Raw genomic sequence first — 72089 nt, forward strand, 5'->3', positions numbered from 1 at the left:
GCAATGTCCGAACTACGCCCAGCCCGGACTAGGGCTGAGAGCGGGGAATTTTACATCCCACCCACCACCCACTTCAACGCCACAGTAGAGGACTTAACTGACATGCTCGATTACGGCTCCGAAGACATCGACGGTATGGACGGCGATGTCGGAGAGGAGCAAGACGAAACCCCACCGTTTACTAGATGCTGGACGGCCACCTCTTCATATGACGTGTACATGGTGGATGCACCCAAGGAGGGTGACAACGATAAAGAGAAAAATCTAGTAGAGGATAAACCTCCCGAGATACAACAAAAGCGCTGACGACACCGCTCTAAATCACGCCGCAGCAAAGACAGCAATACCGGCACGAGGAACAACAACACCCTGGATGATGCCAAAGACCAAGAAAACCCCCTCAAGCGAAACACTGAACAAGACAACCAGGAGGATGGGCGAGTTAGCCTTGATGAACAAGCTGCGAACGAAGACTCAGAGGACAGTAATTATCTTCAAACTCCGAGGATGAGGTGAGCCTCGGCGACGAATACTTTATCGTGCCTGAGGAACCTCTCAAGCAGGAGCGCTTTCAGAAACGCCTAATAGCCACTGCAAGGAGCCTGAAAAGAAGCAGCAGCAGCTTCAAGCTGATCAAGATCTGCACAAAGATAGATGGACTGATGTCCTGGCAGTAGAAGAATACGGCCTCGAGCGCCCAACCAAAAGTTACCCGAAGCGTAAACTTCTACCTCAATTTGATGAAGAGGCACTTGAGCCCGTACCATGAGCGCATAATGTGGCTGATCGACCACCACGTGGCCGGGACAAAACAGCAACTCAAGATGAACACCGGCCCGTCCTACCTCGCCATAAAGGCAGAGACAAAACTGCTCAGATATACATGTATGACCTGTGGTAGGACCTGAAGAATAAAGCAGGTCCAGCTAGATCGAACTATGGATCGCGGGGGCGTGCCCCGACGCGCGACGACGGCTATCAAGCCGAACATGGCAAGCACAATCACGTCCGAGCCGAAAGCCGCAGACGGACTCCATCGGAACTACGTCACGATCTGGCCCGATATAGAGGCGCCACACACCCCCTCTGCTTCACTGATGAAGTAATGGAACATGAATTCCTAGAAGGGTTCAAACCCGTGAATATCGAATCATATGATGGAACCACAGATCCTGCGGTACATATTGAAGACTTTATTCTCCATATTCATATGGCCAGCAGCGATGATCTTCATGCCATCAAATACCTCCCCCTAAAACTCAAGGGGCCAGCCCGGCGCTGGCTGAATAGCCTGCCTAAAAACTCCATTGGCAACTGGGAGGACATGGAAGAAGCCTTCCTTGACAACTTCCAAGGTACATATGTTCGACCTCCGAATGCCGATGAGTTAAGTCACATAATTCAACAGCCCAGAGAGTCAGCCAGGAAATTCTGGACTAGGTTCTCAACCAAAAAGAACCAGATCATCGACTGTCCGGATGCCGAAGCCCTAGCGGCCTTTAAACATAGCATCCGGGACGAATGGCTCACCTGACACCTCGGCCAAGAAAAGCCAAAGTCCACAGCAGCCCTCACATCACTTATGACCCGCTTTTGCGTGGGTGAAGATAGCTGGCTAGCCTATAGCAATAACAATTCAGGTGAACCTGGCACTTCGGAAGCCAGAAATAGCAACGGCAAGCCCCGATGCAACATGCACAAGCGTCGAAACAATGGTGACAATACCGATGATACAACGGTCAACGCCGGATTCAGTGGCTCCATGTCTGGTCAGCAGAAGAAGCCATATAAAAGTAATAATCAGGGCCCTTCCAGCCTGGACCGCATACTCGATCGTCCATCCATGGCACCCCCGACAAACCATCCGATCATACTCACCGGAGTTGTTGGGTCTTCAAACAGGCCGGCAAGTTAAATGCTGAAGACAAGGAGAAGGGGTCGCAAAGCGAGAATGATGATGAGGAGTCCCGTCCACCGAACACAGGGGGACAGAAGAAGTTTCCCCCTCAAATTAAAACAGTGAACATGATATACACTACCCATATCCCCAAGAGGGAGCGCAAGCGCGCGCTCAGGGACGTCTATGTGATAGAGCCAGTCGCCCCAAAATTCAACCCATGGTCATCATGCCCGATCACCTTTGACCGCAGGGACCACGCGATCAGTATCTGTCATGGCGGTTCAGCCGCACTGTTCCTCGACCCAATAATTGATGGATTCCACCTCACACGAGTCCTCATGGACGGTGGCAGCAGCCTCAACCTGCTCTATCAGGATACAGTGCGCAAAATGGGCATCGATCCATCAAGGATCAAGCCCACCAAAACTACCTTTAAAGGAGTTATACCAGGTGTGGAGGCCTGCTGCTCGGGCTCAATCACATTGGAGGTCGTCTTGGATCTCCGGACAACTTCTAAAGCGAAGAGTTAATGTTCGATATCGTCCCCTTCCGCAGCGGCTATCAGGCACTGCTCGGACGAACCGCGCTTGCCCGATTCAAATGTGGTGCCGCACTATGCTTATCTCAAGCTCAAGATGCCCGGACCACGCGGTGTCATAATAGTCAATGGAAACATGGAGCGCTCCCTCCGTACCGAGGAGCACACCGCTGCCCTGGCAGCAGAGGTACAAAGCGGCCTTCACAAGCAGAAACTTAATTCAGCGACCGTGCTCCCGAACACTGTCAAACGAGTCTGTACTACTCTGTGGCAGGACAGTCCAGCTCGTCAGGAGCTCAATTAGCAATTCGACCTCCGTCTCAGTCCCGACCAAATGGCGGCATACGTACCACGCGTACATAACTACGCACTAACAATAACATGGGCAGAGACATAGGCATAACCAGACTGTGGTCCACAATATGGCTCGACCTTTCTTGGACGCACATACTTTTACCTTTCTTTTTATCCTTTTCAGGTTTCGTTTCCGCAGGCCCCTCTCGACAGCCTGATAAATCGGTCCTTTCAAAGGACGGATACACCAAGGTGACAAGTAGCACAAAAGTGTGGGGGAATCTCTAGATGTCCTTCTTAGCGATCATTCTACCTGTTTTCAGGACCCGTACGCAGCTCCCCCTTGGTCTTGGCATGTTAAATAGCCATTGTTGCTTATCGCACTATTTGTACAAATACACTTTGACGTATTAATCAAAATCATAATGGAAACAGTTTGTGGCCCAATTTATGTGGCATTAGCTTACTACTTCATCTTTATTTCGTTATTCTTATTTGCACCCGTACACTTTGGTATGCCGTATTTCCCCAGGGGCTTTATTGCGCGCCATACTATGGAAACAAGTCCGAACACTTTTACAGTATAGTTCGGCCCCTGAATTTAGCATTATATGCATTGGCTCCGAATCATGTCTTTGGTCAATAGTTGGGTTGCCCGGCTCCTGTGCTTACTACCTTACATTCCGCTCTATCGGCTAGGGTAGTAAAGGGAGAACTACTGCGATTGTGTCCTGGTTTATCCGGATGAGCACCTCAGTAGAGAAAGCCGAAAACTAACTGTCATGATACGGCGTGAGCCGGTCAGCTGTTCGAAGGTTAGAAATCTTTTGCAATTTTTTCCGCATTATGCGACGAATCGGTCTTTAGCCGATCAGGTGTTTACAACACCCTAGTTCGGACTCACGAATACTAGGGGCTACGCCTAAAATTCTATTGTCAAACTCCTATGGCTAAGTGAGGGTGACAAATCCACATAGTCTGATTGCCTGGCTCATTGCGCTAAACACCTCCTTCAAGGACCAAACTTTTGGATAAAGAGTGTTTTAGATTCATCCCAAACACCCCCGTACTGCCTGCGTGGGGGCTGAAGCCGACGACCGGCCAACTCTCAGACTTAATAAAACAGCCGCACATGAGGTAAATTTTAAATAATAAACAATAAAGCATTATAATTACATATCAGCCTTGTTTTCATCATACAGGAAGGGACAATATGAATGATTTCATTCAAAGATAATGTCTTTTGAACACTACCCTTCTACAATACGGGATCCCTTCAGGTCATCTTCAAAATCCCGCTTGGGCGTGCGGTGCTCCTTTCCCGCGAGCGGTCCTTCGGTCGCGAGCTTGACTGTCGGCGTTCTGGGAACGGGGGTCCCCAGACTTGCCTGCCTACGGCCCATGGCGTGGCTTTGCTAGCAGGCCTGTACGACCCATCTTCATCAACAAGGCATTCAAGACCTTCGCGAGGGGCCAAGCCTCGCGAGGCGGACGACGCAAGACCTCCTCAAGAGCGGCTTCGCTAGGCTGGCTCGCGAGGGGTGGAGAGTTCAAGGCCAGGCAAACCTCGCGAGGTTCTAGTGATGTGAGCCATGACGACCAAGGCTAGGCGGGCGCCAGCGGGCGCAGCATCCTTGTTTCCTGTTTGGTGCTAAGGGGGCAAGCACAGGCGCGGAGTATCGAGGCATCAAGCAAAGGTTTCCATATCGGTGCAACGAGACCAAGACCAGCAGGACGGCAAGACAGAGGTCACCATGGAGCCCAAGGTGGCGTCACCACCAGAGCCTTTTGCAGGCGAAGACCACTTTTGTCAGGATAAGCTGTACTAGCTGTCCCCTTTCAAATTGACTGTTGTTGGCTCCCTTCCTGCTCGATATTTGGGGAGAGGACCAGGGCCTCTATAAATAGGACTAGCCACCACCATAGCTAAAGAGGTCAGATCGACAGAGACTAGAACTACCACAAGTTCACCGAGCACAAGAACACCTCTCCTCAGGAGGCTGTTCTTCCCCTTGTACTATACATCCTCAGCCCGAGAGGCAATCACCACCACCACACTGGAGTAGGGTATTACACCACAACGGTGGCCCGGACCAGTATAAATTTTGTGTCCTTTGTGTTGCGAGTTCATCGAGTTAGTTCGTAAGATCTTAGCTGAGTTAGGACGTGGATCGGTAGGGGGAAATCTTCGTGCGCATCCTAGTGTTCGAACCTTAAGGGTTTTGCCGGAACCCGTGATCCAACATTTGGCGTGCCTGGTAGGGGTGCGCCGGAGTCTTTCTTCTGTCGATTCACGCTCCACCATATCCACGCCCGCTCCCCCATGGTGGGCGCCCCTCCAGCTGGATCTACAAGTGCCCATGGCGGCGCTCGGGGGCTCCGAGCCCTTGCCCCCGCCTTGCGGCAGGTGCAGTGGCCACCCAAGTTCAAGTCGGAGATGCCGCCGTGCTACGATGGCGCGGCGGACCCATCGGCTTTCCTGCTGGCATACAAGGAGGCCGTTCTGGAAGCCGGGGGTGACGATAAGATCATGGGCAACTGCTTCCCAATGGCCCTTGTAGGCGTGCCGTGCGCCTGGCTCCTCCATTTGCCGGAGTCTTCTATCGCCACCTGGGAGGAGCTGCGCAACCTCTTCATCACTCGCTTCGGGGAACCGACGGCCCCCATCGTCGTAGCTCTTCTCAGCAGTTCGCATGCACCACCATCAGATCGGCATGTCAAGCCGTACTTTCGCTAGATCGACAGCACTCCCAGGTGCCCGGGGGCTCCGCCGGGCTGGTCCGTGCCTGAGTCTGACCTCACCTTCGACTCAGAGGATCATCCCGCCTCCACCGTCGGCTCGGGTGCGCTCCCAATGTTGTGCGCGCCCACCATCTGCCACATATCCATCACCAAGACACTCGTCGACGGCGGCGCCGGCCTCAATGTGCTCTCCGTCGAGGCCTTCAGCCTCCTTCACGTACTGTTCGAGCGGATCCGCCCCAGCAAGCCCTTCCCGGGGGTTGGTGGAGGCCCCGCCCGCTCCCTCGGGCAGATCCGCCTTCCTGTGGCCTTCGGCACGCGCGACAACTACCGCACCGAGCTCATCGACTTCCACATCACCCGCATTAGCCTCCCGTACAACGCCATCCTTGGGTACCCAGCTCAGGCCCATTTCATGGCAGCAACCCATCCTGCTTGCAACCTCATGAAGATGCCGGGGAGCAAAGGTGTCCTCACCATCAAGGGGGGCGCAAAGGAGGCCCTGGCGGCGCTCAAGCTTTCCCTCAGGACCGCCGCGACAACACGACCCACCGACGCGGACACCTCCAAGGCCAAGGGAGCCGCACCAACCAAGAAGAAGCACTTTTTCACTCAGGACAAGGCAGAAACCAAGCAAGTGTTGGTCGAGGAGGACGGGTTCTCAGGGGAAACTTTTACCATAGGCGCCAACCTTGAGCCTGGTCAGGAGGAGGCGCTAGTGAAGTTTTTGCATGCAAACAAGGGAGTGTTCACCTGGGAGCCCGATTAGCTGGTAGGGGTCCCAAGAGAGGTAATAGAGCACCACCTGAAGGTGTGCCCCAACGTACGCCCCGTGAAGCAGAAGGCGAGGCGGAAGTCCACGGAGAAGCAAGCTTTCGTCGTCCAAGAAACCCGCAAGTTGGAGGCTGCGGGTGTCATTCGCGAGGTTCGGTACCCCGAGTGACTGGCAAACCCCGTCGTCGTCCCCAAGAAAGGCGGGAAGGAGCGGATATGCGTCGACTTCACCAACCTCAACAAGGCCTTCCCCCAAGATCCGTTCCCGCTTCCACGCATCGACCAGATCGTCGACTCCACCGCCGAGTGCGACTTGCTATGCTTCCTGGATGCGTTCTCAGGATATCACCAGATCAAGATGGCGGTAGAAGATGTGGAGAAGACGGCCTTGCTGACCCCATGTGGGGTGTACTGCTACACTTGCATGCCGTTCGAGCGGCGCAATGCGGGCGCAACCTTCCAACGGCTCATGCACATCGCCTTAGGGCGGCAGCTCAGGAGAAACGCTGAATCCTACGTCAACGACATTGTGGTGAAGTCTCGGGAGGAGGGGACCTTGATCCAACACCTGGAGCAGACCTTTGAAAGCCTTCGCCAGGTGGACTTGCGGCTCAACCCGGAAAAATTCATGTTTGGCGTCCCTTCCGACAAGCTGCTGGGTTTCCTGGTGTCCCACAGGGGGATCGAGGCCAACCCAGAGAAGGTAAAGGCCATTGAACACATGAGTCCACCACAGACCCTCAAGGAAATGCAGAAGTTGGCTGGTCGGGTGACTGCATTGGGGCTCTTCATCTCCAAGCTAGGAGAGCGCACCCTACCCTTCTTCAAGCTGATGAAAAAGAAGGGCCCGTTCGAGTGGACCCCAGAGGCCAACCAAGATTTTCAAGACCTCAAGAGATACCTGACCATCCCTCTAGTGATGGTGGTGCCGTGACCTCGCGAGCCCCTAGTTCTCTATCTTGCCGCCACCCCTTACTCAGCCAGCGCGGCTCTGGTGGCGGTTCGGGAAGAACACCAAGCCAAGGGTGCACCACGCCATGCCATGCCTCTAGTAGAGACGACGCAAGACTAGAAGGGCGCCACAAGGGCCGCAACAGCAGCGACTAAGGATCAGGCTTAGCAGGACGGCGCGCCCAAACCAGCGAAGGCCCCGAGTAGCGATCAAGCGTTAGGGGTCCCCTCTCCTCGGGAGGCACCCCAACTCCAGGAGGGCGCAAGCCTCATCAGTGCACCTACCCTTGTCGAGCACCCAGTATACTTCGTCAGCACGGTGTTGCGGGATGCAAGAGCACGGTACCCCATGCCTCAGAAGCTCCTACTCGCGCTCCTGGTGGCCTCGCGAAAGTTGTGGCACTACTTCCAGGGCCACCCCATCAAGGTCGTCTCAGCTTACCCATTGGAGAGAGTGCTCAGGAGCCCCAACTCTGCTGGAAGAGTCGCTGAATGGAACATCGAGTTGCAAGCATTCCAGTTGGAGTTCAGTACTACCAGGGTCATCAAGGGAGCCGCGCTCGCTGATTTCATGGCAGAATGGAAAGACGCCCCGGTGCTTGAACAAGGCGAAGACTGGTCCCTCTCGTCGGGAAGCGAGGTGCCTGGCAGCTGGGTCATGTATTTCGATGGTGCCTTCGTGCGCCAGGACGCGCGGGCTGGAGCAGTGCTCATCTCTCCCACTCAGGACAAGCTCTACTACGCTGTGTAGCTCTGCTTCCAGCAGGGCGAGAAGGTCTCCAACAACATTGCAGAATACGAAGGCCTCATAGACGGCCTGAGGGCTGCGGCCACGCTGGGGGTGAAGCGTATCACTATCAGGGGCGACTCACGGCTCCTCGTCAACTTCTCCAACAAGGTATACGAGCCAAAGGACAAGCAAATGGAAGCATACCTCGCGGAGGTGCGCAAGATGGAGAAGCAATTTTTGGGCCTGGAGTTGCAACACGTGCCCCGTGGCACCAACAAGGAAGCTGGCGACATCACCAGAAGGGCATCCAAGCGACAGCCCCATGATCCTGGCATCTTCGAGGAGTGGCTCTTCAAGCCATCAGCAACGCCACCGCTTTCAAGAACAGCTCAGCCTCGGGAGGAACTCCCGCAGCCACCTGCCACAGGAGCCCCGGCCTGTGGCCCGACCTCGGGAGCGCGCCTACTCCTGGCGCTCAAGCCCAGGAGGGATGCTGGATCAAGGAATTCAAGGAATACCTGATGCAAGGGGCGTTGCTAGAGAAAGAGGAGGACGTGGAGCGCGTGGCCCGTTAGAGCATACTACATCTGGGATGGTGAGTTATACAGAAAGCGACCAAATGACATTTCACTGTGTTGTATCTCCAGGGAACAGGGGAAAGAGCTGATAGCTTTCATACACGGCGGGGACTACGGGCACCACTCGTCGTCGTGAACCCTCATCGGCAAGGCATTCCGAAGTGGATTCTACTGGCCTACGACGCTCAATGACGCGGCTGAGCTGGAGAAGTCCTGCAAGGCCTGCCAATTCCATGCCAAGCAGATCCATCAGCCAGCTCAGGGCCTCCATGAAGGAAATATGCCCTAGAGGCAATAATAAAGTTATTATTTATTTCCTTATTTGATGATAAATGTTTATTATTCATGCTAGAATTGTATTAACCGGAAACATAATACATGTGTGAATACATAGACAAACAGAGTGTCACTAGTATGCCTCTACTTGACTAGCTCGTTGATCGAAGATGGTTATGTTTCCTAGCCATACACATGAGTTGTCATTTGATTAACGGGATCACATCATTAGGAGAATGATGTGATTGACTTGACCCATTCCATTAGCTTAGCACCCGATCATTTAGTATGTTGGTATTGCTTTCTTCATGACTTATACATGTTCCTATGACTATGAGATTATGCAGCTCCCGTTTACCGGAGGAACACTTTGTGTGCTACCAAACGTCACAACGTAACTGGGTGATTATAAAGGTGCTCTACAGGTGTCTCCAAAGGTACATGTTGGGTTGGCGTATTTCGAGATTAGGATTTGTCGCTCCGATCGTCGGAGAGGTATCTCTGGGCCCTCTCGGTAATACACATCACTTAAGCCTTGCAAGCAATGCAACTAATAAGTTAGTTGCAAGATGATGTATTACGGAACGAGTAAAGAGACTTGCCGGTAACGAGATTGAACTAGGTATTGAGATACCAACGATCAAATCTCGGGCAAGTAACATACCGATGACAAAGGGAACAACGTATGTTGTTATGCGGTCTGACCGATAAAGATCTTCGTAGAATATGTAGGAGCCAATGTGAGCATCCAGATTCCGCTATTGGTTATTGACCGGAGACATGTCTCGGTCATGTCTACATTGTTCTCGAACCCGTAGGGTCTGCAAGCTTAACGTTACGATGACAATTTCATTATGAGTTTATATATTTTGATGTACCGAAGGTTGTTCGGAGTCCCGGATGTGATCACGGACTTGAAGAGGAGTCTCGAAATGGTCGAGACATAAAGATCGATATATTGGACGACTATATTTGGACACCGGAAAGGTTCCGGGTAAGATTGGGACAATACCGGATCACCGGGAGGTTATCGGAACTCCCCGGGAGGTATATGGGCCTTATTGGGCCTTAGTGGAAAGGAGGGGAAAGGAGCAAGGGAGGGGGCGCCCCCCAAGCCCAATCCGAATTGGGAAGGGGCCGGCCCCCCCCTTTCCTTCCTCCCTCCTTCCTCTTCCTTCCCTCTCCTACTCCTAATAGAAAAAAGGGGAGTCCTACTCCCGGTGGGAGTTGGACTCCCCCCCTTGGGCGCGCCACCCTCCTTGGCTGGCCCCCTCCTCCACTCCTTTATATACGGGGGCAGGGGGGCACCCCAGAGACACAACAATTGATCATTGATCTCTTAGCCGTGTGCGGTGCCCCCCTCCACCATAATCCTTGGTAATATTGTAGCGGTGCTTAGGCGAAGCCCTGCAACGATAGAACATCAAGATCGTCACCACGCCGTCGTGCTGATGGAACTCATCCCCGACACTTTGCTGGATCGGAGTCCGGGGATCGTCTTCGAGCTGAACGTGTGCAAAAACTTGGAGGTGCCGTAGTTTCGGTGCTTGATCGGTCGGGCCGTGAAGACGTACGACTACATCAACTGCTTTGTTATAACGCTTCCGCTTCCGGTCTACGAGGGTACGTAGACAACACTCTCCCCTCTCATTGCTATGCATCACCATGATCTTGCGTGTGCGTAGGAAATTTTTGAAATTACTACGTTCCCCAACAGTGGTATCAGAGCCTAGGTTTTATGTGTTGATGTTATATGCACGAGTAGAAAACAAGTGAGTTGTGGGCGATATAAGTCATACTGCTTACCAGCATGTCATACTTTGGTTCGATGGTATTGTTGGATGAAGCGGCCCGAACCGACATTACGCGTACGCTTACGCGAGACTGGTTCTACCGACGTGCTTTGCACACAGGTGGCTTGCGGGTGTCAGTTTCTCCAACTTTAGTTGAACCGAGTGTGGCTACGCCCGGTCCTTGCGAAGGTTAAAACAGCACCAACTTGACAAACTATCGTTGTGGTTTTGATGCGTAGGTAAGATTGGTTCTTGCTTAAGCCCGTAGCAGCCACGTAAAACTTGCAACAACAAAGTAGAGGACGTCTAACTTGTTTTTGCAGGGCATGTTGTGATGTGATATGGTCAAGGCGTGATGAGATATAAGTTGTTGTATAAGATGATCATGATTTGTTGAAGTTATCGACAACTGGCAGAAGCTTTATGGTTGCCTCTTTATTGCATAAGATGCAAGCGCCAAATAATTGCTTTACTTTATTGCTATGCAATAGCAATAGTTGCAAGAGCAATAGTTGGCGAGACGACCATGTGACGACACATTGATATAGATCAAGATGATGGAGATCATGGTGTCATGCCGATGACGATGGAGATCATGACAGTACTTTGGAGATGGAGATCAAAGGCGCAAGATGATCATGGCCATATCATGTCACATATTATGATTGCATACGATGTTTATCTTTTATGCATCTTAATTTGCTTAGTTCGACGGTAGCTTTATAAGATGATCCCTTACTAAAATTTCAAGGTATAAGTGTTCTCCCTGAGTATGCACCGTTGCCAAAGTTCGTCGTGCCCAGACACCACGTGATGATCGGGTGTGATAAGCTCTACGTCCATCTACAATGGGTGCAAGCCAGTTTTGCACACGCAGAATACTCAGGTTAAACTTGATGAGCCTAGCATATGTAGATATGGCCTCGGAACACTGAGACCGAAAGGTCAAGCGTGAATCATATAGTAGATATGATCAACATAATGATGTTCACCATTGAAAGCTACTCCATTTCACGTGATGATCGGTTATGGTTTAGTTGATTTGGATCACGTGATCACTTAGAGGATTAGAGGGATGTCTATCTAAGTGGGAGTTCTTAAGTAATATGATTAATTGAACTTAAATTTATCATGAACTTAGTCCTGGTAGTATTAGCATATCTATGTTGTGGATCAATAGCTCGCGTTTAGCTCCCCTGTTTTATTTTTGATATGTTCCTAGAGAAAACTAAGTTGAAAGATGTTAGTAGCAATGATGCGGATTGGATCCGTGATCTGAGGTTTATCCTCATTGTTGCACAGAAGAATTATGTCCTTAATGCACCGCTAGGTGACAGACCTATTGCAGGAGCAGATGCAGACGTCATGAATGTTTGGCTAGCTCAATATGATGACTACTTGATAGTTTAGTGCACCATGCTTAACAGCTTAGAATCGGGACTTCAAAGATGTTTTGAACGTCATGGATCATATGGATGTTCCAGGAGTTGAAGTTAATATTTCAAGCAAATACCCGAGTTGAGAGATATGAAGTCTCCAACAAGTTCTATAGCTAAAAGATGGAGGAGAATAGCTCAAGCAGTGATCATGTGGTCAGATTTTCTGGGTACTACAATCGCTTGAATCAAGTGGGAGTTAATCTTCCAGATAAATAGTGATTGACAGAATTCTCTAGTCACCATCACCAAGTTAGTAGAACTTCGTGATGAACTATGATATGCAAGGGATAACGGAAACGATTCCCAAGCTCTTTGTAATGCTGAAATCGATGAAGGTAAAAATCAATAAAGAGCATCAAGTGTTGATGATTAACAAGACCACTAGTGTCGGTGTCAAAATTGGCGGATCTCGGGTAGTGGGTCCCGAACTGTGCATCTAGGCCGGATGGTAACAGGAGGCAGGGAACACGATGTTTTACCCAGGTTCGGGCCCTCTTGATGGATGTAAAACCCTACGTCCTACTTGATTAATATTGATGATATGGGTAGTACAAGAGTAGATCTACCACGAGATCAAGGAGGCTAAACCCTAGAAGCTAGCCTATGATATGATTGTTGTATATGGAGTTGATTGCCTACGGACTACAACCCTCTGGTTTATATAGACACCGGATAGGGTTAGGGTTACATAGAGTCGGTTACAATGGTAGGAGATCTTGAATATCCGCATCGCCAAGCTTGCCTTCCACGCCAAGGAAAGTCCCATCCGGACACGGGGCGAAGTCTTCAATCTTGTATCTTCATAGTCGAGGAGTCTGGCTGAAGGTATAGTCCGGCTACCCGAACACCCCCTAATCCAGGACTCCCTCAGTAGCCCCTGAACCAGGCTTCAATGACGATGAGTCCGGCGCGCAAATTGTCTTCGGCATTGCAAGGCGGGTTCCTCCTCCAAGTCCTTCATAGAAGATTGTAAACACCAAGAGTAGTGTCCGGCTCTCAGCCAAGTCCTTTACTTGAATCGATTTCACTTTTCCACCTCAGCATGTTTTGCGAGGCAGTTTCCTTGGCACGTCTTGTCAAAGTAGAGATCGTGTGCCCCCTTTCACGGGATTCTCATAAATACGGACGTGGGTAACCCAATCGTGCCCGTTAGCATGTTTTCTTGATTAAAGGCGAGTCCCAAACGGTTACGGGGAGGGCTCCTGGTATTCAACCTCTTATAAAGAGACCAGGGCCTTACTCCTTTTCTCCAATCCCAAAACGAGTTCGCCCGTCGCCTCGAGTTCCAACACCCTAGGCTCCAGATTCCGGGTGCCTCAGACCTTCGACAATGTCCGGTTCCGACCTTCAAGGCTGATGGATGCCCTCCTCCGTCACGGAGGAGGACGTGCTAAAGTTGAGAGAGGCTAAGTTTTTGACTGCCGAAATTTCGCACAGGTTGCCTGCTCAAAGGCAGGCTATCCCCAGTCCCCAGCCCGGTGAGAGCGTAGTGTTCATGTCTCACTTCCTTCGGGGGTTAGGCTTCCCGATGGAACCCTTTGTGAGGGGACTGCTGTTTTATTACGGGCTGGAATTTCACGACTTAGCTCTGAAGTCTATCCTCCATATCTCCTCGTTTATCGTTGTATGCGAAGCGTTCCTCCGTGTTACCCCTCACTTCGGATTATGGCTCAAGACTTTCAAAGTGGAGCTGAAGATGATCAAGGGACGACACGCAGAGTGCGGAGGCGCTGTTATAAGCAAAATGCTGATGCTCCATGGCCCGAGGGCTCTTTTCAAGAGGAGCTAGGCTTGTGGCAATGAGAGTGGTTTTATATCACCACTCCCCGGAGCACCAAGTGGGTGGCGCTTCCTGCCTTTCGCTCGGGTCCCCCACCACGGCTAGCTCATGGGTTAACAGAGGGTTAGATTGGGGTTTGCCCAAAGACGTGCCCTTGTTACAGGGCCGCATTAAGGATCTCTTGGAAGGAGACCTCAGCCTGGTCAAGGTGACGCAGGTCATGCTGATTCGCCGAATATTGCCCGGCAAACATCGCTCCCTTCGCCTGTGGGAGTTTAATCCAGAGGGACCGCGAGCTCTCCAGAATTTCATGGGCGCAACGCCCGTGGAGACGTATAAACTGTTCTTCGGATCACGAGAGATGTGTCCGGATTTAACCGAGGACGCAGGCCTAAGCTGTAATCGCCCGGATACTCAAGTAAGCAACCTTGTGACCGGACCTTCTATCCGTATAATTGTCATAAACTTGCCCCTAAAAGAGCTGTCCTTTTAAACAGGAGTGGATAGCGAAGGCAAAGCTGATCAGGTGTCCGGCTCCCCTTCCCGAAACCAGGCCAGATCCCGTGCTGGTCAGGATGTTGGAGATAATGCCTTTGGAGGGAAGCAAGGGGGAGGGCAAGGAAACTATGGCCTCCTCGAAGGAGGCTGCTCCGAAGGGAGGAACCGACAATTCCTCTCCTAAGGGGAAGAAGAGAGCCGCCTCTGATGACCCGGAAACCATGGCCTCAAAGCGGGGGAAAAAATCCTCGTCAGAGGGTCTGACGCCGGGGAGTTCCTCGGCCGGACTACGCGCTCAAGGGGATCAGCCCTCCAGCGAGCCGTAAGAAGAGAAAGATTTTCCTTTTGAGGGACGAGGGAAATCCTTGATTTAGATCTGAGAAGATTAACCGAATTTTTACCTTGTAGCTCGGACCTCAGCCCTTCTCAGCAGAGCTCGTCTTCGGGGGATCTCCTTCCGGAGATGACGGAGAGCGGGATGCCTCCCCCTGCCGTGCCGGCTAGCAAGGCGGGCGACCCTGAGGTGTCGTCGCGGAGGGTTTCTCCGAATCCGGCAGGGGCGGAAGATAGCTATGTGGCCCCCCGAGGTTCTCCGCGTCTGGCCTTCGAAAGAGGTCGTTGGACAAGTCCGGCACCATCTGGTGCTTGGTCGGAGGAGCTAAAGATTCTGCTGGGGCGAGCTTCTATCTCGGAGGAGCACCATGCATTAATGGGCACGGTGATTGAAAGGATCTCATTCGCAGAGAGCGGATTGCATGAGGCCGTCAAAAGTTTACTGACGGGTTTTGAGGTACATTAGATAATGTACACTTTTGTCAGTTGCGCATGAATAAGATGCACCCTGTGTAGATAGTAGCCCCTAAGACTCTGCGCGTCGTCAAGAAATGACGGCACGCGGAGGATCATAATCCCATGTCTAAGATGTCGCCTTTGAATGTAGGCGGCGGGGTGTCCAGAATCGAGCCGAACTGATGATTTTGCCGAACTAAAGCGGCAACTGGACGTGGCAAATGCCGACATCGCACTTGTCAACAAGCGGCTTGATGAGGCTCAAGGTATGTAATTCCTTGGGCGGCATCAGGTAAGAAGAGTTTTATGCCAGTGTCTTACGATGTGTGTGCTTGACGCTGATGGTGCGGCCGCCGTGGAGAGTCTTAGGGAAGAACTTGCCCGAGCTAAAGAACAAGCCAGAAAAAATGATGCGGCTGCCAAGAAAGCCCTTGAAGAGCTAAGAGCCGAACAGGCTGCTCATTGCCGAAGCAAGGAAGAGATGGCCGAGATGGCCGAAAAGTTAAAGAGTGTTGCAGGTCGTTGCAGACTTCTTGAGAAAGAAGACCAGGCGAAACAGACGGACTTAGAGAAGGCCGTTGCCAATGCCAAGGACGCGCGCTCTGCGGTGAGAGCTGCGAAGGATGAGCTGCGTCAGGCCAAACGGATTGCGGCTGGAAAGCCCTCTATGCTGCGAAGGAAATTTTTCGATCCAAAGTTTGCTCCGTTGGACCGGATGTGGAGCGTGGAGGATACCTATCTGGATTTGGCAGCGAGTGCTGCTGATGCGACCGAACACTTTCGAGATCTGAAAGATCGCGAAGTGGAAAAGATTTTCTGGTCACAGTTTCACAATCCAGAGCGTCCGCTGGCAGTGGACGATTGTTTGGCTCAATGGGCCAAACTGAATAGGTTGTCCGGACTCGCCATGAAGTACGTCATGGGTCATCTGTGGCCGGGGAGATCGGAGCCAAAGAGTTATTTCAGCTTGGTGCAGCAATTCCATGACGCGGTGCCGCGTATTAATGCAATGAAGAGGTCAGCATGCATAGAGGGCGCAAGGATGGCTCTTTCCCGTGTCAAGACATACTGGGTAGAGATGGAGACCACCATTGTTGCGTCCCGAGATTTGGACAAAAGCCGAGTACCCTCCAAGCACTATTTTCAGGAAGTCCTTGAAGGCGCTCGTGTAATAGAGATGCAGTGCTCGAAATATGCTATCTTATGATAGCATATGTAATTATAAAGTAATATTTTGATAAACTGTAGTGGCCTTTTTATACTTGTGCCTTCAAGTATTGGGAACACCTCCTGTGCGACCGTTTTAAGATATATATATACAAAATCTGAAAGATGGCAGTCATTAGCTTCAGCACCCACGCACATAGTGCAGGGGTGCTCGCAGAAGACGCATTTTCACACTTAACCCAACGTCTTGGTCCTACAAAGGAGGTGATAGCGCAGCGGGCCAGGCAACCGGACTAAAATGCTTTAACACTTTCACTTAGCCATAGGAGCTTGGCAGTGAGACTATTTAGGTAGCCCCTTGGTGGCGACTGTGCTCGCCCGAGTTCGGGGCGCGTATGTGCCTGACCGAGAAGCGGCCCTTCGTTAAAGCGGAGGAATCCGATAGATTCCGATAGGTCATCGAGTGGCTGACCAGTCTCACGCTACATCATGACAGTCAGTTTTCGGCTTTCTCTACTGAGGTGCTCGCCCGGCCGAACCGGGGCACAATCGCAGTAGTTCTCCTGGTGCTACCTTAGCCGATAGAGCGGAACGTAAGGTAGCCGAACTCAGGAGCCGGGCAACCCAACATTTGACCAAAGACATGATTCGGAGCCGATGCATATAATGCCAAAACTCGCGACGCTGAACACTCCCTAAGGTGTTCGGTCTTTATGAGTGCGGGCGAAACAACACTCTTTATTAAAAAAGCCCCTGGTGTCTAGGTACGTGCAAAAATTATGACGTGGCCACATGCCAAGACACCAGCCTCCTCCTTGGTTATATCAGAAAAAACCAGGGGATGTGTAGCAACAAGAGATAGTAAAAAAGGTTTATGCAGGGTCTTAATCTAAAAAGAATCCTTTAGGACGGGTCCCTACTGCACGTCTGTGCCTGTGTCTCCGTTGTGCCGTATCCTGGACGGGCGCCGCACGATGTTCATCTGTAAAAGAGAGAAACTGAGTTGAAAAACGGGTCATGCCGAACAAAAGTTTAAAATAAACAAAGTATAAAGTAAAATATATAAAATTGAGCTTTATTGTCTCTTATTGTATATGCATGGAGCCCCTAGTGGGGGTATATGGCCACTAAGCCTGCATCAATGATGATTTTGTCCCGAACTCGTCTATCCGCGTTCGTGGTCTTCAATGACCTATTTCAAAGTTTTTTGGCCAGTGAGGCCATTTTATTGTGGGGCTGTCAAAGCGGCCGCACAGTCCTCCGCTTGGGGAGGTGCACTTTAGTGCTTCCCATTCAAAGAGATGATGCCTCGTGGACCGGGCATCTTAAGCGTGAGAGATGCATAATGCGGTATTGCGTTAAAGCGGGCGAAAGCTTCGCGTCCCAGTAGTGCTTGATAGCGACTTGAGAACGGGACGATATGGAAGGTCAGCTTTTCGCGGCAGAAGTTATCGGCAGAGCCGAATATAACTTCGAGCGGGAGAAAACCCATACAATGGGTGTCCGGACCAGGTGTTACTCCTTGAAAGGAGGTTTTGCTGCGGCGGATTCTTGCTGGGTTTATCCCCATGTGATGGATTGTATCCTGATATATCAGGTTTAGTCCACTGCCGCCGTCCATAAGGACATTTGAAAACCGGAGTCTGCCAATTATTGGATCGAGTATCAAGGCAATCCAGTCTGCATTCTTGATATTTCTAGAATAATCTAGCTGATCAAAGATGATTGGTTTTGACAACCACTGGCGGGACCCTTTGGGGATAGGCCGTGCGGTGCGTACCTTTATGGGCGACGCACGTTTTGTTATGTGAATTAAATTCACTATTTTTACTTCTTGTGGGAAGTTCTTTTGTTTCCTGGTGCTCTGCTTTTGGGGTTCGTCCTCGTCTTCGCTTGGTGTGTCGAGCCCCTTGTGTTCGGCATTGAGTCTGCCGGATTGTTTGAAAATCCAACAATCTCTGTGGGTATGGTTAGCAGGCTTCCCGGGAGTACTATGTATCTGACATATCTTGTCCAGGATTTTATTTAAGTTGGATGGATCGTCCCAGTTATCCTAGAGGGGTGGTTTTGTCTGATTTTTCGTGAACCTTTGAATCCGGCATTTACTGCTGTGCTCTTCGGACTTTTTTCCTTAGTCCAGCGACGGTCCTTGTTGCGTCGCGGTTTTCCGTTTCCATCCCTAGTTTCGGATGTACTTGGGTCGCTGGGGCTGCACCTTGCCAACCAGCTGTCCTCTCCTGCACAAAAGCGGGTCATGAGGCTTGTTAGTGCGGCCATTGTTCTTGGCTTTTCTTGGCCGAGGTGTCTGGCGAGCCATTCGTTGCGGACGTTATGCCTAAAAGCTTCTAAGGCTTCGGCGTCCGGATAGTCGACTATCTGGTTCTTTTTAGTGAGGAATCTATTCCAGAACTGTCGAGCTGATTCTCCGGGCTGTTGAGTTATGTGACTAAGATCGTCTGCATCCGGAGGGCGGACATAGGTCCCTTGAAAATTTGCTCGGAAAGCATCCTCGAGCTCTTTCGAACTTCCAATTGTGTTTTCAGGAAGGCTTTTAAGCCAATGCCGGGCTGGCCCTTTAAGCTTAAGGGGTAAATATTTCATGGCATGGAGATCATCTCCTCTAGCCATGTGTATGTGGAGGATATAATCCTCGATCTAGACTCCAGGGTCTGTTGTTCCATCATATGCCTCTATGTTTACGGGTTTGAATCCCTCTGGAAATTCATAGTCCAGGACATCATCGGTGAAACATAGGGGGTGTGCGGTGCCCCTGTATTTGGGTGTGCCGGATTCTGATGATGGCTTTATTGCATTTCTTACGAGAGCTTGCTTTCTTGGCGCATAAATGGACCTGACTGGGCCATGATGTGAATCCTTAAGTGGGTCGCATGCCGATTTAGGTGCAGCGCCGCTTGCCGCTTTATGGGGTCGTCTATCCGATCGTGTGGCTTTCTCGTTTTTTGAATGCGGGGGCTCTAGGGCCTCTTCATCGAATTCAGGCAGTAGCTTTCTTTTCGGATAGCTTTTAGTGCGGCGACTGTCGCCGTATTTATCTGCGGTATTGATTACTTTGCTCCATCTAATCCGGAGTGCATCTTCCGCTGTTTTTAGCTTCCGCTTCTGCTTTTTAGGCTGCGTGCACTTGCAACGAGCCTCTCGTGGAGATTCTTCTGCTCCGTAGGTTTATCCGGCGTGAGGTCGTCCGAAATGCCGTTTTCGCCGGAGGAGGGATGTTCGGTTTCTCTATCCGTGTTGCCCTGTTCGGACGGTTTCTCTAAGGCCTGCTCGTCGTCTACTGGCTCGTCCTGCTCTATGGCTGGGTTTTTGTCGAGGCGGGGCTTGGGTCGGCGTTTACGCCGACGCTTTGATTGCTTTTTGGGGGGTCGATCTCCCGTCCCATCCCCTTTTTCCTCGTTGTCGCTTCCTTTAGGGGTATCCACCATGTACACATCACGAGATAAGGTGGCTGTCCAATGCCCTATGGGTGTTGGTTCGTCGGTATCTCCTGCATCGTCATCCATGCCGTCGATGTCTCTGGAGTCGAAGTTGAGCACGTCGTTTAAATTGTCGACAGTGGCTACCAAGTGGGTGGTGGGTGGGCTTTGAATTTCTTCATCGTCCGCATCCCACCCTCGCTTACCATAGTCCGGCCAGGGCTCTCCTGATAAAGAGAGAGACTTAAGAGAATTCAGGATGTCACCAAAGGGCGAATGTTGAAAGATGTCTGCGGTGGTGAACTCCATTATCGGCGCCCAATCGGATTCGATCGGCAGGGGCGAGGGGGGTTCGGAGTCCGGGGAGGAGTCCGGATCCTCGGAGTCACGGGTCGCGCAAAGTGCGGGGCTAGCGTTCGGCTCGATCGCTTTTGGGATCGTAGCCCCCGAGGTGATGTTCAACCGCTCATCCTCGATTGGCGCAATAGGCTCCGAGTTAGGGGTCGGAACCGATGTGTGTGCGGCCTCCCAGACACTGTCCGGGGGCAGAGCTAGATCATGCCCCTCGAGATAGTGTGGCACGCTTGGCCGTGGCTCGAACCCGTCGAAGATCAAGTCTCCGCGGATGTCAGCCATGTAGTTTAAGCTTCCAAACCTGACTTGATGGCCAGGGGCGTAGCTTTCGATCTGCTCCAGGTGGCCGAGCGAATTGGCCCGCAGAGTGAAGCCACCGAAGACGAAGATCTGTCCGGGGAGAAAAGTCTCACCCTGGACCGTATCGTTGTTGATGATCAAAGGAGCCATCGGGCCTAAAGGCGACGACACAGAGGAACTCTCAATGAAAGCACCAATGTCGGTGTCAAAACCGGCGGATCTCGGGTAGTGGGTCCCGAACTGTGCGTCTAGGCCGGATGGTAACAGGAGGCAGGGAACACGATATTTTACCCAGGTTCGGGCCCTCTTGATGAAGGTAAAACCCTACGTCCTGCTTGATTAATATTGATGATATGGGTAGTACAAGAGTAGATCTACCACGAGATCAAGGAGGCTAAACCCTAGAAGCTAGCCTATGGTATGATTGTTGTATATGGAGTTGATTGCCTACGGACTACAACCCTCCGGTTTATATAGACACCGGATAGGGTTAGGGTTACATAGAGTCGGTTACAATGATAGGAGATCTTGAATATCCGCATCGCCAAGCTTGCCTTCCACGCCAAGGAAAGTCCCATCCGGACACGGGACGAAGTCCTCAATCTTGTATCTTCATAGTCCAGGAGTCCGGCTGAAGGTATAGTCCGGCTACCCGAACACCCCCTAATCCAGGACTCCCTCAACTAGTTTCAAGAAAAGGGCAAAGGGAAAGAAAGGGAACTTCAAGAAGAGCGGCAAGCAAGTTGCTGCTCAAGTGAAGAAGCCCAAGTCTGTTCCTAAGCCTGAGACTAAGTGCTTCTACTGCGAAGGGACTGGTCACTGGAAGCGGAACTGCCCCAAGTATTTGGCGGATAAGAAGGATGGCAAAGTGAACAAAGGTATATTTGATATACAGATTATTGATGTGTATTTTACTAGTGTTCGTAGCAACCCCTCGGTATTTGATACTGGTTCAGTTGCTAAGAGTAGTAACTCGAAACAGGAGGTGCAGAATGAACAGAGACTAGTTAAGGGTGAAGTGACGATGTGTGTTGGAAGTGGTTCCAAGATTGATATGATCATCATCGCACACTCCCTATACTTTCGGGATTAGTGTTGAACCTAAATAAGTGTTATTTGGTGTTTGTGTTGAGCATGAATATGATTTGATCATGTTTATTGCAATACGGTTAATCATTTAAGTAAGAAAATAAATTGTTGTTCTATTTACATGAATAAAACCTTATATGGTTACACACCCAATGAAAATGGTTCGTTGGATCTCGATCGTAGTGATACACATATTCATAATATTGAAACCAAAAGATGCAAAGTTAATAATGATAGTGCAACTTATTTGTGGCACTGCCGTTTAGGTCATATTGGTGTAAAGCGCATGAAGAAAATCCATGATGATGGGCTTTTGGAATCACATGATTATGAATCAGTTGATGCTTGCGAACCATGCCTCATGGGCAAGATGACTAAGACTCCGTTCTCCGGAATAATGGAGTGAGCAACAGATTTGTTGGAAATCATACATACTGATGTATGTGGTCCGATAAATATTGAGGCTCACGGCAGGTATCATTATTTTCTGATCTTCACAGATGATTTGAGCAGATATGAGTATATCTACTTGATGAAACACAAGTCTGAAACATTTGAAAAGTTCAAAGAATTTCAGAGTAAAGTGGAGAATCATCATAACAAAAATAAAAGTTTCTACAATATGATCGCAGAAGTAAAATATTTGAGTTACGAGTTTGGCCTTCAGTTAAAACAATGTGAAATAGTTTCACTACTCATGGCACCTGGAACACCACAGTGTAATGGTGTGTCCGAACATCGTAATCGTACTTTATTAGATATGGTGCGATCTATGATGTCTCTTACCGATTTACCACTATCGTTTTGGGGTTATGCATTTGAGACAGCTACATTCACATTAAATAGGGCACCATCTAAATCCATTGAGATGACACCGTATGAACTATGGTTTGGCAAGAAACCTAAGCTGTCATTTCTTAAAGTTTGAGGTTGCAATGCTTATGTGAAAAATTTCAACCTGATAAGCTCAAACCCAAATCGGAGAAGTGCATCTTCATAAGATACCCAAAAGAAAATGTTGGGTACACCTTCTATCACAGATCCGAAGGCAAGATATTCATTGCTGAGAATGGATCCTTTCTTGAGAAGGAGTTTCTCTCGAAAGAAGTGAGTGGGAGGAAAGTAGAACTTGATGAGGTAACTGTACCTGCTCCCTTATTGGAAAATAGTACATCACAGAAACTGGTTTCTGTGACACCTACACCAATTAGTGAGGAAGCTAATGATGATGGTCATGAAACTTCAGAACAAGTTACTACTGAACCTCGTAGATCAACCAGAGTAAGATCCGCACCAGAGTGGTACGGTAATCCTGTTCTGGAAGTCATGCTACTAGATCATGATGAACCTACGAACTATGAAGAAGCAATGGTGAGCCCAGATTCCGCAAAATGGCTTGAGGCCATGAAATCTGAGATGAGATCCATGTATGAGAACAAAGTATGGACTTTGATTGACTTGCCCGATGATCAACAAGCCATAAATAATAAATGGATCTTCAAGAGAAAGACAGACAGTGATAGTAGTGTTACTATCTACAAAGCTAGAATTGTCGCAAAAGGTTTTCAACAAGTTCAAGGTGTTGACTATGATGAGAGTTTCTCACTCGTATCTATGCTTAAGTCTGTCTGAATCATGTTAGCAATTGCCGCATTTTATGAAATCTTGCAAATGGATAAACAAAACTGCATTCCTTAATGTATTTATTAAAGAAGAGTTGTATATGATGCAACCAGAAGGTTTTGTCAATCCTAAAGGTACTAACAAAATATGCAAGCTCCAGCGATCCATCTATTGACTGGTGCAAGCATCTCGGAGTTGGAATATACGCTTTGATAAGTTGATCAAAGCATATAGTTTTATACAGACTTGCGGTGAAGCCTGTATTTACAAGAAAGTGAGTGGGAGCACTACAACATTTCTGATAAGTATATGTGAATGACATATTTTTGATCGGAGATAATGTAGAATTATTCTGCAAAGCATAAAGGAATGTTTGAAAGGAGTTTTTCAAAGAAAGACCTCGGTGAAGCTGCTTACATATTGAGCATCAAGATCTGTAGAGATAGATCAAGATGCTTGATAAGTCTTTCAATGAGTACATACCTTGACAAGATTTTGAAGTAGTTCAAAATGAAACAGTCAAAGAAGGAGTTCTTGCCTGTGTTACAAGGTGTGAAATTGAGTAAGACTCAAAACCTGACCACGGCAGAAGATAGAGAGAGAATAAAAGTCATTCCCTATGCCTTAGCCATAGGTTCTATAAAGTATGCCATGCTGTGTACCAGACCTATTGTATACCCTGCCCTTAGTTTGGCAAGGGAGTACAATAGTGATCTAAGAGTAGATCACTGGACATTGGTCAAAATTATCCTTAGTGGAATAAGGATATGTTTCTCGATTATGGAGGTGACAAAAGGTTCGTCGTAAAGGGTTACATCGATGCAAGTTTTGACACTGATCCAGATGACTCAAAGTCTCAATCTGGATACATATTTAAAGTGGGAGCAATTAGCTAGAGTAGCTCCATGCAGAGCATTGTTGACATAGAAATTTGCAAAATACATACGGATCTGAATGTAGCAGACCCGTTGACTAAACTTCCCTCACAAGCAAAACATGATCACACCTTAGTACTCTTTGGGTATTAATCACATAGCGATGTGAACTAGATTATTGACTCTAGTAAACCCTTTGGGTGTTGGTCACATGACGATGTGAACTATGGGTGTTAATCACATGGTGATGTGAACTATTGATGTTAAATCACATGGCGTCGTGAACTAGATTATTGACTCTAGTGCAAGTGGGAGACTGAAGGAAATAAGCCCTAGAGGCAATAATAAAGTTATTATTTATTTCCTTATTTCATGATAAATGTTTATTATTCATGCTAGAATTGTATTAACCGGAAACATAATACATGTGTGAATACATAGACAAACAGAGTGTCACTAGTATGCCTCTACTTGACTAGCTCGTTGATCGAAGATGGTTATGTTTCCTAGCCATAGACATGAGTTGTCATTTGATTAACGGGATCACATCATTAGGAGAATGATGTGATTGACTTGACCCATTCCATTAGCTTAGCACCCGATCGTTTAGTATGTTGCTATTACTTTCTTCATGACTTATACATGTTCCTATGACTATGAGATTATGCAACTCCCGTTTGCTGGAGGAACACTTTGTGTGCTACCAAACGTCAGAACGTAACTGGGTGATTATAAAGGTGCTCTACAGGTGTCTCCAAAGGTACATGTTGGGTTGGCGTATTTCGAGATTAGGATTTGTCGCTCCGATTGTCGGAGAGGTATCTCTGGGCCCTCTCGGTAATACACATCACTTAAGCCTTGCAAGCAATGCAACTAATAAGTTAGTTGCAAGATGATGTATTACGGAACAAGTAAAGAGACTTGTCGGTAACGAGATTGAACTAGGTATTGAGATACCGACGATCAAATCTCGGGCAAGTAACATACCAATGACAAAGGGAACAACGTATGTTGTTATGCGGTCTAACCGATAAAGATCTTTGTAGAATATGTAGGAGCCAATATGAGCATCCAGGTTCCGCTATTGGTTATTGACCGGAGACGTGTCTCGGTCATGTCTACATTGTTCTCAAACCCGTAGGGTCCGCACGCTTAACGTTACGATGACAGTTTCATTATGAGTTTATATATTTTGATGTACCGAAGGTTGTTTGGAGTCCCGGATGTGATCACAGACTTGACGAGGAGTCTCGAAATGGTCGAGACATAAAGATCGATATATTGGACGACTATATTTGGACACCGAAAAGGTTCCGGGTAAGATTGGGACAATACCGGATCACCGGGAGGTTATTGGAACCCCCCGGGAGGTATATGGGCCTTATTGGGCTTTAGTGGAAAGGAGGGGAAAGGAGCAAGGGAGGGGGCGCGCCCCCCAAGCCCAATCAGAATTGGGAAGGGGGCCGGCCCCCCTTTCCTTCCTCCCTCCTTCCTCTTCCTTCCCTCTCCTACTCCTAATAGAAAAAGGGGAGTCCTACTCCCGGTGGGAGTTGGACTCCCCCCCTTGGGCGTGCCACCCTCCTTGGCCGGCCCCCTCCTCCACTACTTTATATACGGGATCAGGGGGGCACCCCAGAGACACAACAATTGATCATTGATCTCTTAGCCGTGTGCGGTGCCCCCTCCACCATAATCCTCGATAATATTGTAGCGGTGCTTAGGAGAAGCCCTGCAACGGTAGAACATCAAGATCGTCACCACGCCGTCGTGCTGACGGAACTCATCCCCGACACTTTGCTGGATCGGAGTCCGGGGATCGTCGTCGAGCTGAACGTGTGCAAAACTTGGAGGTGCCATAGTTTCGGTGCTTGATCGGTCGGGCCATGAAGACGTACGACTACATCAACCGCGTTGTTATAACGCTTCCACTTCCTGTCTACAAGGGTACGTAGACAAGACTCTCCCCTCTCCTTGCTATGCATCACCATGATCTTGCGTGTGCGTAGGAAATTTTTGAAATTACTACGTTCCCCAACACTCCACACCATTCCACTCATGTGGCCGTTCGCAGTCTGGGGGCTGGATATTCTGGGCCCGTTTCCTCAGGCGCCTGGGGGCTATCGATACCTCTACATCGCCATCAACAAGTTCACTAAGTGGCCGGAGGTTGAAGCCGTCCGCGCCATCCCAGTGGGCTCTGCGGTCAAGTTCATCAAGGGCCTCGTGAGCCGTTTTGGGGTCCCCAACCGCATCATCACCGATAACAGCTCGCAGTTCACTAGTAATCTCTTCAACTCATATTCTGCTAACCTTGGAACATAGATGTGCTACGCCTCGGTAGCACACCGCAGGAGCAATGGCCAGGCCGTACGCGCCAATGCAGAGGTCCTGAGGGTCCTCAAGACCAGGACCTTCAAGAAGAAGCTCGAAGCCTGTTGCAGGGGCTGGCACGACGAGCTCCAGTCTGTGCTGTGGTCGATCTGCACCACCGCCACCAAGCCAACGGGCGAAACCCTGTTCTTCCTCGTCTACAGAGCAGAAGCAGTCCTCCCTCACGAGGTCAAGCATCACTCCGCACGGGTCCTAGCATTTGATGAGACGCAGCAGGACGCCACGCGAGGGATGGACCTCATGCTGGGGGAGGAACGTCGCCGTGAAGCTGCACTACGGGCGACAAGATACCAGCAGGCGCTGCAGCGGTACCACTGTCGCAGCGTCCGCTCCAGGACTCTGATAACCCACAAGTATAGGGGATCGCAACAGTTTTCGATAAGTAAGAGTGCCGAACCCAACGAGGAGCTAAAGGTAGAACAAATATTCCCTCAAGTTCTATCGACCACCGATACAACTCTACGCACGCTTGACGTTCTCTTTACCTAGAACAAGTATGAAACTAAAAGTACTTTGTAAGTGTTGTTGGATAGGTTTGCAAGATAATAAAGATTACGTAAATAAAAAGTAGGGGCTGTTTAAGTAAAGAAGCAATAAAGTAAATATAGCGAGTGTGGAAAAGTGGCGGTAGGAGTTGCGAAATTGCCCCTAAGCAATTGACTACTTTACTAGACCGATAGCAAGTATTATGTGGGAGAGGCCACTGCTAGCATGTCATCCTTGACTTGGAATTCTATGCACTTATGATTGGAACTATTAGCAAGCATCCGCAACTACTAATGTTCATTAAGGTAAAACCCAACCATAGCATTAAGATATGTTGGCCCCCCTTCAATCCCGTATGCATCAATTTCTATGCTAGGTTGAAGCTTCTGTCACTCTTGCCCTCCAATACATAGTCCTATCAACATACAACTAACCCTAGACTGTGATCCACGTGCGCAATCATATGATGGGCACCAAAGGACAACAACATAACCACAAGCAAATTAAATCAATCATAGCAATTCATCAACCACCGATAGTACAACGAAAATATACTCAGACATCATAGGATGTCAACACATCATTGGATAATAATATGAAGCATAAAGCACCATGTTCAAGTAGAGGGTACAACGGGTTGCGGTAGAGTGGACCATTGTAGATAGAGGGGGGAAGGTGATGGAGATGTTGGTGAAGATGGCGGAGGTGTTGGTGTAGATCGTGATGATGATGATGGCCCCCGGCGGCGTTCCGGCGCCACCGGAAGCGAGGGGGAGAGAGCCCCCCTCCTTCTTCTTCTTCCTTGACCTTCTCCCTATATGGGAGAAGGGTTTCCCCTCTGGTCCATGGTCTCCATGGCGTGGGAGGGGCGAGAGCCCCTCCGAGGTTTGATCTCTCTCTCTCTGTCTCTCTCTGTTTCTGCGTTCTCAGATTCTTCCTTTTCACCGTTTCTTATATTCCCGGAGATCCGTAACTCTGATTGGGCTGAAATTTTAACACGATCTCTATCCGGATATTAGCTTTCTTGCAGCGAAAGAAGGGCATCAACCGCCTTACGGGTGGCCCACAAGGGTTAGGGGCGCGCCTAGGGGGCAGGCGCGCCCCCTGCCTCGTGGCCACCTCGGTCACGTTCTCGCGTGGATTTTTCTTCCCAAAAATCATATACATTCCAAAAAAATCTCCGTCAGTTTTTATCCCGTTTGGACTCTGTTTGATATGGATATTCTGCGAAACAAAAAACATGCAATAAACAGGAACTGACACTGGGCACTGGATCAATATGTTAGTCCCAAAAATAGTATAAAAAGTTGCCAAAAGTATATGAAAGTTGAATAATATTGGCATGGAACAATCAAAAATTATAGATACGACGAAGACGTATCAGCATCCCCAAGCTTAATTCCTGCTCGTCCTCGAGTAGGTAAATGATAAAAAAGATAATTTTTGATGTGGAATGCTACGTAGCATAATCTTGATCATCTAATCTAATCATGGCATGAATATTAAGATACGAGTGATTCAAAGCAATAGTCTATCATTTGACAGAAAGACAATAATACTTCAAGCCTACTAATAAAGCAATCATGTCTGTTCAAAACAACATGGCCAAAGAAAGTTATCCCTACAAAATCATATAGTCTGGCTATGCTCCATCTTAACCACACAAACTATTCACATCATGCACAACCCCGATGACAAGCCAAGCAATTGTTTCATACTTTTGATGTTCTCAAACCTTTTCAACTTTCACGCAATACATGAGCGTGAGCCATGGATATAGCACTATGGGTGGAATAGAATGGTGGTTGTGGAGAAGACAAAAAGGAGAAGATAGTCTCACATCAACTAGGCGTATCAACGGGCTATGGAGATGCCCATCAATAGATATCAATGTGAGTGAGTAGGGATTGCCATGCAACGGATGCACTAGAGCTATAAGTGTATGAAAGCTCCAACTGAAACAAAGTGGGTGTGCATCCAACTTGCTTGCTCATGAAGACCTCGGGCATTTGAGGAAGCCCATCATCGGAATATACAAGCCAAGTTCTATAATGAAAATTCCCACTAGTATATGAAAGTGATAACTCAAGAGACTCTACATATGAAGAACATGGTGCTACTTTGAAGCACAAGTGTGGAAAAAGGATAGTAGCACTGCCCCTTCTCTCCTTTTCTCTCATTTTTTTGTTTTTTTGGTGGGCTTCTTTGGCCTCTTTTTTTATTTGGGCTTCTTTAGCCTCTTTTATTTTGTTTTTGTAAAGTCCGGAGTCTCATCCCGACTTATGGGGGAATCATAGTCTCCATCATCCTTTCCTCACTGGGGCAATGCTCTAATAATGATGATCATCACACTTTTATTTACTTACAACTCAATATTACAACTCGATACTAGAACAAAGATATGACTCTATATGAATGCCTCCGGCGGTGTACCGGGATGTGCAATGATCTAGCGTAGCAATGACATCAAAAAACGGACAAGCCATGAAAACATCATGCTAGCTATCTTACGATCATGCAAAGCAATATGACAATGAATGCTCAAGTCATGTATATGATGATGATGAAAGTTGCATGGCAATATATCTCGGAATGGCTATGGAAATGCCATGATAGGTAGGTATGGTGGCTGTTTTGAGGAAGGTATATGGTGGGTTTATGGTACCGGCGAAAGTTGCGCGATACTAGAGAGGCTAGCAATGATCGAAGGGTGAGAGTGCGTATAATCCATGGACTCAACATTAGTCATAAAGAACTCACATACTTATTGCAAAAATCTATTATTCATCAAAACAAAGTACTACGCGCATGCTCCTAGGGGGATAGATTGGTAGGAAAAGACCATCGCTCGTCCCTGACCGCCACTCATAAGGAAGACAATCAATAAATAAATCATGCTCCGACTTCATCACATAACGGTTCACCATACGTGCATGCTACGGGAATCACAAACTTCAACATAAGTATTTCTACAATCCACAACTACCCACTAGCATGACTCTAATATCACCATCTTTATATCGCAAAACTATTGCAAGGAATCAAACATATCATATTCAGTGATCTACAAGTTTTATGTAGGATTTTATGACAAACCATGTGAATGACCAATTCATGTCATCTCTCTAAATAGATATAAGTGAAGCAAGAGAGTTTAATTCTTTCTACAAAAGATATGCCCACACTCTAACAAATATAAGTGAAGCAAAAGAGCATTCTACAAATGGCTGTTGTCTATGTAAAGAGAAACAGACAATCCAAACTTCAAATGATATAAGTGAAGCACATGAAGCATTCTATAAAGCCATACTCAAAACATATAAGTGAAGTGCATAGAGAATTCTATAAATCAACCAAGAACTATCTCATACCAGCATGGTGCATAAAATAAAAATGAAAACTAAATGCAAAAGACGCTCCAAGATTGCACATATCGCATGAACGAAACGAATCCGAAAACATACTGATACTTGTTGAAGAAAGAGGGGATGCCTTCCGGGGCATCCCCAAGCTTAGACTCTTGAGTCTCCTTGAATATTTACTTGGGGTGCCTCAGGCATCCCCAAGCTTGAGCTCTTGCCTCTCATCCTTCTTCTCACATCGAGACCTTCTCGATCATCGAACACTTCATCCACACAAAACTTCAACAGAAAACTTGGTAAGATCCGTTAGTATAATAAAGCAAATAACTACTCTAAGTACTGTTGCAAACCAATTCATATTTTGTTTTTACATTGTGTCTACTGTAATATAACTTTTCCATGGCTTAATCCACTAATATAAATTGATAGTTTCATCAAAACAAGCAAATTATGCATCAAAAACAGAATCTGTCTAAAACAGAACAGTCTGTAATAATCGGAACATTCACCATACTTATGATACTTTAAAAATTCTACCAACATTAGGAAAAATAAAAAATTTGTATAGGAAAACAGTGCAGAAAGAATCAGAACCATTTGACGTTCCAGCAAAAAATGTAAAATCGTGCACTACAGCCAAAGTTTCTGTCCTGCACCGTACAAACCATCAAGCAAATGTAAACATCCTAAAGGAAAACTTGGCACATTATTTTTATAATACAATGGAATTTTACAAGGTGATAATTATTTTTGTTGAAAAGTTTCTGTAATCAATATTCACAAAGTTTCCGTGAGCATGAACAAAGTTCAAGGCTAGCTCCCACTTCAACAATGCTTGTCTTTCTCACTTTTGCTTTCCTTTTTGAAAAAGTTTTGGGTTCCCCTCTTTATTTTTGTTGTTTTTAAACTATATGAAAGCACTCAACAGAAATAAATGACTCTCTAAAACTTCCAGGTTGTGTCCCTGGCAGCGCTTTCTTTAAAGCCATTAAGCTAGGCATATAGTGCTCAAGTAATGGATCCACCCGGATCCCAAGGTATATCAAAGCCAATTTTAATTAACAATGATTTGTAATTTAGTGGTGAGCACAAGGTAACATATATTATGTAATGACGAAGTCTTACTCTCTTCCTATGCATCAGCATGTCATAAAAGAACAATTCATGCACACAAAGTAAAGGCCAATGCATAGTATACACAATTTCTTGCAATTTTATCATATTGGAAACATAGAGAGGTGGAGATATAGTTCATCTCTCATAATAATTGCAAGTAGGAGCAGCAAGCACATGCATATTATATTCATCAAAATCATCATGTGCAACGGTAAAATGCAACCCATCAATATATTCCTTAATCAAAGCAAACTTCTCCGATATAGTGTAGTTTGGAGAATTCAAAAAGATAATAGGGCTATCATGTGTGGGTGCAATAGCAACAATTTCATGTTTAACATAAGGAACTATAGCAAGTTCATCTCCATAAGCATAATTCATATTGGCATCTTGGCCACAAGCATAGAAAGCATCATCAAAAAGGGATATTTCAAAAGAATCAACGGGATCATAACAATCATCCTTCGGTAAGCACGAAGGAAAATTAAACAATGTATAAGTTGAAGAGTTACTCTCATTAGAAGGTGGGCACGGGTAGCTAATCCGCTCTTCCTCCTTTTGTTCTTCGCTCTCCTCCTCATCTTTTTCATCCAATGAGCTCAAAGTTTCATCAATTTCTTCTTCCATAGACTCCTGCAAAATATTAATCTCTTCTTGGACAGCAGAGACTTTCTCAATGAGCGCATTAATATAGGAATTATATTCATAATTATCATAGCAATATTTTAAGATAGCTAAATTTTCAGGCCTACAAACATCATCATCATAAGCTTCATGCTTTTCAAACAAAGATTCAATTTCATAAGCACCCGTAAAAGCAACAAATTCTTCTATTTGTTCCACATCATAGTAATCATATATACCATTAGCATAGGAAGCTAAGGTTTCATTATCATTAAATTCACATGAAAAGGGAAGGTGTTGAGCCTTCACCTTAGAGAAACAAGTATAATCATATCTCAAGCATAGTTGCCTAGCATACCAATTCAATATATGAATTTGATCCCATAATAGTTTCCTTTTTTGTGTCAAGCGGTAATCCCTAAAGTATTCACGTTGATCCAACGTTACTCCCATTACATAATTGAATGGGGTTTTCTTAGGATTATTAAAGTAGTACATAATATTTTTCACATAACCAGCATCGAGGGTTTTAGGAGGTTCCCCATCTCCATGAGTTGCAAGTACACCTATTTTTTTTGGTATTTCGTGTTCCATATCCATAACTGAAGATAGAGAACAACTAAGAACAACAAATAAAAATTACTTAGTGATAAATCAAGCAAGCACACACGAGAATATTCACCCCACGCTATTGCTCCCCGACAACGGCGCCAAAAAAAGGTCTTGATAACCCACAAGTATAGGGGATCGCAATAGTTTTCGATTAGTAAGAGTGTCGAACCCAACAAGGAGCTAAAGGTAGAACAAATATTCCCTCAAGTTCTATCGACCACCGATACAACTCTACGCACGCTTGACGTTCGCTTTACCTAGAACAATTATGAAACTAAAAGTACTTTGTAGGTGTTGTTAGATAGGTTTGCAAGATAATAAAGATTATGTAAATAAAAAGTAGGGGCTGTTTAAGTAAAGAAGCAATAAAGTAAATATAGCGAGTGTGGAAAAGTGGTGGTCGGAGTTGCAAAATTGCCCCTAAGCAATTGACTACTTTACTAGACCGATAGCAAGTATTATGTGGGAGAGGCCACTGCTAGCAGGTCATCCCTGACTTGTAATTCTATGCACTTATGATTGGAACTATTAGCAAGCATCCGCAACTACTAATGTTCATTAAGGTAAAACCCAACCATAGCATTAAGATATGTTGGTCCCCCTTCAATCCCGTATGCATCAATTTCTATGCTAGGTTGAAGCTTCTGTCACGCTCGCCCTCCAATACATAGTCCTATCAACATACAACTAACCCTAGGGTGTGATCCACACATGCAATCATATGATGGGCACCAAAGGATAACAACATAACCACAAGAAAATTAAATCAATCATAGCAATTCATCAACCACCGATAGGACAACGAAAATCTACTCAGACATCATAGGATGGCAACACATCATTGGATAATAATATGAAGCATAAACCACCATGTTCAAGTAGAGGGTACAGCGGGTTGCGGGAGAGTGGACCGCTGTAGATAGAGGGGGGAAGGTGATGGAGATGTTGGTGAATATGGCGGAGGTGTTGGTGGAGATCGCGGTGATGATGATGGCCCCCGGCGGCGTTCCGGCGCCACCGGCAGCGAGGGGGAGAGAGCCCCCCTCCTTCTTCTTCTTCCTTGACCTTCTATCTAGATGGGAGAAGGTTTTCCCCTCTGGTCCATGGTCTCCATGGCATGGGAGGGGTGAGAGCCCCTCCGAGATTGGATCTCTCTCTCTGTCTCTCTCTGTTTCTGCGTTCTCAGATTCTTCACTTTCACCGTTTCTTATATTCCCGGAGATCCGTAACTCCGATTGGGCTGAAATTTTAACACGATCTCTATCCGGATATAAGCTTTCTTGCGGAGAAAGAAGAGCATCAACCGCCTTACGGGTGGCCCACGAGGGTCAGGGGCGCGCCCGGGGGGCAGGCGCGCCCCCTTCCTCGTGGCCACCTCGGTCATCGTCTCGCATGGATTTTTCTTCCCAAAAATCATATACATTCCAAAAAAATATCCGTCAGTTTTTATCCCATTTGGACTCCGTTTGATATGGATATTCTGCGAAACAAAAAACATGCAAAAAATAGGAACTGGCACTGGATCAATATGTTAGTCCCAAAAATAGTATAAAAAGTTGCCAAAAGTATATGAAAGTTGAATAATATTGGCATGGAACAATCAAAAATTATAGATACGACGGAGACGTATCAGACTCTTGAGGTGGGTGACCTCATCCTGAGGCGGGTGCTCTCTAGGGAGGGGTTGCATAAGCTCTCACCATGTAGGAGGGCCCGTTCAAGGTCGTCCATGTATCCAGTCCTGGCGCTGCGTGCCTGGAGACGCAGGACGGGGTACCCGTCCAGAAATCCTGGAACATCCAACACCTCCGGAAGTTCTACCCATGAATAAAGGCCTAGTGCCTGTGAAGAGGCCTGGTGCCTGTGAAGAAAGGCCCAGCGCCTGTGAAGCAAGGCCCCGTGCGTGTGAAGAATCGCCGCCCGTGACACTCTCACATAATAATGAGTGGGGTTGTACACGCCCCGGAGCCTCAGGAGAGCCGTCCTTGGGCCTCGGGGGCTCCCTCCCATGCCGAGTGGCAGCACTTAGCTCCGCGCAGGTGAGAAGAAGTCGAAGACTAGACTAGGTGCCGGACGCGGCTTTTCATTTGCTTTCCGAAGTTGGCTCGCCCCTCTTTTTATTGAAATTTTCTTTCTGGTGTCTCTTGCTGGTCCCGTTTTATCGCTTTCTGCCTCTGTTTCTGCCTTCGCCTCTTTGGTCGACCTGTACTCTCCCTCGCGTCCCTCGCGAGGGGGCTGAACAGGTACCTTCATGAGCTTCCTCCTTCTGTCTTTTCGCGAGGCACCCTCGTTCGAGCCCACAAGCTGGCGCACCTCTCCTAATCCGTGCCCCACGGGTATCGCGACGCGAATCGCCAAGTCAAGGCCAGCGACGCCTATGACCAAGCCTCAGGTGAACAATAAACCTCTTGACGAGTTTTTTGCAGTTCCTAAGCGCATATCAGGTCAAGGAGGCCTTGATAGGTACCAGGAAGCAAGCGCCTCGTGAGGAGGAGGCTAATCAAAACAAGTCGAGCTAAGTTATCCCTACATAAAATGACGATGTCGCAACACAGCACAGGAACGACAAACGCAACATAACAATTAAGATCATAGTTCGGCACATGCCCCTCTGGGGCCCATTCTGGTTTCTTTCTGATGCAGGAAGGAAAAGAAGAACAAAATAAAAGCGGCGCCTACAGCGGTCCACGGGGGAAGGCCGCAGCGCCTTCCTGAGCTCAGCCGGACCCCTCCTCACGCTTCACGGAGCCGCGGCGACGAGACTACCTGCCACCGTCTTCGAAGCGGGCACGACGGTGTGGCAGCTGGTCGTAGCCGCCACTGCTAGAGCTGTCGCTGGGGGAAGAGCTGCCATAGCTGAACGAGACGCGGTCGGCACCAAGGGCGGGTTCGTCCTCATCCTCGTCGTGGCCGTTGCCAAGGCCGAGCACCTCCTCGCCGTCGTTCACCTTGGGGCAGCACCCGACGCGGCGACCATCTTCCCCAAACACCCTCACATATAGGGTCGCGTCGCCGTCATACTTAAAGTGGAGGGTGCACCGCCTGCCCAGGCCGCGAGCGCGGGCGAACGTCTTCCAACCGCGGGCGAGAGCTATATTGCCCGTGACGGAGACCTCGACCGCGACCCAGGAAGCCCTGCTGCAGCAGCCGTCTGCCTGTAGCCAAAGCCCGCCTGGACCTGAGGCCGGCAGCTCGTCAACGAAGAAGCGCGGGAGCTGAAGCCAGTTGCCGTCCGGGTTCTCCGACCAGACGACGAACTCCGGAAGCATCTCCGCCGAGTGGAAGCGCGGCCAGGGAGGCCACGCGACCACGGCACGTCTCCCTTCATCAACAGGACCGCCACGACCGGAGCGACCCCCGCCCCACGAAGCGGCACCACCACGGCTGCACGGGGGTGCGGCGGGGCTTGCGGTGTGCTTGCGTGGACGGCCGCGTCCACGCTTGGGCACCGAAGAGCCGGGGCCCTCGCGAGGGGCCTTCCCCTTCTCCGCGGCAGTGAACCTCCTCGACGGCGCCATTGGTAGCAGGAGAGGAGCAAGGAAGGAGAAGAAGCGGAAGAAGCAGAGGAAAGATGGGCGACGGGGGCTCCAACCCCCTCCCATTTATACCAGGAGAAGGCCAACCAACACCCCCCACGATCACATGTAATGATGGTTTTCCTTGCCTGTCGCAGGGACTTGTCAAGTTCGGCAGTTGCCGAGGCAGCGTGGGGAAGCGGAAACGCCCACGTCCAATCAACTGCCACGTGCCGACCAAGGCCGCAGGCTATTGGGACCCGCGGCACTCCGCATTTGACCTTTGGCTTCGCTTTGAAGCTAAGCCCGAGCACGCCTTGGGCCTAGGGGCTACTGTCGGTGTTCTGGGAACGGAGGTCCCCAATGTCGGTGTCAAAACCGGCGGATCTCAGGTAGGGGGTCCCGAACTGTGCGTCTAGGCGAATGGTAACAGGAGGCAGGGAACACGAAGTTTTATCCAGCTTCGGGCCCTCTTGATGGAGGTAAAAACCTATGTCCTGCTTGATTAATATTGATGATATGGGTAGTACAAGAGTAGATCTACCACGAGATCAGAGAGGCTAAACCCTAGAAGCTAGCCTATGGTATGATTGTATGTTATTGTTATGTCCTACGGACTAAAACCCTCCGGTTTATATAGACACCGGAGAGGGTTAGGGTTACACAAGGTCGGTTACAAAAGGAGGAGATATCCATATCCGTACTGCCTAGCTTGCCTTCCACGCCAAGTAGAGTCCCATCCGGACACGAGACGAAGTCTTCAATGTTGTATCTTCATAGTCCAATAGTCCGGCCAAAGGATATAGTTCGGCTGTCCGGAGATCCCCTAATCCAGGACTCCCTCAGTAGCCCCTGAACCAGGCTTCAATGACGATGAGTCCGGCGCGCAGTATTGTCTTCGGCATTGCAAGGCGGGTTCCTCCTCCGAATACACCACGGAAGAATTTGAATACAAGGATAGTGTCCGACCCTGCAAAATAAGTTCCAGATACCACCGTAGAGAGAATAATATTTCCACAAATCCAATTTGCTGACTTGTTTTGGAAACACGACATTATGTCATGGCCCGGTGATTATTCGAACCATTTCCTTTAACTAGCCCCGCACATAACACGAGGCAGTTTTTTGACACGTCTTGTCAAAGCAGAGATTGTGTCCCCTTATCACGGAATTCTCATCAATACGGGCGTGGGTAACCCAACCGCGCCATCAATTATGGCGCTTAGGGGATAAGCAAGTTTTACCAGGCTAGTGGGGACGCATAGTTTCGTCCTCCCATATAAAGGGATAAGGATTCACCTTTTCATCCACGCCTTCTTCCTCCTTTGCTCATCCATTTTTGCACACTCGAGCTCCAGCGCCCAAGTCCGCACTTCCCACCTTGACCTTCTCCAACCATGTTCGGAGCGGGAGGCAGGTGGATGGTCTCCTCCGTCACGGAGGGAGACATCAAGAAGCTGAGGAGAGCCAGATACCTGCCTGACGACATCGCGCACCGGCTCCCAGATGAGGGGCAGCTCATCCCCACCCCTGGGCCGCATGAGAGGGTAGTGTTCCTTACCCATTTCCTACGCGGACTGGGATTCCCTCTCCACCCATTCTTCCGGGGGCTCATGTTCTACTATGGCCTGGATTTCAACGATCTGGCCCCGAACTTCATCCTCAACATCTCGGCGTTTATCGTCATGTGCGAGGCCTTCCTCCGCATCAAGCCCCACTTCGGCTTATGGCTGAAGACCTTCAATGTTAACCCGAAGGTAGTGAGCGGCCGCCAGGCAGAGTGCGGAGGCGCCATGGTGGGCAAGATGCCCAACGTCACATGGCTCGAGGGATCCTTCATGGAGACCATAAAGGGGTGGCAATCGGGGTGGTTCTACATCCCCGAGCCGCGCGCCCCTAAATGAGCGGCGGCCCCCGAGTTCCAATCTGGCTTCCCCACACGGCTCACCTCCTGGCAAGAGAAGGGCCTGTCCTGGGGTAGTTCGGGAGAGCTGACCGGACTCCAAACATGTATTCAAAACATGGTGAACAAGAAGCTCAAACTTGTCAACATGGTCCAGGTCATGCTCATCCGCCGGATCCTCCCGTGCCAACAACAGGCTTTCAACTTGTGGGAGTTCGACCCGGCCCAGCACTTAACTCTAAACAGGCTCTTCGACACAACTCACGAAGATGCCTGGAAGGTGCTATTCAATAGCGCCGAGGTTCCCCCTCCCACTACCGAGGACCGCGGATTCTGCGAGAAGCGCCAAGCTAGCGCGGTAAGCTGTTTTACCTCTCACAGGATACTTGTTTTCCATAGTTTGACTCTATGCAGGACCTAAGCTCCCATACCTTTGACAGGACTAGCAGGAGACGGCCGAACAGATCGACTGTCCGGCTCCTTTGCCCGAAGGCCCAGCAGACGTTCTCCCGGCGAAGATGCTGACTCCAGCTCCTTATACGGTGCCGGAGAAGACCAAGAAGGCCAAGGGAACCCGAAAGAGTTCCCGATGCCAGGCGTCATCGGACTCACCGTCCGATGACTCTACGGCACACTCCTCCCCCGAAGACGAGGAGGAAGAAGAAGATGCTCCCCTCCAGGCGGGGGAGACAAGAAAAGGAAGGCCGCCCCAACTGGGGGGGGGGGGCGAAGGGTCCAAGAAGGGAAGGACTCTCCTTCCGAACAGTTCCACCGCCGACGTCGAAGGCGAAGACGAGTGGCTGCCCAGGGCCAAGCCCCTGGGGAGATCGTAAGTATTCGGATACCAAAGTAACTCATAGTATCCTTTTGCGCACTGCTTCCCCTAACACCGAATATGATTATGCAGGCCGCCACGAGCCTGTATCAATGTATCATCGGACTGCTACCTGGGCTCGTCGGATATGGATAGCGATCCACTTCCGACCGCCACCTCCCCTTGCCCTGTGGATGACGCCGAGGTGCTGTCTCAAGAGGCATCAGGTCGAGAGGAAACAGCCCGGAGGCGCCTCAAGGCGACCTTTCAGACTCCGGGAGCAAAGGGGACAAGGCCCCTGAGGGCTCCGAGTTCGGCCCTCAGCCGAACACCGCGCCGGAACCTCCAGTGGTTCCGGACTCGGGCAGGCGGCCTCCTTCCAAGAGGGGCGAGACGCCTGTGCCGGTGACCTCTTTCCATCCAGAGGCGCCAGACAATCTGCTGGGAGCGCTTCATAGCGCTTCCATGAATGAGGAGCACCGTACTATTATGAGTGCGGTGGTCCAGAAGGTTCAGTCCGCCAAGAGCGGATTGACTAAAGCCTGTGCCAGCCTTCTAACAGGCTTTGAGGTAAGTGTTTAAAATATAGGAAAAATATTACTGCATAGACAGTAGCCCCTGATGCTCTGTTCGGTGTTCACAAAGAAAAGCCGGACAGAGGATCAAATAATATCGCAGGAGTCTAACATAAGTATGTCAATATGCATATGCAGGCTTCGCTGCTGGCCTCAGCCGCACTGACTGCGGAGGTCGCCACACTGAAGCAGGACCTCATGGGGTCCAAGAAAGAGCTCGGCCTTGCCAAGAGGCAGCTCGAGGAGAACAAGGGTAAGTAATACCCTGTCTATAGATATGTATATATAAAAGAAGACGAGATTGCAAAATGAAAGGATCATCATATATTTGCCAGGGGCCACGACCGCGGTGGCAACCCTAAAGAAAGTGCTATCCAAGGCCGAAGACAAAGCGGCCAAGGAGCGCACCGAGCGGGAAAGGCAAGAGGCTAGGGTGGGCGAGGTGCAGCAAGAGTTCCAGGCTCTCGTGACGAAGCACGAGGCGTTGGAGCTTGACTCGAAGACGCGAGAGTCTGAGCTTGCCGCGGCCCTCGAGAGCGCAAAGAGTGCCAAGGCCAAAGCCCAAAAGGCCCTTCATGAGATTGACGCGATGAAGAAAATAGCGGCGGGTAAGGCATTCTATATGCAAAGCAAGCATGTGAAAGTAAATTACCTATTACTTACCCGAATCCGGATCTCTCTAGGAGCACTCACAGATTTGCCCTGCAGCGTGTCAGATGCTGCACAGTTTTACCAGGCCGAGGAGGGAAGCTCAACGGAGAAGCTGTTCTGGTCTCAGTATACTAGGACTGAACACCCGGTGCCTATGAGCGACCAGATGAAGCAGCTGGTCGAACTACACAAGGCGGCCGAACAGGCCATGAAGGGCTTTATAGTCCGGCTGTGGCCTGGCGACGCCCTTCCGAACAGCTACTTCAGCCTGGTGAGGCAGTTTGTGGATGCCTGCCCACGGTTGGAAGTCGTCAAGCGGTCCACCTGCATCGAAGGTGCACGCCAGGCTTTCACCCGTGTGAAGGTGCAGTGGGCCAAGCTAGACGTCGTGAAGCTGATCAAGGAAGGACCGCCGTAGGGCAAGGAGCATCGCACCCCCGAAATTTATTATGAGGGTGTCCTGAAGGGTGCTTGTAGCGGACGAATGTTCAAAGGATGTAATATTTGAGTAAACTTGCTTGTGTGATCCTGTATGATGAAAAGTTGTTTCATATGCGCTATGCAACACTTGTTTGAATTTAAAATATTACCTTCTATTTGGCTGTTTATCCAATCTAAGAGATGACTATTCCCCGGCTTCTGCCCCCATGCTGCGAGTGCTGGGGTGTTCGGGATAAACCTGAGCACTCTTGTTTCCATTGTTGGGTCCTTCGAGGGAGGTGATCAGCACAACGAACAAGGCAACCAGGCTAATAATGCTTTATCACTCTCACTTAGCCATAGAATTCTATAATTTTAAATTTCGGCGAAGCCCCTGGTATTCGGAAGGCCGAATTCGGGGTGCGATACACGCCTTTAAGCCGGATAGGACCGGCTCCTCGCTCTAAGCGGCGTAAGTCTTTAGGGACTCGAAACCTCACCGAACGGCGACCAGTCTCTCGCCTTATCATGACAGTCAGTTTTAGCTTTCTCCACTGAGGTGCTTAGCCCAGCAGAACCGGGGCACAATCGCAGTAGTTCTCCTAGCGCTACCTTAGCCGATAGAACGGAACATAAGGTACCAAAACATAGGAGCCGGGCAAACCCAACATTTGACCAAAGACATGATTCGGAGCTGATGCATATAATGCTATAAATTCGGGGTGCCACACTTGTGAAAGTGTTCGGACTTCTCACACCATATTGTGGGGTACTTAAGCCCCTGGTGTATTGGCCGTACCAAAGTGTACGGTTGCAAGGCGTCATTAATGAACACACATATATAAAAAAATAGAATGCAATAATAGTCTTAATGCTATGCATTGTTTATTCAAAAAGGGTGCGTTTAAAGCAGAATGATAAAGATAGTGCGATAAGAAAAAAGTAGGACTATGTCCCTTCCAAGGGCAAGCTGAGGAATAGTATTAAAGCAAATATTTCACTCGTTGTCGTAATCCACCTAGGAGTTCCGTGGTGTGACATAGCTTTCTGCCTCCTTGGTTGCTGCATCATGTGTTCGGCAATCATGCTGCCGGACAGGGTTTCCAGATATTTAAAGTCCCGAAAGAGAAAAATAACAAAGGGGGAAGCCCCTAGTGTGGTTTAGGCCATGTCTTGGAGCGTGCCGTAGTTGTGCCCCCCTCCCTACCTGTGCCCATGGTATTTTTAATGCGTAATGATGTACACATGGCACGAATTTTGCCGTTTGGCTTGGGCCAAGAGGGCGGGGCATATTGCTACGCGAGCTCAGACCATGTCGGGCGGTCTAGTTGCCGATTACTCTGAGCATGTTTGAAGGTGTCCGGGTCCTGAAACGCCGAACTCATGGATTGCCTTGAGAGGCTGCTCTGCGCTTCTGCTGCGAGGGCCGCAGTGTGCTCCTCAGTTCGGAGAGAGTGCTCTATGTTTCCATTAACTATAATAACCCCACGAGGTCCTGGCATCTTGAGCTTGAGGTATGCATAATGTGTCACCGCATTGAATCTCGCAAATGCGGTTCGCCCGAGCAGTGCATGATAGCTACTGCGGAACGGGACTATATCAAAGATTAATTCTTCGCTTCGGAAGTTATCCGGGGATCCGAAGACCACTTCCAATGTAATTGAGCCTATGCAATGGGCCTCTACACCTGGACTGACGCCTTTAAAGGCCGTTTTTGTGGGTTCGATCCTTGAGGGGTCTATACCCATTTTGCGCACTATGTCCTGGTAAAGTAGGTTCAGGCTGCTGCCGCCATCCATAAGGACTTGAGTGAGGTGAAATCCGTCAATGATTGGGTCTAGGACCAGTGCGGCGAATCCGCCACGACGGATACTAGTGGGGTGGTCCCTGCGATCGAAGGTGATCGGACAGGAGGACCATGGGTTGAACTTTGGGGCGACTGGCTCCAACGCATATACGTCCCTGAGCGCACGCTTCCGCTCCCTCTTGGGGATGTGGGTTGCGTATATCATGTTCACCGTCCTCACTTGTGGGGGGAACCTCTTCTGTCCTCCGGTGTTCGGCTGCCGGGGCTCTTCCTCGTCATCCCTATGTGGCCCCTTATCTTTGTCTTTGGCAATTAACTTGCCATCCTGCTTGAACACCCAACAATCCCTATTGGTGTGGTTGGCTGGCTTGTCGGGGTGCCGTGTATTTGACACGAGTGATCGAGTATACGGTCCAAACTGGACGGGCCCGGAGTGCTTCTTTTCAATGGCTTTTTCCGCTGACCGGGTTTAGAGCCTTTGAATTCGGCATTGACTGCCGTATCTTCAGTATTGTCGCTGTTAATGCGGCGCTTATGTTTGTTACGACGTGACCTGCTATTGCCGTCATTGGTATCCAAAGTACCATGGTTCTTTGACATGTTGTTACTGCGAGCCAGCCAGCTGTCTTTTCTCGCACAAAAGCGGGTCATGAGTGTCGTGAGGGCTGCCATAGATTTCGGTTTTTCCTGACCAAGGTGCCGGGCTAGCCACTCGTCATGAATGTTGTGTTTGGAAGCTGCTAAGGCCTCTGCATCCGGACAATCGACGATTTGATTTGCCTTTGTTAGGAACCGAGTCCAGAATTGCCTGGCTGATTCTTCTGGCTGCTGAATTATGTGGCTAAAGTCATCGGCATCTGGTGGTCGCACATAAGTGCCCTGAAAGTTGTCAAGAAATGCGGCTTCCAGATCTTCCCAACAGCTAATGGACTCTGCTGGCGGGCTGTTAAGCCAATGCCGCGCTGGTCCTTTGAGCTTTAGTGGGAGGTATTTGATGGCATGTAAGTGTAACATCCCAAATTTTCAATTTGGAATGTTATACATTAGATCATCTATGCATATCATATTTTATTTTGCATTTTGGTTGATCCTAGAAATTTCTACGCAACTCAAGGACCCACGGAGAGAGTTGGGGATTTCGTTATTTTCATATTTGAGTTTTCTCAAATTTTGAGAACAGGATCATTTGATTTTTGTTATTTTATCGTCAATTATTTCTATTACAAAAATATGAGAGAGGGAATAAAATGACTTTCCCAAAATAAAGAAATATTGAGGATTTAATAATAAAATCAAATAAGATTTTATTTCGGAGTTTTTCGTTATTTTATTTGAATTTAGGAAAAATGTGCGTTTTTCAAAATTGCATTTAGGCCCCAAATAAATGTTCACCTTGTGCGGCTTGATTTTAGAAGCCTGGGAAAATTTATTTTAGGATTATTGCAGTATGTTTAGTATTTCTTTTTATTTTTCTTCTGCGCGTAATTATTAAAAAAAAATGAACCGACCTAGGGGCCGTGTCCGACCCGGACTCCCGGCCCGCTAGGCTTTATAAGCCGGGGGGAGGCCCAGCTGAGCCAAACCCTAGCCCGAGCCGCCCCAGCCCCAGCGCTGCCGCAGCCGCCGCCGCCGACGCCGCCGCACGCCGCCCGAGGTTGCCTCGTTTTCGGTGCCGGTTTTTTTATTTTTTATTTTTCGAAAAACCGTCGGTTTTTCGTCAGTTTTTTTAGATTCGTTTTTTTAAATAGATCGGTTTTTCCGATTTATTTAATTAGCGAGCGTTCGTCCGTTCGTTCGTTCTAACGAACGTTCGTCGTTTTTCTTTTTCTCGGATTAAATCCGCGATTTTTCTGACCGCGATTCCTGATCCGATTTTCGTTTTAGTATAACTTTTCGCTCGTTTATCAGAATCAGGCGATTCAAGCGCCTGGTGTTTCATCTCGAAACCCTCTATCCGTTTAACCAACTTAAACAAGTTTTTGCTACTGTAAAATTTGACTTAGATCCAGATTAGTAGAACGAAGTTGTTTTCTTTCGCCGTTTGATTTTCGATGCTTTGTTCGATTTGATTCTTTTTGCCAACCGGAGTTCTTAAGTTGAACCTTTTGGTTAGATCTCTTATTTGAGTTTTACCCATGCATTAGATGAGTACTTATTGTATGCTTCTTTGTTTGTCTGCGATAGAATACCCGGAGTGCGCCGGTTGTTATTTCGAATCGCAAGGTTTCCCGGATCATCAGCAAGGCAAGTAACACTTTGATCATACCTTTTCTACTACCCAGTTTTATTGCATTAGATCAATCCTCAAACATTGCATGATTAGGATCTAATTAAATTGTGGGATGGGAAGTAGTTGAGGTAGTACCTATCACCTGTTATATATCAACCTTTGGGAGTTACTTCTACGTTTGCTTATTGTGCCATGCTATGCTAGTAGACGTGGATTGGGTGAGTGATATCCATGACAGATGTGAGTATTGTTAATTAATGGTCTATCTAAGGTGGCAACTTAAACACACATCTGGGTGGATTGAGGCACCTGGGTAGTCCAGGACTTGCCTGTTTTCTTTTGGACCGCCACCCAGGCTCAAAGGGATCATGAGATTATTCATACTAGAAACTTCCATGTGCAGCCACAAGCCATTATGGGCTCTGGTATAGTTGAATAAGTCGTGCGAACTCTTACAGGGTAGACTAGCAGATATAGGGGAAAGTAGGTGTAACGGTCTATCCATCGTAAGGTGCTAGCGCTTCTAAAAAACTATGTCTCGGTCATCCGTCTTCTCAAACACCATGTAGTGCGAGAAACCAAACGGAGGCAATCGAGTCTTGTGGGGAAAAGTGCACAAACCTCTGCAGAGTGTAATAAACTAATCATGATTAGCCGTGTCCCCGGTTATGGACATCTTGAGTATCTAGTACTTGGATTATCATGTGAATCTCAACATGTTACTCTAAATTAATTATGTTGGGTTTTGTTAATGATATTTTTAATTGGGATTGAGGATGTTGTCAACCATTCTCAATATTTAACAACTACCATGATAATTAAATAAATTTATTCCTTTGCAGTAGGGAAAAATTGGCTTTATGCAAAACTGTAACCATAGAGCTTTCCACCAGCCAAATATGCATATAGTATAGCTGTTTCATTCCATTACTCTTTATGTGTTACCTTGGCAGCATATTCCATGTGCTGACCCGTTTCGGGCTGCAAAGTTAATGTTGCAGACTTTTCAGATGATGATTAAGGAGTTTTTAGGTCGTGGTTCTATACTCAGTGGTGCCGTTGGAGTTGATGGACTCACTTATCTTCCAAGCCTTCCGCTGTTATCGTTATTAGATGGCCTTAAGCCATACTTATTGTAATAAGTTCTCTCTTGAGACACTTGATGTAATAAGTGTGTGATTGCTACTCTGTTATAAATCCTCCGAGTACTGTGTGGTGTCAGCATTACTGATCCAGGGATGACACCGGAGCACAGAGATCAGACTGTTTGAGGTCTGGTCGCTATAGAGCTGGTATCGGAGCACACGCTGACTGTAGGACACGACCACTAAGCTAAAGACCAAGATCACTATTCACTCTCTTCTATTCCGACTCCTCATCTTTTCTACTCTTTTAGGATGGCGGATGCAAAGAACAAGTTCACGCAACCGGATGAAGATACACCCTTTGGACGTCACTTGAAGGAAGTCACTAGATACCTGAACATAGGAGTACCAAGCTTCACCGGAACCTACAACGCCACTTTACCTGAAGAAGAGAGCTGGATGATTCAAGTTCAAGTTCCAGGAAGGACGTTCATGCCAGTCACTAAGCCCATAGAGTTTTCTTTTGATGCACCAACTTGGAGTCTAGGAAAGAGCATGGCAGCTCACATAGCCATGGGACGCATTGGAGAAGTCTACCGCAATGATCTCAAGGATACAATCTACCAGATTTGTGGGCGCCGAGATGAGCACTAGGAGATGATCAGCACCAGGAAGGATAGATCAATTGCAGATTTTATCCAGGAGTTAAACCAACACATTTGACGACAGGAGAACCAGATGTGCGCCGACATGATAGATCTGAAGAAGGCAAGGACAAGAATCAAGGAACTGGAGGAAGAACTCAAGGCTACACGTGAAGATTATGAAGAGGAAATAGAAGTACTAGTGGAGAATAATGACGATCTGATCAAGAAGATCGGGATATTTATGGGAGACCCTACACCAGTAAATGAAGACGAAGAACCCAAGGATATTAGCCCAGAAGACTACATCATCATCGATGACACCGACTCGGACCCAGATGATAGCGATGATGATTATGTTGATGAAGCTGGAGCAGATATCATGGAGTCTGCAACCGAAGAATATTTCTAGTAGACCACCTCATCAGTAGTAGTAGTCCACCATGTAAATATAGTAGTCCGAGCAGTTTTGCGATAGTTAGATCGATTGTATGCCCTTGTTTGATTGAATGAAGTGAATTGTTTGCTTTTGCCTCATGTGCATATGGGTAGTGTTTTCTCTTTAGACCCCCTCTATTCTTACATCTCATCTTTTCTAATCCCTCAGATGCCTCCGAGACGTGACCCCGGATTCACCTTTCCACCGGAGCTCACCCAGTTAATCCAGCTGCAGAACACATTGATGTAGTTGCTAGTCCAGAATCAGAATCAGGGGAACAACAACAAGAACCCACCACCACCACCACATGTTGATCACTTAGCCCGATTTCTTAGGCTGAATCCACCGGTGTTTTCCAGTAGCACCGAGCCGATAGTAGCAGATGATTGGCTCCGCAAGACAGCTAGAGAGTTGACCACAGCAGGATGCACGGATGCGGAGAATGTGAAGTTTGCCGCACATCAGCTTGAAGGACCCGCATCATTATGGTGGGAGAACTTCACAGCCACTTTCCCTGTCGACACTGTCACATGGGACCAGTTTCAGCAGGCCTTTCGTACTGCCCATGTTTCAGCAGGAGCTATGGCCATGAAGAAGCGTGAGTTTCGCAACTTGCGCCAAGGAGGACGGACAGTAGGCCAGTATGTGGAGGACTTTAGTAAGTTAGCACGTTATGCCCCAGATGACGTTGCTACGGATGCGGCTAAGCAGGAGAAGTTTCTGGAAGGATTGAATGATGAGTTGAGCATGCAGTTGATGGTAGCAACTTTCAACAACTACCAGGAGTTGGTAGACCATGCTCTTATGATTGAAGGCAAGCAGTAGCAAATTGAGAATCGCAAGAGGAAGTATGGACAAGGGAAGTACAATTCAGGAGCTCAGCAGAAGCCACGTTTTACCCCTAGACCGGGAGGACATTTTCAGCATCCCCGTTGTCGTGGTTTTGTCACGGCAGATGTCCTAGAGAAAGGACTTAGTCGTGGAGCCATCGCGATGGGTTAGCTTGAAGGGGTTAAAGCGGACACAAGGACGCAAGAGAGTTTATACTAGTTCGGCCCCTTCGATGAAGGTAAAAGCCTACGTCTAGTTGTGATGGAATTGATGGGGTTTCGATGACTAGGGAGCAAACAAGCTTCGCCTAAGTCTCGAGTTGTTGTCTGTTGTTCTTGAACCGCCGTCGGGTCGTCCCCTTATATACACGGGTGACACCCGTCGGTTCACAGACTCCCAATACCAGCTCATAGATGTGTCCGGTTTGGTCTCTACTTATTCCTAACTTATAATACAAGTTAAATACCAACGCCGGTTTACGGCTACAGGCCTTGAACCGACTATGGGCCTTGAGCTCTCGTCTGCCTTCTTGGGCTTTAACATAATTAACTACTGATGAAGTTAACCCGACCCAGATAGGCCGGTTTACGCCCAGTAGTAATATCCCCAACATTAGGCCCTAGATTGATTTGAACAGGTTCATGTCAATCCTTAGCAAAAATCTTCATCTTCAACATCTTCTTGTAGTTTGTTGGACCGCTGTGATGTCATCTTCTCTGGTCGCTGTAATCCGGCGTGACATCACCTATTATAAAGAACCTTATCCATGATACCCCCTTTTTTTAATAGGTCTGTGACAATTAAGGCGATAGCTTCGTTTCCAAACCCACGGTCCCTTGATTTTCACGCCTGACTCCTGTCCCTTGCCTTATAAATAGGACCGAAGGGTCATTTCTTTTTCCCCTTCGTGCCCTTCTGCTTCGTCTTCCCCGCGTCGTCCAGCTTCGGAGCTCCGCCGCCGTCGACGACCTCTGCTCCAACCTTGGCCGCTGCATCACCCTGGTTGTACCAGAGCATCGCGGCGACCTTCTGTTTCTTCCTTGGCTCCAGTGAGTTCTTCACCTTTTCCTCCGTAGATCCGTTCTAGGGTTTCCAAGTTCTTCAGTGTTCATCGTCTGCTTCGTACTCATATGATAGATCCTAGATGAACCTGTGAACCTTTGCTCTGTGTAGCGGTAGTTCTTAGCATCCGCCTTTACTTATATGCCTCAAGACCATAGATCTACCTGTATCTCTGCCCATTGATTCGGTACTGTTCTTTTTTGAACCTTGAATATTTTCCTTCTTTTCTGAACATGCTTCAGGTCCGTTGCTGTAGAGAAATCTTGTGAAATCTGTTTCTGTACACTTATCTATCCGCAATCTCAACTGTTTCAATGCTTAGATCCGGCGGTTTAACTTTGTAGAAAAATAGCCAAACCAGTATATACCATTAGTCCCCTTGTTGAACCGCCAGATGCTGTTGCTTCATAAAACTCCGGTTTAGATAGAGCTGTCTCCGGTTTAACATTGTACATACCAGTGCACTTTAATCAATGCATTCTTGAACCGGAATTACCTATCTTGTAGATTTCATCATGGCCAAGCAAGTATATGAGTGCAACTGGGTTCCTTCTCGCGTCACAGAGACTCAACTGAATAATTTAGTCTTGATCGGCGCTTTAGGCAGCAAAAACACCATCCATTGGAGAGCCCCTGGAAAAGAATGCCCTCCCACACCTCAAGAAGGAGAGGCCGTCGTTTTCGTAGATCAGTTAGCCCGAGGCTTTAAGCCGCCCGGTTCTAAATTTTACCGGGATGTTTTAGCCAATTTTCAACTCCACCCACAAGACACTGGTCCCAACTCTGTTACAAACATGTGTCACTTCCAAGTGCTCTGTGAGGTGTTCTTTCAGGAGGATCCCACAGTGGAGTTGTTCAGAGACTGTTTCCATCTAAACCGCCATACTGAGTTTTCTGACGGTTCCAATACGGAATTGGGCGGTGTGGCGATTCAGAAAAGGAAAGAGGTCACATACCATCATGCCAAGCTGCACAACCACCCCAAAGAGTGGAATCAAACATGGTTTTATTGCAAAGACACCTCCCCTGCTGGTGAAAATCCTTTGTCTGGCTTTCGTCCGGAGCGGCTTAGCAATACACACCCCTTTCCGCAAAAGTTGACTGCCAAGGAGAGAGGCAAATATGCTCCTCAACTATCCAAGCTCAGAGCCTTCATGGCCAATGGTTTAACAGGAGTTGATCTCGCTCGCTGTTGGATATCGTGGAGCATACTGCCCCTTAGTCAGCGCTCCGGTTTGATGTGCGAGTATACTGGCAGTGTTGATGACCCACTGCGACATGCTAACATCCAGCTTACCGACGAAGAAATCACAGAGGCTGTGAATAAAATGCTGAATGAACCGGAATACGTCTGTGCTCGAACCGGCCTGCTTCCCTTCTGTGCCACCAACAAACCGCCAGCTGTAAGAATTTGATTTTTTTTCTTTTTACTGAACCTGTTATTGATATATCTGGTCATTGTTTAATATCAATGTCTGCTTAAACAGGGTAATGATCCATTTTGGAGCAAGAAACTTCCCCAGGAGAAGCCAGAAAAACTAGACAAACCGGAGCGACCAACCCGGCCAAAGACTAAAGTCGTGAAACAGCCTGCTCACAAGAAGAAAACCACTGCATCTTCTGATCCGGCCCCTGATGATGATGTGGATAATCCGGACCTTGAGGTAGAGCTTGACTCACTTTGCTTATTTTTCATCCGTCTTATTGATGATGATATTTGTCAGGATGATGCCGAAGCCAGCCATGCTGATGCTGCAGAGGTAATTATTCTCTCTTCTGATTCAGAACCTTTGCCTTCACTAAAAATCCGTTAGGCAAACCGGAAAGTTAAATTTTCTCATCCTCTTGCTTACTTGGATCCCAAATTTCTTATGAAGACCCAACAGCACGAAGCTCGCCGCACAACCCGGCACAGCGGCCAGGTAGTTACCTCCGCCAGTTTACCGAACAGTCCGGTTCGGAAACGCCGTTCAGAGGTCTCTAATTTGCTTGTCAGTGCTTGTCCTAAAGCGGGCTGTTTTCGTCAACCTCTTAATCCATCTGACTCCGATTATCTGGTTACTTCCCACTCATCCTCTGGCGAGTCATCGGCTACTCAGCTGCCACCGCTCAAAACGGTGCTCGGGTAAGCTATACTTATCATAATATTTCCGGTACATCACCTTGGAACATATGATGTATTTGACTTTGTTATTCCTTTCAGGGCCAAGCCTAGGCCGAGCAAGAAGGCTCGCCTGGATAAAGCGGCCGAGGAGGATGCCGTCCCTGAACCGGGCAAAACACCAGATCTTGAAGCGGCTATTCCTGAAGATATACCCAATGATCCACCGCAGCGAGATGACGATCTTAGTGCTGAAGAGAGGCCTATTGATACCTCAAGTCCTGTCAACCAGCCCACAAACCCCATCCGGATTGAGAAATCCACTGCTCCAACAAAGCCTACTGATAAGCCAACGGCCCCAGTGCAAACCGGCGATGCCAAGGATGATGAGGTTGTCATTACTGGTATTGGTCGCATAGAGCCAGGCAATCCCGTTGCTTTATCCAGACACACTGCCAAGGAAGAAGTTGCTGCCATTGGCAAGGGAAAGTGGAATGCCAATCTGACAACTTATGCCGCTTTGAACGCCCAAGATCTCCATTCCGGCTATCTGAACCGGCTATACACCAGCCATGACTATGAAGCTGGTCTGGTTAATATGATGAAAGAGAAATTTGAGGTAACTTCCATGTACTTTTTCCTGTTTGGATATTTCAATCTTGTTAACTCTCCTAGCCCCCAAGGGCAGGTTTAGAATCTGCATCCAAACCGGGACTTGCTAATATAAATCCCAATGCTTCAGAACTCGCTGATGTAGCCCCCAAGGGCCGGTTCAACTTAGTGTAGTTAAACCGGGACTTTAAGTAATTGAGATCCCCCCTTCATAATATATTCAAGCAAATAGCCATTAGCCCCCAAGTGCCAAGTTGAATACTTGTATTGATCTTGGGACTTTATAATCAAGTGAAATATGAAGATCAAATAGGCATTAGCCCCCAAGCGCCAAGTGCATAACTTGTTATGTGGTTGGTGCTTCAATTCTTGCACTGCTTGCTGAATCATATAACTGTCTGTATACAGGCTGAGCTGAAGACAAAAGAGACCCAAATCGCCGATCTCCAAGAAAATCTAAAGTCCCAACGGACTGAAACCTCAAAAGCAAAAGAGGAGTTGACCAGCGCCTTAAGCGTCATGGAACAACTTAAGAAGGATTTCAAGAAGGAGCGGGCGGATTGGGCCACTGAAAAATCCACTTTAACCAAATGAGCAGAAGACGCCGAGGCTGCACTAAAACCGGTGGTGGATGAACTGACCAGCATAAAGCGGCACATGCATGCCATGAATGCTGCTATCTTTGGTAAGCCGGTTTGATTTCTGAATTGATTCTGCTGTCTTAAAGAGCTGCCGGTTTGTTAACCCTTTGTGATATTTCAGGGACACGCATTGGTCACTTGGGGTCAGATGTGCGGAAGAAATTGAAAGCCGCCTACACGTTGATCGAACAACTATACACTGGTGCACAGCGGATCATCTGTATTGCATCTCACAACAATCTAGCGCCGACTTTGATTCAGGACACTCTGAAGAAACTGTCGGTGCTTCCTGCCCGGGTTGAAGAGCTGAAGAAATCTGCTGCTCGAACCGATGCGATCAATGCCTTAATCCGGGCAAAAGCTTGGGTGCCGGATTTTGATCCTATTGAAGCGGCTCAGGGCTATCCCAGCTTGAAGGAAGACGGGTTAGAGTTTAGTGAAGCGGATCTGCGAGCAATAAACCGGGAGGTGCGTCCGCTAGCTTGTCAATTGGTTGAAGAAGCAGACTTGTCTCATTATCAAGCCCAATATGACAATCAAAACAAGCGAGTAGCTGCACCAATTCGTGAAGCAGAAAATCTTATCCCTCCAATCCGTAAGCATACTTATGCTCCCGATATTGAACCGTCGTTGCTGATCCATGATGAAGCTGTCTTTCGAGCATTAATGGGAATCGACTGGACAACTATTGATTTCCAGCCGCTGGGTAGAGAAACTGAAGTTGAAGCGGCGCAGGATGACCCACAACCATCAGGCCAGGCTGGTGACCAAGCTTGAACCAGAAGCCGGTTTAAACTGCTTCTCCTATGAAAAAACAATGATCTTGTTTTGGGGACCGTGTTGCCTTGTAATAGGCTAGCTGATACTCTTGACCTTAATATGCCTTCGTGCATAACCACTTCAACTTGTGCTTCCTTTGGGTGATGAACTTTCCAAAGTATTTTCTGCAACATAAAAAATCTTAAAGTGCCACCGTGGTTGTACCGTCAGGCGGAGTATGATGTCTGCGTATATAAAATCAAAATATTTGAAACTTAAGCATATGATCAAATCTTTGAGATACATAATACCTGCCATCATTGGGCATGAAGTTGGCTTAGCCAATCCTGAAGTGGAGGTTTCATAAACCCACACTGTTGGAGGAGATAGCAGCTCCTGTATATATATAATGCCGATTTACCATGTAAACCGTGCTGGGTTATAATAAAACACCATGTTACCCCGTAATAGGATGTTAACAAAAAATCAAACCGAACAAATAGTCTCCGGATTAAAAATGGACCATGTTTCGTCAATTGACAGTGTGAACCGGTTTAAAATTTTGTCGGTTTAAAAAACACAACAAAAAGAAAGAAATATCTATCAAAGAAAATTGTGCAGCAAAGGCAATGATAAAATTGTTTGCAAAAAGAGGCTTATTTGAGCTGATCAGATGGTGTTACCATGGTCGGACACAACCAAGCTCCCGATAGGTGTAGCTATGGTTCAAGTCAGCCAGGTCCCCAAATGAAACCGTGGCATTTATGCCGATCAAGAGGCGTGGCAATGGTTCGGGTTCGACCAAGCCCCCAAGTGATTCTGTGGCCTTAGGCCGATCAAGAGGCGTGACTGGTTCAGACATGACCAAGTCCCCAAGTGATCTGGTGGCTCTCGCCTATCAAGCGGTGTTGCATTGGTTCGGACACGACCAAGCCCCCAAGTGATATAACATGATGCTTTTGAAAAGCTAACTCAAGGGGTAAACCGGAGGCCGCTTTAGAACAACTCCGTGTAACCACACATGATGTAAAAGAACAGATACCCTGCTTTAGCTGAGGTTCCGGTTTATTATATTCAATCATAATATATACATCGTCGTAATATGTACATAAGTAGAGCCAATGGCTCAGGTATAGTAAGGCCGAAGATGAGCTATGTTCCACGGCCTGTTGGTCTCTTCCTCTGATGTACGTGAGTCTTTATGCTCTCGAATATTGATCAGGTAGTATGACCCGTTGTGCAGATTTTGCTGACCACGAAAGGTCCCTCCCATGGTGGGGATAGCTTATGCATATCAGTCTGGTCTTGGATGAGCTGAAGCACCAAATCTCCTTCCTGAAAGGCTCTGGTTCTGACTCAGCGACTGTGATAACAACGAAGATCCTGTTGGTAAATCGCCGAGCGAACGGCTGCTATGTCACGTTCTTCATCCAACAGGTCCAAAGCGTCTTGCCGTGCTGTCTCGTTGTCCGCTTCAACATAAGCCACCAGACGAGGTGAGTCATGACGGATATCACTTGGGAGAACCGCCTCCGCTCCGTAGACCATGAATAACGGCGTGTATCCTGTTGATCTGTTGGGTGTAGTATTGATGCTACATAACACAGATTGTAACTCTTCTACCCAACAACCCGGCGTTCTCTGTAAAGGAACCATAAGCCGGGGCTTGATGCCTCTCAAGATCTCTTGCTTAGCCCTTTCTGCTTCACCATTGGACTGTGGGTGTGCCATTGATGAAACGTCAAGCCGGATGTGCTCCCGTTCGCAGAACTCCTTCATGGCACCCTTGGACAAATTGGTACCATTATCTGTGATGATACTGTGTGGAAAGCCAAACCGGAAAATCACTTTTTTTATGAACTGAACCACTGTGGCCGCATCACACTTGCTAACAGGTTCTGCTTCCACCCACTTTGTAAACTTGTCAACCACCACCAGGAGGTGGGTCTTCTTATCTTTGGACCTTTTGAAAGGCCCAACCATATCCAGCCCCCAAGTCGCAAACGGCCAAGTAAATGGAATCATTCTCAATTCTTGAGCCGGCACATGAGCACGTCTTGAAAACTTTTGGCAACCGTCACATCATCTGACCAGATCCTCCGCATCAGCATGAGCAGTTAACCAATAGAAGCCATGGCGAAACGCTTTAGCTACCAAAGATTTTGAACTGGCGTGGTGACCACAATCTCCTTCTTCGATCTCACGCAAAATTTCACAGCCTTCTTCCGGAGACACACAGCGTTGAAACGCCCCTGATACACTGCAATGATGCAACTCGCCATTGACAATAGTCATGGACTTGGACCGCCGGATTATCTGTCGGGCCAGAGTCTCATCCTCTGGTAACTCACCCCGGTTCATGTACGCCAGGTAAGGAAGCGTCCAATCCGGAATGACATGAAGAGCTGCCACCTATTGAGCCTTCGGATCAGGAATAGCCAAATCCGCTTCACCAGGGAGCTTGACCGACGGGTTGTGCAGCACATCCAGAAAAACATTGGGCGGGACCGGTTTGCGCTGAGAGCCCAGCCGGCTTAAAGCGTCCGCGCTTCATTCTTCCGTCGGTCCACGTGGTCCACCTGATAGCCTTTAAAGTGATCTGCAACAATATCCACCTCACGACGATACGCTGCCATGAGTGGGTCCTTGGAATCCCAAGTGCCAGATACTTGTTGAGCCACGAGGTCCGAGTCACCGAAGCACTTAACTCGACTTAGATTCATATCCTTAGCCATCCGGAGACCATGGAGCAAGGCTTCATACTCAGCTGCATTGCTAGTACAAGGGAACATTAAGCGGAGAACGTAACAAAACTTATCACCTCGTGGGGAAGTTAATATGACTCCAGCCCCCGAGCCTTCCAATTGCCTGGATCCGTCAAAATGGATGGTCTAATATGTGTGATCCGGCTTTTCTTCAGGTGCTTGCAGTTCCGTCCAATCATTGATGAAATCAACAAGTGCTTGAGACTTAACCGCCGTTCGAGGCACATACTTCAATCCGTGCGGCCCAAGCTCTATAGCCCACTTGGCAATCCGGCCAGTCGCTTCCCGGTTCTGGATGATATCCCCCAAAGGAGCAGAACTGACCACCGTAATTGGGTGCCCTTGGAAGTATTGCTTAAGCTTCTGGCTTGCCATAAAAACTCCGTACACCAGCTTCTGCCAATGCGGATACATTTGCTTGGACTCAATGAGTACCTCGCTGATATAATAGACCAGACATTGAACCAGATGCTCCTTACCTGCCTCCTTTCGCTCCACCACAATAGCCACGTTGACCGCACGAGCATTAGCAGCAACATATAGCAGTAACGGCTCCTAGTCAATGGGAGCGGCGAGCATAGGCGGATTGACCAATTACCGCTTTAAGTCCTCAAATGCTTCATCAGCAGCGGAACTCCAGACGAATTGATCCGTCTTCTTCAACATCTGATACAAAGGGATTGCCTTCTCACCAAGGCGGCTGATAAACCGGCTTAACGCGGCAATCTGACCTGCCAGGCGTTGAACATCATTAATACACTTCGGTTTAGCCAGGGAGGTGGTGGCTGTGATCTTCTCCGGATTAGCCTCAATTCCCCTATTGGACACCAGAAAACCCAATAACTTGCCTGCCGGTACACCAAAGACACACTTGGCCGGATTAAGCATCATCTTGTACGTCCTTAGGTTATCAAAGGTTCCTTCAAGTCGTCAACCAAAGTCTCCTTCTCCCTGGACTTAACCACGATATCATCCACGTAAGCATGTACATTACGGCCAATTTGCTTGTGAAGACAATTTTGTACACACCGTTGATAAGTTGCCTGGGCACTCTTGAGCCCAAAGGGCATAGACACATAGCAGAAGGCTCCAAAGGGAGTTATGAATGCCATCTTCTCCTGGTCCTTAACTGCCATTTTGATTTGATGATAGCCAGAATATGCATCCAAAAAACTTAAACACTCGCAACCCGCCGTAGCATCAATAATTTGATCAATACGAGGAAAGGCAAAAGGATCTGCTGGACAAGCCTTATTAAGATCTGTATAATCCACACACATGCGCCAGGTGCCGTTTTTCTTAAGGACCAGCACCGGATTGGCTAGCCACTCAGGGTGAAAAACTTCAACAATAAAGCCAGCTGCTAAGAGCCTGGCTACCTCTTCTCCAATCGCCTTGCGTCTTTCTTCGTTGAACCAGCAGAGGAACTGTTTCACCGGTTTGTATTTGGGATCCACATTAAGGGTGTGCTCAGCGAGTTGCCTCGGTACACCTGGCATGTCAGAGGGATTCCATGCAAAAATGCCCCGATTCTCACGGATGAACTCGATGAGCGCGCTTTCCTATTTCGGATCCAAGTTGGCACTGATGCTGAACTGCTTGGACGAATCACCAGGTACGAAGTCAACAAGCTTAGTTTCTGCTGCCGATTTGAACTTCAGGGCCAGATCATGCTCCGTAGTTGGCTTCTTTAATGGAGTCATGTCCGCCGGATCAACATTGTCCTTATAATACTTCAGCTCCTCGGTGGCACAAACCGACTCTGCATAGGCCGCATCTCCTTCCTTGCATTCCAAAGCAATTTTACGGCTTCCGTGAATCGTTATTGTCCCCTTGTGACCCGGCATCTTGAGATGCAAATACACATAACAGGGCAGTGCCATAAACTTGGCGTAGGCCGATCGCCCAAACAGGGCGTGATATGGACTTTGGATTTTCACTACTTCAAACGTCAATGTTTCCGACCTGGAATCATGATCATCTCCAAAGGCCACTTCCAGAGCTATCTTACCAACATGATATGCTGACTTGCCAGGTACCACACCGTGGAACACCGTATTAGACGGTTTGAGATTTTTATCTGTTAGTCCCATACGACGGAAGGTCTCATAGTACAAGATATTAATGCTGCTCCCTCCATCCATGAGCACTTTGGTGAACTTGTAACCTCCCACCTGAGGCACCACCACCAGAGCCAACTGACCCGGATTATCAACCTGGGGAGGGTGATCCTCTCTGCTCCATATGATTGGCTGTTCAGACCAGCGTAGATAACGGGGCACGGCTGGTTCAACAGAGTTGACTGCCCGCCTTTGAACCTTCCGGTCTCGCTTGTCCAAGCTAGTGGTGAAGACATGGTACGACTCACTATTCAACTGCTTCGGGTTGCTCTGGTAACCTGACTGTTGCTGCTGCTGGTTGTAACCACCCTGGTTGTTCTGATTATTTTGATTGTTATGTCCGCCCGGATTACCATTAAATCCTGAACCGGAATTTCCTCCACCGTAACCCGGCCCGGATCCTGAGCCACCGCCGGAGCCGTGATCATACCGGAAAGCATTAGAATTCTTGAACTCCTGCATAATGAAGCAATCCTTCCAAAGGTGGTTTGCTAGCACCTCCTTCGTCCCATGTATTGGACAGGGCTGGCTCAGTAGATAATTTAGGCGGTCCGGGTTAGGGTTGGGTGCCCCACTGCGATTTGGCAGTTTACCCTTGCGTCCCTGGCCCTTGTCCTGCGCGTTTGTATTACCCACAAAGTCCATGTTACCATCCGCTTTACGCTTGCCTCCACCACCATTGCCTGCCAAGTGATGCTGCTGACCTTTGGAGTTGATGTTCCTCTTTCCCTTCCCTGCCTTGTCATCATCAGATTCGGGATCCTTGGTACTATCAGAATCAACATACTTTACCAAAGCAGCCATGAGGGTCCCCATGTCAGTGCAATGGCGCTTCATCCGTCCCAACTTCAGCTTTAGGGGCCCAAACCGGCAGTTGCCTTCTAGGGTTAAGACTGCGGTGTCAGCGTTGATGCGGTCTGATGAATGCAACACTTGTGAGACCCGGTGCACCCAATGAGTCGTCGATTCTCCTTCCTCCTGGACACAGGTAGCTAAGTCTACTATCGACATGGGCTGCTTACATGTATCCTTGAAATTACTAATAAACCGGGCTCGTAATTGGGCCCATGAACTGATAGAATTGGCCGGTAAGCTTTTTAACCAAGTGCGGGCCGTTCCTTCAAGCATCACGGTGAAGTACTTCGCACATGCCGCATCATCCACATCAAGCATCTCCATGGACATCTCATAGCTCTCCACCCATGTCTCTGGGGGTTGATCCGCCGTGTAATTTGGTACCTTGCGCGGGCCCTTGAAATCCTTGGGCAGGCGCACATCGCGTAAAGCGGGGACAAGGCAAGGCACCCCCAAAGAGCTAGAAGTAACACTGGGTTCGACCGAAATAGTTGGACGAACCGGCGTAAGCTGCCGAGCCTGATACTATGCGGCTAACTCGGCCTCCCTGCGCGCTCGGGCCCGGTCCACCACTTCCTGAGCGTTATCAGCACCACCCGCCGGGTTGTTGCCGCGGGGTGCTCCACGTCGTTCATTACTTGACACTGCTGGTTCATCCATACGCCTGCTATAGCTTCGGCTTGGACAAGGGGTCGAGTGGATCCGGTCGCGGCTGTACGAGTACGCTTCCTGTTGGACCAAAGCTGTCCTAAGAAGCTCCTTGACCCGTCATGTCTCTACCGCCTGCGGCGAGTCACCTTCAATTGGAATGGCCTCCAGCCGTGCAGCAGCGGCAACGAGATTGTCCATTGGGTTGGAGTAGTGACCCGGTGGTGTTGAAACAGCCCGAGGTATGACAGTGTTTTGACGAGGCGGATTCATCAGACGGGGCTGAACCGGCGCACCGGTCCCCGGAGCTTCCGGCTGGTTTCCCTCCAGCGGATTACTGGTTCTTGCTCCTGGGGTGTTGAAAAGGTCTCTGGCCTCAAAAACCGAAGGCAAACAGGATCGGTACTTCCTCTTTATGACTTTATGCGACGCGTTCTGGTGCAACATGAGCCTGTAGGCTTGTGCGTCTAAAGCGGCCCGCTCTGTGGTCATCCTGGCATTCTTAGCTGCCAGGTCCGCCTTGGCCTGGGCGATCTGTTCCTTCACCTTTGCAATCTCCGCGTTGTGGACTTCCTGATCCGCCGGATTAGCTTCTGCCATAAGCGCAGCCAATGCATCAAATAGATCTGATAGAACTTGAGCCGATGGGCGTGCAGAGCTTCCTGCCCCGGCAGCTGTCGCTGCTACTGAACCGGAGGTTATTGGCGCAACAGTCGAAGAATGAAGCGCTGCTTGTGTGCCGGCCATGAATATTCCAACTTGGTTGGGTTGATCAGAGGGGTCCGGAATACTGTCGCCATCGGAACAACCCCCAATCCGGCCATCTTGTAGCTGATATAGAGATTCGGTTTCTTTGGTTGATGACTCGTCGCCGGAATAAACGACGGTCTCGCCGCGAGATTCCGATCCATCCTCATAACTTCCTCCATGGATGACTCCCACAAAGGCATGCTTCACGACCGGTTTAACCCGGGCGGATCGTGCATGCTGAGCCGTTTCGACGAGGTCGATGCAGATGTCCGGCTCAGGGCCCAGTTCACCGATGCTGTCGATGAAAACGTGTATGCCACCAAAGGGGACCCGATATTCGTACTCAACTGAGCCGGCCTCGGGGCCCCAGCCTGCATCATCGATGTAGAGCTTGCCGCGACGACTCTTAGTCATCCGGCCCACAACATAGCCCTCGAGTCCTTCAAAGCGGCCCTCCAAGAACTTGAAACCATCGTGCGATAGCCCCACGGTGGGCGCCAACTGTCGTGGTTTTGTCACGGCAGATGTCCCAGAGAAAGGACTTAGTCGTGGAGCCATCGCGACGGGTTAGCTTGAAGGGGTTAAAGCGGACATAGGGACGCAAGAGAGTTTATATTAGTTCGGCCCCTTGATGAAGGTAAAAGCATATGTCTAGTTGTGATGGAATTGATGGGGTTTCGATGACTAGGGAGAAAACAAGCTTCGCCTAAGTCTCGAGTTGTTGTCTGTTGTTCTTGAACCGCCGCCGGGTCGTCCCCTTATATACACGGGTGACGCCCGTCGGTTCATAGAGTCCCAATACCAGCTCATAGATGTGTCCGGTTTGGTCTCTACTTATTCCTAACTTATAATACAAGTTAAATACCAACGCCGGTTTACGGCTACAGGCCTTGAACCGACTATGGGCCTTGAGCTCTCATCTGCCTTCTTGGGCTTTAACATAATTAACTATTGATGAAGTTAACCCGGCCCAGATAGGCCGGTTTACGCCCAGTAGTAATATCCCCAACACCCATGGAGGAGGTAGCTCGCACAATCACAATGGCACCAGGAATGGTAATGGGAATGGAGGAAGCAATGGCCAGAATCGCACCAACAATCAACCCCAGCCAAGAAGGACCTAAGCCAAGTCACTTGCTTTAAGTGTTCGAAGACAGGACATTATGCAAATGAATGTCCTGAATTACAAAATGGAAATAGCAATAGAAGCTCTGGGAAGAAGCCGAACCCTTTCAACAGGGGATAGGTGAACCACATAAACGTGGAGGAGGTTGAAGAGCAGCCAGATGCCGTCATCGGTAAGTTTTTGATTAAGTCATTTACTACACTCGTTCTTTTTGACACTGGTGCATCGCATTCATACATATCAAGGGGATTTGTGGATAAGTATAACCTGCCCACTAAGGTTCTTAGAACACCTATGCTAGTAAGCTCACCAGGAGCGGAGTATATGGCCAGTCAAGGATGTTTTCAAGTGCCATTGAGTATAGGTAGGCATGTGTTTCCCTCGGATTTAATCATTTTGGAATCACAAGGATTGGATGTAATTCTTGGTATGGATTGGCTGTCGATGTACGGAGGAAACATCGATTGCACCAGTAAGACAATTTTTCTTACTACCCCAGAAGGGAGAAGGATCAAGTATGTATCCCGACATGCGCAAAAAGGGACTCAAGTAAATTGTTTAACAGGAGTTGTGCAGGAGGAAGTACCAGTGGTAAGGGATTTCCCGGAAGTATTTCCAGAGGAGTTACCAGGCATGCCACTGGATAGAGATATTGAGTTTTTGATTGAACTATTGCCAGGCACCGGGCCAATATCGAAGAGACCATATAGGATGCCAGTAAAGGATTTGGTGGAAATTAAGAAGTAGATTAAGGAGTTATTGGATAAAGGATATATTCGCCCAAGTTCTTCACCTTGGGGATCGCCAGTACTTCTAGTAGAGAAGAAGGATGGATCGTTAAGGATGGTTGTTGATTATCGAGGATTGAATGAAGTAACGATCAAGAACAAGTACCCACTACCAATGATTAATGATCTGTTTGATCGATTGCAAGGAGCTAAGGTATTTTCCAAGATCGATCTACGATCAAGATACCACCAGTTGAAGATTCGAGAACAGGATATTCCTAAGACAACTTTTACCACCAGGTATGGGCTGTACGAGTATACCGTTATGTCATTTGGTCTGACTAACGCACCTGCCTATTTTATGAACATGATGAACAAAGTGTTTATGGAGTTCTTGGATAAGTTCGTCGTGGTGTTCATTGATGATATCCTGGTTTACTCGAAGAATGAAGAAGAGCATAAGGAACATTTGCGATTGGTACTTGAAAAGCTCAGAGAAAATCAGTTGTATGCCAAGTTCAACAAATGTGAGTTTTGATTGAAGGAAGTAGGATTCCTCGGACACGTTATATCCGGAGAAGGAATAGCACTTGACCCACTAAAGTTGATACCGTGACCAAGTGGGAAGCACCAACAACAGTTGGAGAGATCCGGAGTTTTCTTGGACTCGCAGGATACTACCGGAGATTTATTGAGAATTTCTCAAAGATTGCGAAGCCTATGACTGAACTGTTAAAGAAGGATACCAAGTTCAAATGGACTGAGGAGTGTGAGGCTAGTTTCCAGGAGTTGAAGAAACGTTTGGTTTCTTCACTAGTGTTGATTTTACCAGATCAGACCAAGGACTATGAGGTGTATTGCGACGCTTCACGTCGAGGACTTGGAGCAGTGCTTATGCAGGAAGGGAGAGTTGTTTCATATGCCTCAAGGCAGCTTAAGCCTCATGAGTTGAATTATGCCACGCATGATTTGGAATTAGCAGCCGTAGTGCATGTTCTGAAGACTTGGAGACATTTTCTGATTGGAAATCAATGTGAGGTGTACACGGATCATAAGAGTTTGAAGTACATTTTCACGCAGAAGGAGTTAAACCTCAGACAAAGGAGATGGTTGGAGCTCATCAAGGATTATGATATGAGATTGCATTACCATCCCGGAAAGGCTAATGTAGTAGCTGACGAATTGAGCCGTAAGAGCCACGTCAATACATTAATGACGGGATAAATACCAAAGGAGTTAGCAGAAAATCTTCGTGATCTATGTTTGGAAATAGTTCTGAGAGGCTATGTAGCAGCATTGGAGATTCAGTCAACTTTGATGGATAGAATCAGAGAAGCTCAGAAGACTGACAAGGATATTGCTTCTATTAAGGAGAAACTTAGCAAAGGAAAGGCTAAGGGATTTTGTGAGGATGAGCACGACACCCTATGGTTTGAAGACCGTGTTTACGTGCCCAATGACCCAGAGATCAGGAAGTTGATACTGCAAGAGGCACACGATTCGCCATATTCGATTCATCCAGGAAAAACCAAGATGTATTTGGATTTGAAAGATATTTTCTGGTGGACCGGAAAGAAGAAGGATATTGCAGAGTACGTAGCAGTTTGTGATGTATGTCAGAGAGTAAAGGCAGAGCATCAGAAGCCAGCAGGATTGCTACAAGCATTGCCGATACCCGAATGGAAGTGGGATAAGTTAGGCATGGATTTTATCACGGGATTACCCTGGACTCGTTCAGGCTATGACTCGATTTGGGTTGTAGTTGATCGATTGACGAAGGTAGCTCATTTCATCCCGGTAAATACCACTTACACCAGTGCTAAGTTGGCAAAGATATACATGACTAGGATCATATGTCTGCATGGAGTTCCGAGGAGTATCGTATCAGATAGAGGAACCCAGTTTACCTCAAAGTTCTGGAAGCAGTTGCATGAAACTTTGGGTACCAGGCTAGAATTCAGTACAACTTTTCATCCACAGACAGATGGACAGACCGAGAGAGTCAATCAGATTTTGGAGGATATGCTGAGAGCTTGTGCGCTAGATTATGGATCTAGTTGGGACGATAATTTGCCATATGCAGAGTTCTCTTACAACAATAGTTACCAAACCAGTTTAAAGATGGCCCCTTTCAAAGCCTTGTACGGAAGGAGGTGCAGGACACCGTTGTCATGGGACGAAGTTGGAGACCGCCAGTTGTTTGGACCTGACTTGATTAAAGTGTCTGAACAGAAGGTGAAATTGATTCGCGATAGGCTCAAGGTAGCCCAGTCCAGACAGAAGAGTTATGCAGATTCTAAACACAAGGAGACTGTTTACGAAGTTGGAGATAGAGCTTATCTTCGAGTATCTCCACTTCGGGGAACAAAGCGTTTTGGAGTTAAAGGAAAATTAGCGCCACGATTTGTAGGACCATATCGAGTTTTGGAGCGTATGGGAGAAGAGGCCTACAAGTTGAAATTGCCTGAAGGATTGTCAAGAGTTCATGATGTGTTCCACGTTTCTCAGTTGAAGAAGTGCCACGCGGAGATGGCTGACATATCTTTGAGAGACACAGTGCCATTGGAAACAATTCAATTGGATAACGATTTGACCTATGAGGAGAAACCAGTTAAGATTCTCGAGTTTGCCAGTCGAGTCACTCGCAGCAAGGTGATCAAGTTTTGCAAAGTTCAATGGGGCCACCACACGGAGGATGAAACCACCTGGGAACGAGAGGAAGATTAACTCAAGGACCACCCTCACCTATTTTCTAGCCAACCCGAATCTCGAGGGCGAGATTCATCTTAAGGGGGTAGGTTTGTAACATCCCAAATTTTCAATTTGGAATGTTATACATTAGATCATCTATGCATATCATATTTTATTTTGCATTTTGGTTGATCCTAGAAATTTCTACGCAACTCAAGGACCCACGGAGAGAGTTGGGGATTTCGTTATTTTCATATTTGAGTTTTCCCAAATTTTGAGAATAGGATCATTTGATTTTTGTTATTTTATCATAAATTATTTCTATTACAAAAATATGAGAGAGGGAATAAAATGACTTTCCCAAAATAAAGAAATATCGAGGATTTAATAATAAAATCAAATAAGATTTTATTTCGGAGTTTTTCGTTATTTTATTTGAATTTAGGAAAAATGTGTGTTTTTCAAAATTGCATTTAGGCCCCAAATAAATGTTCAACTTGTGCGGCTTGATTTTAGAAGCCCGAGAAAATTTATTTCGGGATTTTTGGAGTCCATCTAATATTTATTTTTATTTTTCCTCTGGGCGTAATTATTTAAAAAAACGAACCGACCTAGGGGCCGTGTCCGACCCGGACTCCCGGCCCTCTAGGCTTTATAAGCCGGGGGGGAGGCCTAGCTCAGCCAAACCCTAGCCCGAGCCGCCCCAGCCCCAGCGCCGCCGCCGCCGCCGCACGTTGCTCGAGGTTGCCTTGTTTTCCGCACCGGTTTTTTTCGAAAAACCGTCGATTTTTCATCGGTTTTTTTAGATTCGTTTTTTTAAATAGATCGGTTTTTCTTATTTATTTAATTAGCGAGCGTTCGTCCGTTCGTTCGTTCTAACGAACGTTCGTCGTTTTTCTTTTTCTCGGATTAAATCCGCGATTTTTCTGATCGCGATTCTTGATCCGATTTTCGTTTTAGTATAACTTTTCGCCCGTTTATCGAAATCAGGCGATTCAAGCGCCTGGAGTTTCGTCTCAAAACCCTCTATCCGTTTAACCAACTTAAACAAGTTTTTGCTACTGTAAAATTTGACTTAGATCTAGATTAGTAGAACGAAGTTGTTTTCTTTCGCCGTTTGATTTTTGTTGCTTTGTTCGATTTGATTCTTTTTGCCAACCGGAGTTCTTAAGTTGAACCTTCTGGTTAGATCTCTTATTTGAGGTTTATCCGTGCATTAGATGAGTACTTATTGTATGCTTGTTTGTTTGTCTGCGATAGAATACCCGGAGTGCGCCGCTTGTTACTTCGAATCGCTAGGTTTCCCGGATCATCAGCAAGGCAAGTAACACTTTGATCATACCTTTTCTACTACCCAGCTTTATTGCATTAGATCAATCCTCAAACATTGCATGATTAGGATCTAATTAAATTGTGGGATGGGAAGTAGTTGAGGTAGTACCTATCACCTGTTATATATCAACCTTTGGGAGTTACTTCTATGTTTGCTTATTGTGCCATGCTATGCTAGTAGACGTGGATTGGGTGAGTGATATCCATGACAGATGTGAGTATTGTTAATTAATGGTTTATCTAAGGTGGCAACTTAAACACACATCTGGGTGGATTGAGGCACCTGGGTAGTCCAGGACTTGCCTGTTTTCTTTTGGAACGCCACCCAGGCTCAAAGGGATCATGAGATTATTCATACTATAAACTTCCGTGTGCAGCCACAAGCCATTATGGGCTCTGGCATAGTTGAATAAGTCGTGCGAACTCTTACAGGGTAGAGTAGCAGATGTAGGGGAAAGTAGGTGTAACGGTCTATCCATCGTAAGGTGCTAGCGCTTCTGAAAAACTATGTCTCGGTCATCCGTCTTCTCAAACACCATGTAGTGCGAGAAACCAAATGGAGGCGATCGAGTCTTGTGGGGAAAAGTGCGCAAACCTCTGCAGAGTGTAATAAAGTAATCCTGATTAGCCGTGTCCCCGGTTATGGACATCTTGAGTATCTAGTACTTGGATTATCATGTGAATCTCAACATGTTAGTCTAAATTAATTATGTTGGGTTTTGTTAATGATATTTTTAATTGGGATTGAGGATGCTGTCAACCATTCTCAATGTTTAACAACTACCATGATAGTTAAATAAATTTATTCCTTTGCAGTAGGGAAAAATTGGCTTTACGCAAAACTGTAACCATAGAGCTTTCCACCAGCCAAATATGCATATAGTATAGCTGTTTCATTCCATTACTCTTTATTTGTTACCTTGCCAACATATTCCATGTGCTGACCCGTTTTGGGCTGCAACGTTAATGTTGCAGACTTTTTAGACAATGATTAAGGAGTTTTCAGGTCGTGGTTCTATACTCAGTGATGCCGTTGGAGTTGATGGACTCACTTGTCTTCCAAGCCTTCTGCTGTTATCGTTATTAGATGGCCTTAAGCCATACTTATTGTAATAAGTTCTCTCTTGAGACACTTGATGTAATAAGTGTGTGATTGCTACTCTGTTATAAATCCTCCGAGTACTGTGTGGTGTCAGCATTACTGATCCAGGGATGACACCGGAGCACAGAGATCAGACTATTTGAGGTCTGGTCGCTACAGTAAGTCATCACCGCGGGCCATGTGGATGTCGAAGAGGTAATCCTCGATCCATACCGCAGGATCTGTTGTGGCATCGTATGATTCAATATTTACAGGTTTGAAACCTTCTGGGATTTGATGATCCATTACTTCGTCTGTTAAGCATAAGGGGTGTGCGGCGCCTCTGTATTGGGCTATATCGCTACGCAGCTCGAATGGGTCTTGCCCGCTGTGTTCGGCCCGGCTGGATTTACTTTTACTGTATTCAGCGTGACGTTTATCGTCTCGCATAGTGGCACGCCCTTGTGATCCGTAGATCGATATTGCATGTTTTGCTTTGTCCTTCAATACGTCTCGCAGGTCTGGTGTGTTTCCCCATGCTTTTTTATTTGAATGGCGTCGGGGTGCGGGCTGAGTTTTTGGCTGGAATGCCTCTCTATCACGGCCACGAGGTGGCCGATCAGCCGCGTCATACGCTTCTTCCTCCAGTCGAGGTAGCAACCTGCATTTTTGGTAACTCTTGGAGGGGCGCTCGAGTTTATATTCCTCGGCTGCGAGGACTTCAGTCCATCTGTCAGCTAGCAGATCTTGATCAGCTTGAAGCTACTGCTGCTTTTTCTTAAGGCTATTCGCCGTGGCTATAAGCCGGCGCTTGAAGTGCTCTTGTTCGACGGGATCCTCTGGCACGGCGAATTCGTCATCGCCGAGGCTTGCCTCGTCTTCGGAGGGGGGCATGTAATTATCATCCTCCGGTTCTCCATCTGCCGCTTTCTCAGGAGGGATGGCTCCTCCATCCTCCTACTCTAAATCTTGCGGGAGGGGATTGTTATTATCTTCGGCACTATCTGGGATGTTATTATCTCCTGTGCAGGTATCACCACTTTTGCTTTGGCGGGGCTTAGAGCGGCGCCGCTGACGTCGACGCTTGGGTTGCTTCTTGGAGGGGTCATCCGCTGCTGTCTCATCGCCATTGCCTTCTTTGGGTGTGTCCACCATGTATATATCGTATGATGAGGTGGCTGTCCAGTGCCCTATGGGCAGTGGTTCATCTTCGTCTCCCGCATCGTCATCCATACTGTCGATGTATTTGGAGTCAAAGTCGAGCATGTCGGTTAAGTCATCGACAGTGGCTACTAAGTGGGTGGTGGACGGGCCGCGAATTTCTTCGTCGTCCGCATCCCAATCCTGCCGGATATAGTTCGGCCAGGATCCTCCTGACAAGGAGAGAGACCTTAAAGAGTTCAGTATGTCGCCAAAGGGCGAGTGCTGAAAAATATCCGCGGAGGTAAACTCCATCATCGGATCCCAATCGGATTCGCTAGGAACGGGCACAGGCGGTTCGGAGTCCATGGCCGGAGAGAGATCTGACAGTTTGTCAACACGGATCCTATGCAGAGTAAGGTCGATGTTTGGCTCGATCGCCGATGAGGGTAAGGCCTCCGTGGCGGGGTCCATCCACCCGTCCATGGATGGCACAATTGACTCCGAATTGAGGGTCAGAGCGGCTGCCGGTGCGATCTCCTGAACACTGTCGGATGGTAGAGCTAAATCATACTCATCATGACCACGTGACGCACAAGGCAGAGGCTCGAATCCGTCGAAGATCAAGTCTCCGCGGATGTCGGCCGTGTAGCTTAAGCTTCCAAACCTGACCTGATGGCCAGGGGCGTAGCTTTCAATCTGCTCCAGATGGCCAAGTGAATTGGCCCGCAGTGCAAAGCCGCCGAATACAAAAATCTGTCCGGGGAGAAAAGTCTCACCCTAGACTGCATCGCTAACGATGATAGAAGGAGCCATCAAGACTAACGGCGACGACACAGAGGAACTCTCAATGAAAGCACCAATGTCGGTGTCAAAACCGGCGGATCTCGGGTAGGGGGTCCTGAACTGTGTGTCTAGGCGGATGGTAACAGCAGGCAGGGGACATGAAGTTTTACCCAGGTTCGGGCCTTCTTGATGGAGGTAAAACCCTACGTCCTGCTTGATTAATATTGATGATATGGGTAGTACAAGAGTAGATCTACCACGAGATCAGAGAGGCTAAACCCGAGAAGCTAGCCAATGGTATGATTGTATGTTATTGTTGTGTCCTACGGACTAAAACCCTCTGGTTTATATAGACATCGGAGAGGGTTAGGGTTACGCAAGGTCGGTTACAAAAGGAGGAGATATCCATATCCGTACTGCCTAGCTTGCCTTCCACGCCAAGTAGAGTCCCATCCGTACACGAGACGAAGTCTTCAATCTTGTATCTTCATTGTCCAACAGTCCGGCCAAAGAATATAGTCCGGCTGTCCGGAGACCCCCTAATCCAGGACTCCCTCACCCAGACTTGCCTGCCTGCGGCCCACGGCGTGGCTTTGCTAGCAGGCCTGTACGACCCCTCTTCATCAACAAGGCATTCAAGACCTTCGCGAGGGGCCAAGCCTCACGAGGCAGACGACGCAAGACCTCCTCAGGAGCGGCCTCACCAGCTGGCTCGCGAGGGGTAGAGAGTTCAAGGCCAGGCAAACCTCGCTAGGTTCTAGTGACGTGAGCCATGACGACCAAGGCCAGGCGGGCGCCAGCGCGCGCAGCGTCCTTGTTTCCTCTTTGGTGCTAAGGGGCAAGCACAGGCGTGGAGTACCGAGGCATCAAGCATAGGTTTCCATATCGGTGCAACGAGACCAAGACCAGCAGGATAGCAAGAAGGAGGTCACCATGGAGCCCAAGGCGGCGTCACCACCAGAGCCTTTTGCAGGCGAAGACCACTTTTGACAGGATAAGTTGTACTAGTTGTCCCCTTTCAAATTTTCCGTTGTTGTCTCCCTTGCCGCTCGATATTTGGGGAGAGGACCGGGGCCTCTATAAATAGGACTAGCCACCACCATAGCTAAAGAGGTCAGATCGAGAGAGACCAGAACTACCACAAGTTCACCGAGCATAAGAACACCTCTTCTCAGGAGGCTGTTCTTCCCCTTGTACTGTACATCCTCAGCCCGAGAAGCAATCCACCACCACCACACTGGAGTAGGGTATTACACCACAACAGTGGCCCGAACCAGTATAAATCTTGTGTCCTTTGTGTTGAGAGTTCGTCGAGTTAGTTCGTAAGATCATAGCTGAGTTAGGACGTGGATCTGTAGGGGGGAAATCTTCATGCGCACCCCAGAATTCGAACCTTAAGGGTTTTGCCAGAACCCGTGATCCGACATTGACGGCGTCCATATTTGCCCATTGTGTCTTAACACGGGCGAAGGTCATCCGCGCACCTTCTATGCAGACTGATTGCTTGACGACATCAAGCCGAGGGCATGCATCAACCAGCGGCTTCATGAGCCCGAAGTAGCTGCTGGATACGGCTTCGGCAGGCAATAGCCGGATTAGCAAATCCTTCATAGCTAGTTCGGCCACCCTATGCAGCTCGACCAGCTATTTAAGCCGATCGCTAAAGGGCACCGGATGTTCTGGCGCAACATATTGCGACCGGAACAGCTTCTCCATTGAGCCCCCCTCTTCGGCTCGGAAGAATTCCGCAGCGTCAGAAACACTGTACGGCAGATCCGCAAACGGCCCTGGAGAACTCCAAATCCGGGTCAGTAAGAGATACCTCTTCTTCACATACTTGCTTTGCATAATGAAAGCCTTACCCGCCGTGATTTTCTTGGCCTCTTAGATTTCCTGGAGGGCGCCTTGGGCTTCGGTCCGGGCATCTTTCACGCTTTGGCGGGCCTTAGAAAGTTTGGACTCTTGGTCCGCATTCTGGCGCTCCAAGGACTCGCATTCCTTCACGGCGTCCTGGAGCTCCTGTTGGACCTCACCAACCCTAGCCTCATGCCTTTCACGAGAGGCTTGTTCCTTTGCCGCTCTCTCCTCTGACTTGGCAGTGCCTTCTTGAGGGCCTCCACCTCGGTCGCTGCCCCTAATAAATATCATAGCACTGCGGTAAGCACAAAAACATTCACCCTTCCCGGACACACACAAGGTCATTGCATACCTTAGGTGTCCTCCAGCTGCTTTTTCGCATGGCTGAGTGATGACCCACAAGTATAGGGGATCTATCGTAGTCCTTTCGATAAGTAAGAGTGTCGAACCCAACGAGGAGCAGAAGGAAATGATAAGCGGTTTCTAGCAAGGTATTCTCTGCAAGTACTGAAATAAGTGGTAACAGATAGTTTTGTGATAAGATAATTTGTAACGAGCAACAAGTAACAAAAGTAAATAAGGTGCAGCAAGGTGGCACTACAAAAAAAGACACTTCTGTGATGATACGTGTTTGTCACAGTAGGTCGCATTTTCTGTCATGCATGTACATCCATGACAAATTTATGACAGAATCAAGATAGTCATACATGTGTTGTCATAGAAGTGTTCCATGACATTGCCAAAATTATCATCACGGAAGTGTCCACTTCAATGACGATAAATCGCGCGTCATATAAGTTCTTTCGTCGAGGGTGACCGACACGTGGCATCCACCGTAACGGAACGCCGTTAAGCTATCGGGTGAGGTTTTGGATCCAATAACCCGTTAACAGCCCCGACCAATGGGGATTTTCCACATGTAAAATCATCATTGGCTGGAGGAAACATGTGTCGGCTCACCGTTGGGACAGATGTCATCCGCTCCTTGGACCGAAGGCGCCTATGATACGGCGACATGTGGCACGACCCAACAGAGGCCCATTCCTATTAAAAGGCCGGCCCGTTTGACTTGGTCAAAAGGTGGCAGGCCGGCCCACAGAAAGCCTGTTAACGGCATGTTCGCATATAGCCCATTTACAGCCCGCTAACCCAATGCCCGTTACGCCCTATCCGAATTAGGCCCAGTAGCGTCATCTGGGCCGTCCAATATGATTCAGCCCATTTTAACTTCTGGCCCATGTGTGGCCCATGACTTCTTTCGGCCCATATGAGGACCTTTGTAACTCTTGGCCCATTAATGGCCCGTGGTGAAACTGGCCCGTAATGAACAGCGTATAACTTTATACCCATTAACGGCCCGTTATTCCATTGGGTCGTTTCTAGCCCAAGTTATCTTTCGGCCTTCTCAAGGCCCATTGATTCTTGGGCTCATTTGCAGCATTCAGTTACATACAGCCCGTTACTGTCATTTTCTGCTTGTGGGCCAAATTTAGCCCGTCGTTACAATCGGCCCGTTTGCGGACCGTTAATACGTTGGGCCATTTTCATGTCAAAAAACCCCGTTGGGCTGTTTTCATAGAGTTATCAAATACGGCCTATTAACGGC

Source organism: Triticum dicoccoides, chromosome 6A (genome assembly GCF_002162155.2).
Source record: "Triticum dicoccoides isolate Atlit2015 ecotype Zavitan chromosome 6A, WEW_v2.0, whole genome shotgun sequence".
Lineage (NCBI taxonomy): Eukaryota > Viridiplantae > Streptophyta > Magnoliopsida > Poales > Poaceae > Triticum > Triticum dicoccoides.